The sequence below is a fragment of the Asparagus officinalis genome, chromosome 4 (genome assembly GCF_001876935.1).
Source record: "Asparagus officinalis chromosome 4, Aspof.V1, whole genome shotgun sequence".
In the NCBI taxonomy this organism is placed as follows: Eukaryota; Viridiplantae; Streptophyta; class Magnoliopsida; order Asparagales; family Asparagaceae; genus Asparagus; species Asparagus officinalis.
Genome location: NC_033797.1, coordinates 70,071,595 through 70,133,306, shown reverse-complemented (window position 1 = coordinate 70,133,306; position 61,712 = coordinate 70,071,595). Strand labels below are relative to the sequence as shown.

Genomic DNA, 61,712 nt, shown 5'->3' with positions numbered 1-61,712 from the left:
TGCTTAGAAAAAGAATGTTTACAACTCTCTCTATTCTCAATTACAATTGGATTTCCGTTTACAAAGAGAAGAGAATGATCTAGATTCTCTCTTTGTTTAATTCTGGTTCTTCTTGGTACGAGGAGATGCCTCCCTCGAATGCTTGCGTCGAGTTTGCTTCTGCGTTGACGATCCGAATATCTATCCTCACTGAAAACTGTCTTGTCTGGTTTGATAACTCTTGACGAGGTTTTTGTGATTCAGAACAAGTAACAAACTCTAATTACAGTTAGAGAGAATAAAATTCAAATACAGTTCTTTCCTTGTTTTCTTATTACAAATTTTCCAACAAACAGGTTTCTAACGTCGAACGTTGACTTTTTATCGTAACGCGTTGACTGGCGTTGACCTAGGGTTACGCGTTGACCGGCGTTGACCCTAGGGTTTTGAATCGCTCGGAGTATATATTTCGTCAAAGTATCCAATAACCGACGAAAATAGGTAAATTCGGACTCGAAAAGGGTTCGGGGGGGGGGGGCTCGAACTTGGGCTTTAGATACCCAAGGGTGTCCTGCAACTTGACCGAGCACCCCTCTTGGTGTCTCGGCCAAAACCGAGACACCTTAGGGTGTCTCGGTTCCAAGGCCGAGACTCCCCCCCCTTCTTTGCTTTTCTTTCCTTCTTTTGTTGTTTCCTCTTTTGTTTTCCCTTTTGAACTTTCCTTTTTGTTATTTCCTCTTTTGTTTTCCCCCTCTTTCCAAATTTTCAAAAGAGAATCCTTTCCTTTTTTAAACTCCTTCTTCCTCCTTCCCTCCATACACCATTGTTTCCCTCTAAGAAACCCATTAAAACTCCTCTCTTTAAACCCTCTTAAACTCAAGATAAATTCGGATTTTGGTGCCCTCCCCTTGGCCGAAATTCTTCTATCCTCAAAGCTAGGGTTTTTCTTCTTCATCTTCAAGCTTAAGAGAGACTTCTTGGCTTTGGATAAGTTTCCTCTCAAAACTTTCTTCCCCTTTTTTTTTTGATAAAGATCATAGCTTTTTGTTCTTATAGGTTGGGTTTTGTGGAAAGATAGAAATTTTTTGATGATGGGTTGTGTATGCATGAAGTATTTGGGGGTTTTATGCAAAACTTGCAATATGGCCGAATTTTGGGGGACTTTTATGCAAAAGTGGACTGAAATTTATAGGGGCCTTTATGCAAAATGGGATTGAATTTTTGAGGCTTGGATTTTAGACCCACTTGGCCACAACTTTGAGGGGTGCTTCATGCAAAAAGACCATAAATTATTGAGGGTTTAATGTGCAAATATGAGCCGAAATCTTTTTGGGGGCTTATTTGCAAAATTGGTCGGAGAATTGGGGTGGTGTTCATGTAGTAAAGGACTGAAATTAGGATTTGGATTATATGTCCGTTTGGTCAAAAATTTGAGGGGTGCTTCATGCAAGAGGACCAAAAGTTGTTGAGGGTTTTATGTGCAAACTCGGCTAAATTTTACAAAAAGGGTTTATTTGCAAAATTAACCAAAATTGCGGGGTATTGGGGGTGCTATATGATCAAATATGATGACCATGACCCAACTCGAGCGTGTCCTTGACCCGAATTTAGCCTTGAACACGAGGGGTATTTTGGGTATTTCACCAAAATTTACCGCAAAATGACAATCATTGCTTTGCATGCACGAAATTTGTAGGTTTAATTAGACTTCAACTATAAAATTCTATTTATTCATAGGACTTTAGTTCAAGTTCTTAATTTCCCTTTTAAATTTCGTGTATTCATATCTTGGATTGTACCTGACTTGCTGCTTTTCATTGCAGATTTTCGATGTCTCCACGTCGACCTCGGCCTCCTAGGAGTCGCTCCCGTTCGCAGCCTAGCGAGGAAGAAGTTCCTATAGCATCCTCCCCTCCAGCGGCATCCTTTTTTGGGGGTGAGAATCTTTATTTCTGTATCCCTGATTGATTCCTTCGCGGGTCATTAAGGAAGAACCGACACCCTCCTTCGCGAGGATTGAGGTTTCAGGACATTGGTGGTTCCGTACACCCTCGTTTGGCCCCTTCGCGGGTCATTCGGGAACGGCCGACACCCTCCTTCACGGGGGTTGAGGTTTCAGACTTGTTTTGCTTAGCTAATTCAAGTCTTCTGGTATATTGGGGCGATCTTGTGTCGTCTTACACCTTGTAGTTCGGTGTATGTTACCACGTTATCTACGTGATGATGCATACCGTTCTTCCAGTGTAGGACACTCAAAATTGTCTCTCCAATTACCCCATGAATGATCTTATCTCGCTTTTTTATGAGATGGATTTAATTCATGGATGATTTTCTGACTCTATCCTTGCTTTGTTGCAGTCGATTTCCCCACGGGCAGCCTCCCTCCTCATGCCACTACTGGTTGTAGGGGGGAGTCTTCTCTTCGGCTTCCATCAGGCAGGCTATTGGTCCACTCCCTCAGTTCGACAGAGATCGCTCCGACGAATCCTGTCGTTTGATACGGGATGGGGGGCGTCATTGCTTACGCCAGCTGATTACGGATGCTTCTTTTACTGCGGATTCTGTTTCTACTCAGGCTTTAAAGAAGCCCAGTTTTCTATTCGGAGATCATATTGAGGATCCTGCTAAGTTGATTCTTACCAAGGAGCATTGGCTGAATCTTCATGAAGGAGCTTTCCTGTATATTCCTTCCATTTCTCGTCAGTATTCTTTCACTTGTTTGGAGGGACAAGCCGTAGAGAGACAGATGTCCTGGCATCTTACCGATGATGTTGATCGAGTCCAGTGTGGATATACGTCCCAACATAAGACTCCTGGTTCTATCGGGTATCATTACATCCGCGGTCTTCGACCAGGGATTATGGGTCTTAATACCGCACCCCCAGGCGAGGTATCAGCAGCCGCTCCTACTGTGAAGAACCGTCTGGCTCATCTTGGGAGGATTTAGATGCTATGGTTGGGCTTTCTCACAACCCAAGGCATGGTGGACACGCATGACCAGTTACGTCTTGGGGCGCTGGGAGAAGGATTTGAAGAGCAGCGGATTGTACTCACCTATACGAGCCACCATGTATGGGCTCCCAGTCAGCTGTCGCCATTTCTTAGCATTGTTGGAGACATACATGCCTGACAGTAACACATTCCTGACCAGCGGCGGAGAGTTAGGGTTGGCCTTGCATGAGATGTATCAGGTTTTTGGCCTTCCGATGGGGGACTGTCCATACCAGAGTACTTTCCCTCGAACCAGCAATTGGAGTGGTTGAAGAAGGATACTCCCGATATGCACGATACTCTTTGGGATCTCACCTGCCACTATCATACTTCTCTGATCATGGTTTCTTCTCAGGCAAAGAGGAGAAGGCAGATCAGTCTGAAGCAGTTTGCTGTCTACTTGTTCCAGAACTTGGAGGGTGATTCCAGCGAGCTCATTTGTGAGTTAAATGTTCTGACACCTACCACCGTTAATGAGTTGATGGAGAAGGCTGAGGCTCGTTCTTACACCATTGCCAGTGCTGAGGGAGCTTTTCCTGCAGGAACCAAGTTTCGTTCGTTCCTTCGCCGTGCACAGAAGTCCATTGAGCCTCGGACTTTGCTAGCAGGCTATCTCGCCCTCTGGTTGAAGAAGTGCGTCGTTCCGTATCAGCAGTCAGACGCCTTACGATGTACAACGAGAGCTTCGAGTTCGTAAGAGCTGGGAGTTCTTTAAGTGTTTTCCTCGTTTTTCGGGCCTCTATGGTGATGTGCTGATGGATGAGGAGAAGCCCAGAACTAATCGGACTGCTCTCGACGTTGGTTGTTTCCGCTGGTTGGTGAACATCCGCGTTGGGTATCTCGTTTTTCGGGTGAAGAACCGTTGCCACATAGAGCCTTACCTCCCTAGCCGTTTTGCTCGTCAGTTTGGCTACGACCAACTATATGTTGGGAACCCGAGCCATGGTTTGAAGATTGAAGGAGGGCTTATTGACGGCGTTCGGGCATGGCTATGGACCATGGTGGGTTGTACTGGGGCCCAGTTTGCTCTTCCTTCGTCCAGACGCAAGCCGTTGATCACTTTCCTCAGCTGCAAGTGGTTTCTTTCTGCCAATGAGTCCATAGGTGTGAGGAGTCTTTCAGAGTTGCAGTCTGAGCACTTGGTTCAAGTCACTATGATGGCTGCTCGCAAGGCTGAGCTTGCTGAGAAACAGGGGAAGAAGCCTGCCAAACCTAAGAAGCCTGCCAAACCTTCCCTCTCGAGCAGAGACAGGATGGATGACGATGAAGAGCTCCTTCCTATTGATGATGAGGACGAGACCTCTGAGGAGGAGTATGTGGATATGGACACTGACGCAGAAGAACTTAATGCAGGTTTGTCATGCTCTTTGGCCTTCTTTCTCAATCTCAATTGTTCACTTATCCTGACTCTTATCACCCCAGGTAGGACAGTCGATGTGCAGGAGTCGCTCGCTTCTCATTATGCGAGATCCCGGCATAGTAGCGAGGCTCCTACACAGGTTGAGACGCGTGACAAGTCTATGCACGAACGACCCGTTGGTTCTATGAGGGCTGGTACTCCGAAAAAGAAGAAGACCGCTCATAAACCACACGTTAGTCGGTACCCCTACGGAGTGGGTTTGGGAGACATTGCCGATGGAGAGGAAGGTAATACTTTGTTGTCCTTATTGCTTTAAGATGATTTACCTTTTGGGATTTGTAACCAGGTTTTATGTTTCAGGATACTATGAAGACGGCGAACTTCCACCGGACCCTGTATTCCCTGGTTCTGATAATATGGATAGCTTCATGCAGCAAATGTGCGACGCCATTCGTAACGATTCCATGGATGTCGATACGAACCTTGATACTGAGCAGGTTAATAGCGTTGAGCCCGTCATTCCATGTTCAGGTACATTTAATTCCGATGATACCTTCCTCGAGTAGCATTTAGGAGAGTTAAGGAATTCAGGATTCATTATTTTTCGTACTTCGCTTTCTTTCAGATTACTTGAAGAATCCAAGCGTGGATATTAGAGAAAAGGAATCTTCTGTTCCTGCTGCAGGTACTTTCCCTATCTTCTTGTATATATATCCAACACTTAAATTATTCTGCAGATGTCGCATCAGAGAGGCTCGTTGAGGATGAGGCTTTTCATGATGTAGGTCTCGAGAAACAGGAGTATGTCTCTGCATCAAATTTCTCGGGACCCGATGTTGGATTATTGGTCGACATGCTGGCCGAACAGGCTACCAAAGGAACCGTGGGACCACCCTTTGAGGGTGATACATTCACAGGTATATGTCTGATTCTCTTCATTCTGCCTGGTCTTTTGTCTGACTAACAAAGGATTAATATTGCAGTACCGGTCATTGGGACTAACCCAATATCGATTCCCGGCATATCTAGCTTACCTCGGAGTAACAGACTTGCAGGTACGCATACGATCTAGGGACATCGTGCTCCTTTCTATTTGTCTGACTTTGACTAATAGATGGGTGTAATCATAGGACCAGCCACCAGGACTGATACTCTTATGACTGCTGGCATTCCCCGTGTACCTGAGGATGATGGACCTACAGGTATGTAGATGACCTTATCATCCCGACTCTCCTTATTTGTCTAAATTTTCATTTTGACTAATAAAGAAGTGTAACTATAGGACCAGCCGTTGTGCCTGATGCCACTACAGTTTCTGAGACTGATTTGCCTACAGGTGTTGATATACCCTCCATGACTACTCCTGCCGTTATCTCGGAGCCTGTCAGACCTCAATCCGAGGGGACCTCCACTGGCGTTGGTATGCTCGGAATTTGCCCTTAAGTTTTCTTATTATATTTGATGATCTCTTAGCTTTCCACACCGTTACTTGTAGGATCTCAATCATCTCTATATGAGCATGTTCGCGCCCTCTTGGCCGATACCGATCCAGACAGAGATATTTTCCGTACAGACCTTGGCTTTTTTACCGCCTTTTTTAACGGCATGATCGAGAAACTGCTTCATCAAGGATATTGTTTTGATCAGTTCAGGCGTTCCTTTTCTCGTCACATGATGATGTTTAGAGAAGAAGGATATCCGGAGTTGGCTGATTCCTTCATTGTCGATTTTACTGCTCTGGAGTCGGAGATCTGAGAGTTGAAGGAATTGAAGGCTAATGGAGCTTCTTTCTTCGTGTCCTCTCAGATGGAGCATAGGCTGGTACAGTGGCGCGACCTGAGATCTTCCGTCGACAATGAGCTTCAGTCACATGAGCATTCAGTTGCGCAACTGATGGCTACCGTGGCGAGGAAGGATACAAATAGAGCCGAGTTACTCCACTCTTTGGATTCCGGTCGCGAGGAAGTGGCTAGGTTGAAGGAGGCCTTGAGGCACGCCGATGAGTCCGTTACTATTATTGCAGAAGACCTGGCTGGAGTAGAGCATTCTCGTGGACAGGCCCTCGAGAAGCTAGGATCTACACAGGAGAGATTGATGAAGCTGAAGAATGAAGCCGTGAAGATCTTGAGCAGTTCTGAAGAATCCGTCCGAGCTGGCCTGCAGGCAGAACTTGAGCAGAGTTATATAGATAGGCTTTCTAGTTTAGAGTCTCATGTTCTTAGCCGTCAGCTGCCTTCGGGCTAACGAGCTTTTTATTGTATGCTTTGACTTGATCTATTAATAGAGACTCCGCATTTGATTCCTTCATGATATTTCTTCATTTATTTTAAACCCAGCGATGATAAGATTTACGGGATTTTTGGCAAACCCCCAGCCATCAACGGGTTTGATATGCCTTTACCGATTACCGTTTGAATCGGGCTAGCATGTGAATTATTAAAACCCGTCTCACATGTAACGTTGTGCTAAGAAAATCGCTTTTCCTAGACTTGATGCTATGATTTTGAATACATAGACTTAATCATTTCTTATAGGGAAAAGGTACCCTGCGCCGCGTATTAGACGACGACTTATCCCTTCTTAGGCTTCGGGATAAAATTCCCCAGGTTTAGACCCTGGTGTCTTTTTCAATCGGCGAAAGACGGCAATGTGTATTAGACCATGGACTTTGGGATTTGGCAAACCCCAGCCTTCAACGGGTTTGATGTGGCCTTTACCGATTACCGTTTGAGTCGGGCTAGCAAGCCGGATTGTCTAAATCCGTTCCGCATGTACGTTGTGCTGCAAGAGTGATTCTCTGAGACTTTGTGCTATGATGCCCGGCAACGCGTGTTAGGCGTTGACTCATCCCTACTTAGGATTCGGGATGAAAGTCCCCAGAATTATACTCTGGTGTCTTTTTCAATCGGTGAAAGACTAAACCGGCAACGCGTATTAGGCGTAGACTTATCTCTCTTTAGGAGTTGAGATAAAATTCCCCGTGCACAAAGTGCCCGGATTGGAAATTGAAAATTGTGTCCTTTATCAGAATAAAGACGGACTGGAAAGTGGAAGAGAAAGAATTTTATATTCTATCTCCCGGGACTGAAAAGGAAGAATTTTATATTCTATCTACAGTCGGAAAGGAAACTCGAGGTGGGATCTCCACCCCCAGACTCCGAAAAGATGAAACTAAGAGTGGGATCTCCACTCCGATAATCGGAAAAGTTCAAACGGCCCTAACTTTTATAGAATTGGTCATTTGAATCAAAAGAATCCCTCATTTATTGAGGAGAAAGCCCAATTTCGACCCTAACTTTTATAGGTTTGGTGGAAAAAGGAACAAAGGTGGATTTTCGTTTATCGAAAAGGAATGACTCGGTCTTAGTCCTAACTACTTGTAGGCTTGACTAAGTGAGATCGGGAACAATCCTAACTTTTATAGGTTTGACTGTTCGAATTGAAAGTGGACCTCTCGTTCATGGAAGGAATCGAGAGAGGAATCTGGCTTTGGCCCTAACTTTTATAGGTTTGACCAAGGAAGCAGTGAAAGTGGGAGGTTTGAGATGATCTTACCTTTTACAGGCTTGATCGTTCAATTTGAAATTTGAATGCTAGGCGATCATGACCTGACATGTTGAGTCTGAGAAATGCCAATGACTGGCAGATGGAAATGTTGGTGGATCCACCGTCAATTAGTTTGATCAGTAGATGGTTTGGTGAGGAAAGATTAACCTATCAGAGGATTGGATCTCATCTCACAAAAATAACTCATAAGAGTTAGAGAATTTTGATAATAAGAAGAAACGTTCCAACATTCTGAATTCGAGCAAGAATTTCTTATTCATCACTTCTACAATGATTGGGTTATCCCTAAGAATACTTCATATGATGTTCTTCTGGGAACTTTCCGATACATTGGTTATCCTGAAGATACTAATGATAGTATTTTTTCAGGAACTTGTCATTTATCGGCATCATAAGCCGGTCGCCGTCCTTGGTGACTAAGCGATATGCGCCACTCGAATAGACTGTCTCTATTACGAATGGTCCCTCCCATTTGGGTTCAAATTTGCCCTTCTTTTTGGAGTTAAGGATCATAGGCCGCCTCTCAGCTAGAACCAAATCCCCTTCTTTGAAGCTTCGTTGTCGAACCTTCTTGTCGAAAGCTCGAGAGATTCTGGCTTGGTAGAATTCGATATGTTGTTGAGCTTCTAAACGCTTCTCATCTAGCCTTTCAAGTTCTTCAAGGCGCTTCTGATGTTGCTCTTCGGTTCATCTGGGTTGAAAGAGCGATCCGAAGAGACGGGATTTGAATCTCCAATGGAAGAACAGCTTCACATCCGTATACCAGTGAATACGGGGTTGCTCCCGTCGGTGTGCGCACCGTGGTCCGATAGGCCCATAGAGCCGCGCCAAGCTTGTCATCCCAGTCTCGTTTATTAGTTTTCACGAGTTTTGACAAAATCTTTATGATAGTTTTATTGAAGGCTTCGGCCAATCCATTTGCCGTGGGATTGTAAGCTGTTGACGAGATGTCCTGAATTTTGAACTTTTCACAAAACCTGATGAAGGCGTTGCTGACGAATTGGGGACCGTTGTCATGTATGATTCGTCTCGGGACACCATGCCAGTAGATGATATGATGCTTGATGAATGCAATGACGTTGCTCGTTTTGACTTCTCTAAGAGGAACCGCTTCAGCCCACTTGGAGAAGTAGTCGGCAATCGCCAGGATCAACCGATCACCTTTGACTGACGGGGGATTTATAGGACCGACGATATCCATTCCCCAGGTCTCAAATGGCCATGACGTAACCGAAGGATGCAGATGCTCCGGAGGTTGGTGCATATAATTCGCATGTACTTGACATGCGTGACACTTTCGGGCGTATGTGATTGCATCACTCATCATGAAAGGCCAAAAATATCCCATTCTTCTGATGCGGTCATAAAGCTTGGGGCCAGGTTGGTGTGCGCCACACTCTCCTTCATGTGCCTCTCTAAGAACTTCTTCAGCTTCTTTAGTTGATAAGCACCGTGCTAGCAAGCCATCGTACCCCCTGTGGTATAGCGTTCGATTCTCCGTGTTATAGTAGAATCTTGGTGCTCTTCGTCGGATTGAATCTCTTTCCTTCACGTCTTCCGGTAGTATTCCGTGCAGGACGTAGTCGATGATGGGGAAACGCCAATCTCAGGGTTCAAACTCAACTTGAGTTGAATGTGCTTCCTTGCTATCTTCTTCTTCGCCATCTTCATTGTAGATCGGCACTAGGAGTTGGTGAGTCCTCACTGTAACAAACTGTTCTGTTTCAGGAGGTTGTGCCAGAGATACGGCCAATGCTGCTAACGCATCTGCGTAAGTGTTCTGTAACCGTGGAATATGTTCGATAAAGAATCCTTCAAATGATTCTGCTATCTCTACTGCCATCTTATGATATGGTATTAAATCCGGGCTTCGGACCTCGTACTCTCCCTGAACTTGTTTAACTATCAGTTGAGAATCACCGAAGGCTTCAAGATACTCAACTCCCAGTTCTTTAGCGAAACTGAGTCCTATGAGTAATGCATTATATTCGGCTACGTTATTTGAGCATGGTTCGGTCAACGAATAAGCTCGAGGCATAACGTATTTTCCTGAGGAAACTAAGACAACTCCAACTCCGGAAGAAATCTTAGGACTTTCAGGAGCACTCGCTACATTAGTTGCTCGTGAAGCGCCGTCGAAATACAAACGCCATATTTGCTGGTACGAAGTTGCGTTGACTTCATGGGTCTCATCAGGTAGGTCGTCATATATCTCGGCGGTATCCGTAGTTAGATTAGCTGCCAGGAGGTCACAGATGGCTTGTCCTTTTACCGACTTCTGTTGTTTAAAATGTAAGTCATATTGGGACAAGAGTAAGGCCCATTTTGCTAATCGCCAATTCATGAAAGCTGGTTGAGTCATGAACACCCGGACTGGATTAACTTTAGAGATAACATAAATGGTCTGTCCAACCAGGTAATGCCGGGCGAGGCACTCTCTCTCGATCATGGGATATCGAGATTCAGCGCCTACCATGGTTCGGCTTAAATAATATATTGCCTGCTCATGACCGTTTTCGTCATCTTGTGCAAGTAATGCACTTAATGAGTGGCTCATCGCCTTGACATAAATCAAGAACGGTTTGCCCGATTTCGGTGCGACGAGTACGGGAGATTTTGAGAGATATTCTTTAATACTCTCGAATGCCTTTTGACAAGCGTCATCCCATACAAAAGATACGCCCTTCTTTGTGAGCTTGGAAAATGGTTGACATTTTCCTGAGAGGTTCGAGATGAACCGACGGATATACGCTAACCACCCTTGCAATCCTCTGAGCTCCTTGAGGTTTCTCGGAGGCTGCAATTCATTAATTGCCTTTACCTTATCAGGGTCGATGTGAATATCTTTGGTAGTAACGACAAATCCCAAGAATTTACCACTGGACATTCCGAGGAAAGACTTGGTAGGATTCATTTTCAATTGGTGGGTACGCATCAGATCGAACATCGTCTTCAAGTCTTTGATGTGATCCTTCTTATCGCGACTTTTCACGACCAAATCATCCACATAACATTCGACAGTTTTCCGGAGATGCTCTTGAAAAATCTTTGACATGGCTCGCTGATATGTGGAACCTGCATTTTTTAAGCCGAAGGGCATGACCGTGTAGCAGAAAACACCAAGGGGTGTTCTAAACGCGGTATGCTTTTCATCATCTGGATGCATCTTTATTTGGTTATAACCAGAGAAACCATCCATGAAAGACATCCTCTCGAACCCGCACGTATTGTCGATGATGACATCCGTGATGGGAAGAGGGAAATCATCTTTTGGGCAGGCAGCGTTTCTTCTTGAGGATCGGGACAATATTGGCAAGCCCCTCTGGATGCTGCTCTTCCCTAACGAAGCCCGAGTCAATAAGCTTTTTAACTTCGGTCTCGATTGCTTCCATCATTTGCGGACGAAACCGTCTTTGTTGTTGTTTGACAGGTTTGACATCCGTCTTGATATCGAGACGATGCACTGCTACATTTGGATCGAGCCCTGGCATGTCTTCATAATTCCAGGCAAATACATTAATGTATTCCCTGATAAGAGAGATTAACTCTTCTTTCTCTTCCGGCGGGAGGCTGTCAATAATGAATATAGGCTTCGGATTATCTTCGCTACCCATATTCACTTGGAGTACCTGATCTTCGGTAGGAGGCTCCCTTTGCTCAAACCTGTCGCCGTACTGCATGTTTAGGTGATGAACCCAAGGGTCTTCCCAAGTCGGCATTTGATCATCTTCTTCTGTTGTCACAGGGTCAACCGTAGCCATATTCGACATTAGCTTTTTGAACATTTCACCAAGACTAGTGTCGGAAACCCAAGCCGAAGAGTCAGAAGAATATCCACTTCTAGCTTTGTTAGCGATTTGATCGATGATTTGCCAGCAACACTCATCGTCGGATGAGGAGACATAACCAAGACCTCTTTTGTGGCGATAATAGTCATCGGGTTTTCCTTTTGGTACATAGGTCATTCGAGGTGGAACTCGCGGACCTCGACCAAAGCAAAGACCCTCTCCGAGTGTGAAGTCATACCCATACTTCTCCATTAGATCGTGCGCTTTTGCGTTATATCTAAATAGATGAGGAGCAGGTTTATCTTCATCGTCTTCCTCTTCCAAGAAGTGGTCGGGTATCGGAGCTTCTCTTCCTTTTCCGTAGACGACTTCTTTTCCACCCCCTGTCCCCACGGGAATGACAAGTGTTGCTCCGCACGTATCCTGTACCTGCTTTTTTGTCAGACAAAATGATTGAAGCGGCATATACAAGTCAGGGTTATCATAAAGCTCTTTAGTGACATTATCAAGACACATCGAGTACTCTAAATCATTATTTATTGATAGTTCTTCGGCAAGTTGCCAATTACAACTACTTTCCGATGATTCATCATCGTCAAGATTGATTACAATGGGTACAATGTCATTAAGTACAAAACCACCATCATAATCAAACCCAGCTTCGGTATCAGCTTCATCTCCGCTGTCCGTTCCTTGGGCCGATGATTCAGTATCGGATTCGGCGCCGTATAGAAGGGAATCGGTGAAATAGTTCTCCAATCCCTTAAACGGTTGCTTATCCGCGACCACCGTCTTGACTTCATTATTTGTGTCCACATATTTGAGGCATTGATGAAGAGTTGACGGGACTATAAGATTGTCGTGGATCCAAGGTCGACCCAACAGTAAATTATAGGATGTTTCCGCATCAATCACGTAACAAGTGACTTCTGACTTTAAATCTCCGATCTGGCACTTTATCCGAATCTTTCCCAAGGGTCTGGACCCACTGGTGTTGAATCCGTAGATCGTAGTGCCCGTGGACGCTAGTTTACTTGCCGGTATTCCGAGATTATGCATCAATCGGAATGGCATGATACTCATAGCGGAACCCGGATCGACTTGGATCCGGTTGACAACGCTTGAACCAATGTGGCTGGTGAAATACAGAGGCCAATCATGCTTGGAATTTTTCGTCTGCATGTCTTCTTTGGTGAAAGAGATGCAAGGAAAACGGTGCGCCGCGAGATTACAATGTTGAACTGACGGCTCCGGTTCTTCAGAAGACGGCTTGATTCGAGTCAAGAAAGCTTCAGAGTCGCTCAATGCTTCCTGCAATGCTTTCCTTGTGTCCTTTGAAAGACGCAGTAATTCGTACAGGGTTATCCTGGCTGGTATATTAGCTAACTGCGCCATGATGTCAAAATGAGGCGGAGAGCTTGCACTTCCCGGTTTGTCTCTTCCAATCGGATGATTGAATCGAGACTGCCTCGGGTTCTGGGCTTCTTGGCGTAGAGGCTCCTTCCCCTTCTCCTTTTGCTGGACTTTCTCCACGGCTACAGGTGTTGGGGGAGTTGCGACAATCCCCAGTTCTGCTAACGTCTTGGAGGGAATGGTTTTGGAACAAGACTTACCTTTTCCTTTTGACCTTTTCTTGGAAGAGGTTCCAGACCATTGTTCATCTCCAATCAAATCTGGATGAACCCAAAGAATTTCACCATTCGGGGCTGTGTGCGGTACAAGTCCTTTCTGGTGCTGTTTGTGAGGATCATCGTTCACGGTCCTCACTGCTGCATTTATTACCGGCTCATGCCGAAACCAGTTTAAGGGAACAGAACCGAAACTAATCGATACTGCATTTGCACCCACCTTCTTCTCCTTAGGTTGCTTCATAGTAATGACCCCGACGTCGATCAGAGCTTGGATCTTATCTTTAAGGGCATAGCACGCCTTGGTAGGATGGTGCACTGCTCTGTGAAATGCGCAGTATTTTGGATCATTGACTCTCTTAGCATCTTCCTGATCCTGGACCGGAGGCAATTTGATCTTGTTATTCTCAATGAGGTACTTGAAGATACCGGGGACTTCATCCTCTTTGAACGAATAGACCTTTGGGAACTTCGGCTCCGAGGCTTTTGGCTTCTGGGGCTACTGTTCCCATCTTGATTGTTGAGGCGCCTTTTGTTGCTGTTGTTGCGGTTGTGCTTGCACCTCGAATGTTTGATTCGCGTCCACAGCATTCGCATGTGCTTTTCCCTTACCCTTAGGGACAAAGTTCTGTTGCGGAGCATTATTTGCTATTTGGCCCCTTTCCGCCTTCTTCCTTTTAAGGAATCGTTCGGCTCGTTCTCCTCGCACCTTCAGATCCTTTCAGGTCTTTGGCGGTGCCATTCCCATGCCTTCAAGGATGTCCAATGAAAGATTATTATGACAGGTCTCGAGGATGAAATCTTCGCTGACCGGATCCCTGCAATTCATTGCTTTATTTCGGAATCTTTTCACGAAGTTTTCGACTGTCTCACCATTCTTCTGCTTCTCATCAAATAGAGTGCTAATTGAGATCTCGGTGTCATCGTCGAAGAAGTTCATTAGAAACATATCCTCCATGTCGTCCCAACTGCTGATACTCCCCGGCTTGAGGAACATATCCTCCATGTCGTCCCAACTGCTGATACTCCCCGGCTTGAGGCGATGATACCAATCGAAGGCTACTCCGCGAAGAGTGCCCACGAATGACCACACCATTAAGGGTTCATTACCGAAGATTATTCCTAAGTGAGACTTAAAATATATCAAGTGTTGGGTAGGGGAACCCTTTCCATCAAACGGCGTAAAGTTGATTAAATTGAACTTTGCCGGATATGGAATTGATTCTCACTCCCTTGGGTATGGACATGGTATGCCGGACCTCTTCACTTCTTGAGCATTCATCAACGCGTTGATTTTGCTCTCCAAGTCCTTCATCTTCTTGTCTTCACTCGTACCTGTCTTCGAGTGGCTCCTTCGCATTATCATCCGAGGGACCGCCTCCGTTATTATTGTTGACAGGAGGGATAGTTATGTTGACATTATCCTCTTCCCGTTCATTCTTCTCTTGATTCGGATTATTGCGATGACTGGGTTCTCCTTGGTGAGTTGTCAGTGCCGCGATTTGCTGGTCATGCATCTCTCTCATCTGCTGCATGGCCATCTCCATCTCGAACTTGAAAGCTTCCTTCTGCTTAGTCAAGGCATCTTCAAGCATCTTGGTTACTTGTTCGGTACTAATCATAAGCGACTCATAGGGCTGTCCCGTACTAGATGCTGTGCCGTCGGATGCTATAGCCGAGCAGGAATCTGAACCATCATCTGACACCTCTTCTTCCAAAGGAAGTCCCTTTTGCATCCTGTGGTAATTCCTTCGCCTATTAGTCCCCGATCGCAATCGAGTCATACGCTGGGACATTTCGGCAAACTGATCTGGGCTAAAGCGTCGTGTCGATTTGCCTCTGCCGGTCATATTAATAGACACTTCTAGGAATTCGTCCTCTTGGCGAACGAACTTCTTCCCACGAAAATCAGTTTGATAACTGGAGCAACCCATAGAGTGTTGGCATGACTTCCCAGGTATAACACAATCATCATCAGACGAATGTGTTTCCCTCTGGGGATATGGCGCTTTATTAGCGTTTTCAAAAGTCGCTCGTTCAAGTCTACGCTTTTGCGAGCGTGAAAACTTAACGGGCTCTTGAACTTCGACACGTAATCCAATGCGGTCGGTAACATGGGCTTTCCCTTTGTTATCTTTCTTGGGGGGATTAGCACGACCCCCAGTCTGGTTTGTTGTTTGGGGACCTTTCAACGGTCCCAATCGCTCCTTGACAGGTGCCTTACCTCGATCTTCTGATAAAGGGCCGAGGCGACCTCTCAAAGGAACCCTGGATCTTGAAGAATCCACGTTCTTACCTGGCTCCGCCGAAGGTGTGGGAGCAGGGGAAACGGGATCTGGATTTGAAGAAGGCTGGACGCTACTTCCGTCCACTTTTGTCTTAGGCGCCGGCTTCGCCTTTGGCACCCACACCTGCTTGTGTTTTGACAGCTTCTTGACCGTCTCTTCTTTCTGCATCTCTTCCGCTTTCTGCAGAAGGACTCGGGCATGCGCAAGCAATGCGCGGCGTTTCTTGATTCGCTCTTCGAGGGTTGAGCGAGTCCTCTTGACACGAACCCATTCGTTCGTTTCTGTCTTGGAGGAGGAGTGGGTCGTTCGCCGTTGTTGCTCTTGGCGCTGTCTGGACTTGAGATCCTCATTGTAGCTGATCCCGTCCATCGATTCTACGGCCTTGGCCAGTTGTCGCGCAAGGCGCTGACACCGTCTCTGGCGCGCCCTCTTTGACAAGGTTGGAACACCTTCAGCAGTTGACTTCGCGGCGGAAGGGAGATCTGGATCTGTAGCTTCGACTACGTTAGACGCCATAGGAGCGTCGCGGGGAGTAGGTGCAATAACGGTGAGGGGATCTCGGATCTTCGATCCTGAGGGCCCGCGAGCACTCTTGGAAGATGAAATCTTCCTGCGCCTGTTTGGAGAGGCGGATCTGGAGGAGGAGGAAGAGAGGTACTCTTCAAACTTCTGTTGATCGAACTCGTATTCGATCTCTTCGTTCACCCGGATCTTGAAGGCCGGTTGCGTCCCGACGGCCTCGGCAACGGGGCCGTTGGCTCCCACTGTGGTTGCCAGTTTGTTTTCGTCAAAAGTTGCCTTCATCATTGATTTCATTAAACTTCAAACGTTACAAATGAAATTCAAACAACAAAATAATAAAGATTACAACTTTCTTGAAAATAAACACAAGATCTGTTCGTCGTCTCTTGCTTGCGTAGGTCTATAGCCTGTGACGGGGACGTCGATATCTGTGGACTACCTGGCAATCAGATCTGGTCCAGAGCTTCGTCGATCCGTGAGGAGATCTAGAAATTTGAAGCGCCTATCTCGATAAAAGCGAGATATTTGCTCTTCTTAGTATTACCACAACGGGATAAGACTAAGGATCGGGTACAGGTGATGTAGATCTGACGAAGAAACTCTCTTGCGTTGAAGTGCTCGATCACTCTTCACTCCGGCAGGGCTTCGCCAATTCTCCAAAATTCCAGATCTGAAAAAATAAGGGCTTGGGGCTTGTATTTATAGGCATCAGGGGTTGCGGAGCGGTTAAAACCACTTAAAGGGCCCAAATCCGCGCTGAGACACCCCCTAGGGTGTCTCCAACTTGTGCGGACACCCTGGGGTGTCTCCAACTTGTACGGACACCCTGGGGTGTCTCCAACTTGTGCGGACACCCTAGGGTGTCTCAAATTGGGCCGAGACACTCCGTTATGCCTATTTGTCCGCTTCCGCTGTAAATTCTTCGTCCAAACTCGGATTTGAGTGGTTCGAAGTGCGTTGAAAAGCCGACAAGGAGTTCTATCAGCTCCAATGGTTGGATTATCTGTAGAATGAATGAGACACGAAGGGCATTGTTCCCTTTGTAAACATTGCGGGGCTCCCGATTAGCCCGTACCTTCGTTATTCCGAAATTCTGTCAGCTCACGTAGTTCGTCGATTCACTTCAAGCGTTCACTGACGTCAATCGAACTCCTGTGAACCGGATAGTGACGTTCATCATCGTTCCTTAACACTGAGCTGTTTGTGAAGATCTATAGGCAATTTTTAATGCCTACAGGAGTCCTTTCTTGCATTGGTGCCAAGCTCATGGCAGTTGGAGACACTTCAAAGGAGAGGAAACAATGGGGCGACGTGATGGGATGGCAGATTTAGTGGGCCGTTCTTTTCTGGAGGAGGATCGGCGTTGGTTGTCGAGCAGTGGATCTGGTATTCGGGCTTCGACAGGTTTGGGTCATCTTATGAGGTTACCGACTACTGCGTGTAGAGTTGTTAGATCTAGTGGAGCTGCTTCAGATTTTGATCGGCGTCGGATATTTGGCTACCCAGCACTTGGTCACATCGTTGATGTGAGATTGGATCCGATTGCGCGTTTGAGGTTCGGAGGCTCAGTTGATTATCATTTGGGAGCTTCTGAGTTTGGTCTAAGCAGGTTTGTCACTTTGGACTCTCGGCAGGTGGAGAGTATTGATCAGGTCAGAGGGATATCGCAGCGGGTGGAGGTTGATGCTACTCCACATTGGGTGGGGATTTCCCCACGTACTTCAGGTCATTCTGCATTAGTTGGGATTCCAGCTGAGGTGGCACAGCGTGGGAGTCATTTATTTATGGGTGCAGGTGATGAGGTGGTTGATTTGGATGCAGCTGGTGGATATGTTTTGGATACGGCCATTGTTTCATCTCAGGTGGAGGTGTTGGACTGTTTTCAGTTTGGGGCCGTTGATGATGCTATCAGCCGCAGGTTGGATTGAGGGCCGTTGGAGGCCATTGGGTGAACTACGTGAAGGCTTGATTCCTTGGAGAGGATAAGTAGGCAGTCTTTATGATGCAGCCGATTTGGTGAGCGACATCGACATTTGGGGTGAGTGTTTGCACTCCCATTTGGGTCTCAGCAAGTGAGGCATTTGGTGTAGTCGGTGTAGGCTCAGTTGTTTGGTGAGTAGACACAGTTGGTTTGGGGTTGAGTGTTCGCACTCCTGTTTGGGTCTCGATGTGTTGTGGATGGAGTCTGTTGTCATGAGTCCGTTGCCATGGCGTACTGGATGCAACAGTTGAGGCATTGGTTTGTTCGGGTGTCTTGTCTCAGTTTTTGGAAGGAATCTTCGCCGAGGTGGAGGTATTTGAAGCGATGGAGCAGCAGGTTGCAGCTTTTCAGGCCAAACAGGGTGTGGGGTCGGACGGGTCCGATCGAACCGAATTCGTCGGCAACAGAGAGCTACTCGGGTTTGATCAGGGGGCGGTCGACCGCCGCGGTCGGCGCCGATTAACCGAACTCCTCTGAATTCTGGGATCACCGGCTGGAGTGGAGGGCGGTGTCGAGAGCCGAGCGCCGGTCGAGTCGCGCACGGTGGATTGCTGTCCGGACCCACACCGGTCGAGCCGCCGCTCCGCGATTTGAGTTGGGTCTGTTTCAGGACCGTTTCGTTTTGGATTGGTATAAATTACGCTTTTGGCTGTTTTTTAGGGTTAAGAGCAAGGACCGCACCCACTCTCTCGAGATCCGATTGAGAGGTTTTTCTGTTGGAGGTTTCTATCCTAGAGCAAGTTGGAGAGATTGGAGAGTTGATTATGTTGAGGGTTTAAGTGAGAGATTTGTGAAACGCCTAGTTTGTTCTCGTTGGTTTCTAATAGTGAAAACTCCCCCCTCCTTGCCCCGTGGACGTAGGCATCTCGCCGAACCACGTTAAACTGGTGTTGGATTGTTTTTGCTGTTGATTTTGGTTGGTTCTTTATCTTTCTCGGTGATTGTTTTGGTTTCTCGAGGCACAACATGCTATTTAATTGCAGGCATCTGGCATCCAACCAACATGTCAAGAAGAGTAAAACGAACATATATTGTTTTAAACATCCTCATATGAAAAACGAACATATATTGTTTTAAACATCCTCATATGACCATTAAAAATGAAATACTTAAAAAGTTGAATAGACGTACATTTCGACTCACTATATATCTATATATTTGCGCATATATAAGCCATTAGAAGACCACCTTGAGAACTGAATAGCTCGATTACTTTTTATCCACCCCTAGCATTATTATGTACTCCACGTTTAGTCTTAAGAGGCAGGTATCATCAGTATTCCCTTAAAGCTTAGAAGCAGAAATGCCTACAACACCAACCAGCAGGTTAATTAGCTAGTCCTAAAATGTAAGAGACATCATCCAATCCAAAGTTGTCAAATATATACCAAGTTGTTTTGCATTGACAATGCTTGGACAAGCAGCTGGTGGTGGAGAATTCTCATCCAAGAAAACATCAACCCGATTTAAATCAGTCCATATTGGGTATCCCTTGATTTTTCCCTGTATATAAGTGAATATATACAGAGTAAATATTTATTCGATTCTTAAAACAGATGAATTTCATGTAATTTTGATCTTTTTTAAAAGAAATTCTTGTGTACCAGAACATTTAGAGCAGCTAGAGTAGCCATTCCTTCACGCGTCCACTGCAACAATGGAGAAATATGCGATTGAAACTCGATAGAGATATCAATTGCTTTGTGTTAATACTGCTAATATTTTACAAACTGAGTTATCTATTCACCTTGGAAGCAGATGCAATGTGAGGAACGACGACAGCATTTTTCTGGTCAGCAAGTCCTGGTTTCATGTAAGGTTCATCCTGTGGAAAGGCCATTGCTCTTAAATTCAGATTAAACCTTCAGCCCAATTTCTTAGTCAAGGGAAAAAAAAGAAAAAGGGAAAAAAAAATTATACTAAGAACCAGAGGACTGATTACCTCAAACACATCAAGCCCAACTCGGAACATTGGATTCACTTTCAGATGCTCGACCAAGGCAACCTCATCAATGACTGGTCCTCGGCTTGCATTTACAAGGATGGCTTCCTGCAGGTAATCCATTTGGTTTGTTTAACACTTTTTTTTATTTTTTTACTATGAGTATGTAGTTTTACCCAAAACTGGGTAATTGCAGAGCAAAAACCATTACCTTCTTCATGATGGCCAGCCTCTCCTTGTTGATCAAATGGTATGTAGTTTTATCCAAAACTGGGTGAAGACTTATCTGAAAAATATTACAAAACTCTGTAATTTTACAATCTAATCTTAAGGTGAAACTTCTGTTAATATTCAATGTTATTTTGTGTAAATTCGTAGTAAGTAGTCATAATCATAAAATCATTAACCATAGAGTCTAACCACATCAGCTTCTCTGAGGACATCCTCCATGGTTGCAGCTCTCTTCCAAGTTACAGGTTGTTCTCCATTAGCTTTCAGAAACTGGCCGTATGCTGTAACAGATAAAAATAAAAATAAGTTAAATCTCAAGGTCAGCTAGAAGTATGAAATGTTACATAAACAAATGAATGCTCGGAAAAACGAGTGGAAGGGAGAATATGAGAACATGCCTGTAACAAACTTCTCTAGTCTAGTTGCCTGATAGAGATCATAGTATATGAGGTTCATCTTGAATCCCTCAATCTGTCAAAAAGAGAGATTGTACATTTTGCATTGGTTAGAAATTCAACTTGCGACGTGATACATAATTTTGATTCAAATTCACTAAGCGTAATTAATTCAAACGATATACTACTGTTAATTTTTACTGATACATACTATTTTCTTCATGTGCACTTCGTAGAAATGATTTACCATTTTATAACTAATTATTGCTCTTTGCGCTCCAGACTTAAGCTAATGGGATCTGATGATGTAGGTTTGATGTGAAACGCCATGGAAGGGTTTAGATGTAATTTTTTTTAATATTATGTAAACATGAAATCCGTTTCTCATTGCCCTCGCATATGGTATATTTTTGTTATTTTTTAACCTTGAGTACATTTTTTGCTTTTGAATTAAGACAATTCATTGGTTTCTTCCATCATTTTTTTTTTGGAAATCAAAATAAAGGGTAAACTTACCATCATCCGAGCATATGCAGATCCGATTCGCCCTGCTCCAATTACTCCTACTGTCTGTCCCTTGAGTAAGTTTCCGACAAACCTATCAAAATAATGAATGTCCTTAACTCATTTAACAATAAAAAATATTGGTCATCCACATAAACAAAAAACAAAACAAAACAAAACAAAACAAAACAAAAAGGTTTCTGAGATCACACAAATGAGGAAGCCATCCATCATATAACCCAGCTCTCATGAACTGATCTGCTTCAACTATTCGCCTAGATGCTGCCAGAGAAAGTGATGCAGCTAATTCTGCTGTTGTCTCTGTAAGAACTCCCTGATCAAAGAACGTACAAAATTATGAATACCTTCAAACATCTAGTATTCCAACTGCACAGGTATTTTTATTGAAAATATTGTATCGCAACTTACCGGGGTGTTTCCAACGCCTATTCCGTACTTCGTAGCAGCATTCACATCAACATTGTTATAACCAACTGCCATATTACTGAAGGCAGTACCTCCTGCTCTCCTAAGAGCAGAGAAGAGAACCTCCCCCCAGTCTTCTGTCAACTATTCATAGCCAAAAAAATAAGAACTTACAGTAAAAAGTAACAACCAAAATTGATCACAATTGACATTCTAAATCAAAACAGTAACAGGTTCAAATTACCTGACCAATTACTCCGTCACATTTATCACCGATGAGGGCAAGGATGTCGTCCACAGAAAGTATGGTTTTATTCTCAGTGCATATCTGTAGTACAATAGATTCAAGTTAATGGAGAAATACTACATGACATATACAGAAAAGAGAGAAGGAAAATTATTTGCCTCAACGCGACAATCCTGATCAGTCAAGAGTTTGATCCACCGGGTTCCAGGCATGGATTTGGTGCTGATGACTCTGTACTTGCCATTCGGGTTCCATACTTCAATTGATATGGGCTTGGCCATGGAGGGAGAACTTTCACTGAGACACTTGAATTTGCTAAGGGAAACAAGGATATGCAAATGTTTGGCTTGTCTATTTTATTGGCATTTTTTGAGGCAGTGTGTGTTTCGTCAGAGGATAAAGGGTGCTGCACCTGTCACTCATTTGGGCCTCTCGTTTGACAATGAGGAAAGAGGCAAAACAAGATAATGAATAAAAAAATTTCCAAAGTTTGAGAAGAAACTGAAACCACTAGCATCAAATGTGGTCTTCTTCCTGCCTCTATCCAACGGCCTTGTTTGGATACAGACCAGCCATTTTCTTAGTAACCGTATTCACAAAATTCCTTTTCTGCAGTAATTAAGTAATAGCGGAAAAATCATTAGCAAATTGATCAAAATCAGCCAACAACGTCACACTGTACACTTAATTCTTTCTGTTCCGCTTGGTGTTGTATATCCAATACCCACCAAGTCCAGATATGCCTTGAGATTAACTGTAAAATATGATCAAACTCATGAGTCCGAGCGCACCTTGTGCGCTTTGGACGTCATTGAGGACTTCAAAATTCCTGCCGTCATCAACCTCCCAAACACCATATAAATGTTCTTGGATAGTGATATATGCAAATACCTCCTGCGATGTTAACAGAACCGATATGGATGCATCCTGTAGTAAGTGGACAAGGTATAAGAAAGATTTACAGATGTCGCGCGCCTATGCGGAAGCCAGTGGCGGATCTACAACATTTTTTGTGGTGGTTCAAAATATACACTAAATTTTTTTCTCAAATAATAGCAGGTGGGGAAAAAAATGAAGGAAGGGTTATTAAAGAGAAAAACAATCATTTTTAAACAATGATTTGACTTATATATATAAGAAACAAAAATATTTATAGAAGGCCTTAAAGAGGTAGACAGAACAAAGGGATAAAATGAAAGGAAAAGAAGAAGAAGAAGAAGAAGAAGAAGAAGAATAGAGGGGAGGTAAAAGGAAAGAAGCCTAAAAGAAAAATTTTCGAAGGCTGGATGGTTTGAACTCCAGACCTCTTACAAAATGTTACCAACTGCAATACCACTAGGCTATAGAGAACTTTTGTATGAGGTGGTTCAAGTGAACCACTTTGAACAAGGGTGGATCCGCCACTGGCGGAAGCGTTGCACACACACACAACGAACTTGAGATCACGGAAGAAGAAAGCCACACACTTGCACAAACCAAGCCAATTACGAAAAATCAAACCAAACACAGAGATATACGTGGTTCGGCAATTGCCTACGTCCACGGGAAGAGGATGGGGAGATTTCACTATATGGAGGAGAAATATAATGGGTTACAACTCACAAAATCACTCAAATATAACCCTAACCAAAGCTCTCAACTCCCTCACAATATCTCCCTCTCAAAGTGCTCAAAACAATGATAATTCTCTCTTTTTTCTCTCCTTTTGAATCCCTAAAAAACGCGGTCCTATTTATAATAAAACACAATCCCAAACAAAGGAGGATTCCCAAACAAAGGAGGATTCTATAAACGAGTCTGCCACACCCTGCACCATGGGTGTGGCAGAGGGTGTGGTGCAGGACAGATTCTGCCACACCCTGCACCGTGGGTGTGGCAGAGGGTGTGGTGCAGGACAGATTCTACCACACTCATGGCAGACACCACACCAGGGTGCGGTGGAGTCTGTTTTGAGTTATTCTTCACGTTTTTCACAATTCCTTTGCCGTTTTCACAACAGAAATTACAGAGACCATCTTACAAAACGTTTTATTCCCACTTTACACCTGCAAAACTGTAAAACACCGATATGATTGCACAAATCAGATCTTCCTTTAAGCTAAGCCAAGAATGGTTGGTCTACTACAAATTAAATAGGGGTAAAACAGGTCGATACAAGGAGTTTCTAGAGAAAATAATAATGTACAGAAATATACATGGATTACAGAATGAGAAAATAAGTAGAAAATTAAAAGTGACAACTATTTATTTTCTCCCCTGAAAAAGGGAAGAAACTTACAGACGACAAGCAACAAACAAATCTAGAATATTAACCTCAATCAATTTTGGACTGGCATAACACGAATTAAAACTATGTATCTCCCTTTTAACTCCTCATGAAGGGAAAAGGGGACCTTGATTTAGCATTGGTACTCGTTAGCCGCCAGTCATTCACATTCTGTAGTCAATCTAAGAGACCATGAACTGAGAGGATGGCGGGCTTATTTTTGTTTCTTCCATTCCTGCAAGTAGATAATACGAGAAGAATAAATCAAATTAGTTTTATTTTTTGCAGGAGTCACAATTTAATATGTGCTTGGAGTATTGAGGTAATTTTAAGTTCAACATTATAACAACCCTCATATAGCTAATTTAAAGCTGAAGCTGAACATATTCAAGCGAAGAGTAACATCATACCATATGCCCCACGGATCTCTACTTCTCGCCATTCTTGAACCAGGGCACAACAACAACACATAAAATGGGAGAGAAAGTCATCACAGAGCCCTCCCTGCATCAGTCAGCAAGAGATGTTACTGTAATTAACAAGGTTATTACTGCTGTAGAAGAATTCTACTCGGCAAATTTGCTCATGGAACAAAAGCCCACTAATTCAACTATGATCAAGTATAAACTTTTATACATCAATATTCTATCACTCAATTGTTTGTGTAGCAGAAAAGGATTTGCAAGGCTTTGAAAAAAGGGAGATAAGATAAATGAAATAAGCAAAGGTTCAGAATGCGTTATAAAGCTCGAATAATCCAACTAGTTTCTTTAATATTCTTTTTCTAGCCAAAAAAGCTGCTTTAGGAAGACAACGAACAAAAGCAATGTACATGCTCATCAGCCAAATTCATGCATTAATATCGAACCTAAAATCAACAAAGAATTAAGAAAATTGTCCAGATATCAAAACGATAATAGAGAAGTAAAAAATTTGTTTGTTTGGTAAAATTCCATGCTGATGATAATGTTGCATTACAGTGCATGTCAGTGCTGAATAATTTAATGACCAGTATTGCACAAGGTAGGAGATTTACCCTACTCAGAAATATTTGACTTACCGAGTATAGTGATTTGCACCATGCTTAGGAATTAAATAATGGTAGGAACTACAAATGAATCTCCACTGGCTTTATAGAGTAATAATCTAGCAGTCTTGATGATCCCTCTAGTTACGACTACCTCAGTTAAAAATCTCCAGCTGGCTCAAATATGAATGACTATCATTTACAAATATCCAAGTAATGAGGTTTACCTCGTTGGGCTTTTTCTCCTTGCTCTTATACATTGTAAACTAAGTTACATGGGTACGTGTACAGGTACGGGTGCGGGTATGGGTACGGGACAAAACAATTTTGTAAAAGGTAAGGTATAGGGACATGACAACATATAAATGAATATACATAATAAGTTACATGAGACCAGCATTATTTTTTTCATTTCACATGCTAGGAAATAAAATTCCCACAAAATTTATATGTTTCTTTTATAATATAGATCAGAAAATTGCTTGTCTTTTAACTTGACATCTAAAAGACCCTTCATAATCTTAGAGCATGTTTGGTAACTTTGGATTATAATGTTTGGCTTATAATCTACAAATGCCTTATAGTCAAGTGGATTATAATCCAAAGTGTTTGGTAAATTTAGTGCATTATAATCCATTTTTAATGGTAGATTGTTTGGCAAATGAGTAACCTATAATCCATCCTTGTTGTCAAAATGACCAAAAAAGGATTGAAGATAGAGAAAGAGGGCGTTGATTTTTTTTTTTAAATGCCAAGGGGTAAAGTAGTCTTTTTTTGTTAAACTTTGTGGCTTATAAGCCACCAAAAGAATAAGGTGGGTTGCCCTAACTTATTTTTTTGTCTTATAAGTCAAGATAACTTGTTTGCCAAACATGTTTTATTGGCTTATAAGCCACAAAAGTGGCTTATATGCCATTTTGACCCGTTGCCAAACATGCTCTTAATTTTGAACTAGGTACGAACTGAATTCAATCCAACTTATGTCCAAAGTTTATCAAGAATTGCATGTAAAATGTGGAATATACGTCCAAGAAGTATATGCTAGGTACTTTAACTAAAAACATGTATTGTATAATTGAATACACATTTGAATAAGTGCATGCAAATATTTAAGAAGTGTCCACTAAAGTTTTGGAGTTGACTGCGGGTATGAGTATGACACTGATAGGACACACATATGGGTCTAAATATAAGTATCCATGCAACTAAGCTTGTGAATCAATCAATTGATGCCAAAAAAACAATAAAACCTCATATTTACTTGCGAGCTCTAAATAACACTATAAAATGAATTGTGATCTAATATGCTGGTGTCATTTTCATAACCATTAAAACGATAGAATTTGTGAAATAATGTATTAAAGGACTAGTCGAGATTAAATTAGTCTAAATTTGGAAATAACAGCCAGGTTATCTGCACTTTAGCTAGTTGGAAGAATGATAAAGGTGGTGGTAATGTGAAGGAGGCTATGCAATACCTTCCCTTTTTGTATATAATCACTTATTACAACTAGCTACTCAAATAAAAAAGTACATTGGATATGTTGAAAGAGTTGTTTATTCCTTGTTGTTGATTCCTACAATGGTTAGGGACAAACTCATTTATTTCTCTAAACACTATAAATAACATCTAATAGATAGCTAATGATCTCTCTAGGATTTTGACATTAACATGGCTTCAGATTCAGCCTCTCTCCTCTCTCTAATTTTCTAAACCCTAACCGCCACCCTCTCAAACCCTATCTGCCACCTTCTACCCTCCTAAACCCTAGCCGCCACCTTCAATCTCTCTCAAACCCTAGCCGCACCCACCAACATCAAACTCTATTCTAGTCGCGTCAATAAGAGGGTTAGTAATACGTTTGATTTAGTGCATTCAGACGTATAGGGGCCTTGTTCTATTCCATCTAAACTCGATTTTAATATTTTGTTAGTTTTTTGGATGATGTTTCTCTCATGACTTGGATATACTTGCTGAAAAACTGTTCTGAAGTGTTATTTATTTTTAGAGATTTCTATGCAAAGATTAAAAATCAATCTCATAATACAATTAAAACTTAAACTAATAACGCTAAGGAATATTTTGGTGGCTCCTTCACAAAATATTCGGAAGACAATCGAATTTTACATTAGTCATGTTGTACTTACACACCCTAACAAAATGGGGTGGCTGAACGGAACAGACACTTGTTAGAAATTACTAGGACCTTGTTATTCTATCATCAAGTTCCAAAATATTTTTAGGAGGACATCATTTAATGCCTGCTACCTAATCAATAGATTTCCCTCCTCTGTCTTACAGAACAAAACTCCAATCTCTCTTTTATATCCAGCTGAAAACGTTTTTCATTTACCTCTTAAGATCTTTGAGTCTCTATACTTTATTCACAATCATAGTCCTCAGTGGATGAAATTAGATACGAAATCTTTTAGAGGCATTTTTCTTGGATATTCTAGGACTCAAAAATAGTATAGATGTTATTGCCTCTCCTTAAATCGATATATTATTTCAGCAAATGTTATCTTCTTTGAGAACAAATCAGGACATGTTGCCTTTGATAAATGCTTAGACCCTCCCAATGATTATGACTACCTTATCATTCGGAAAACTACTATCAATGTTCCTTCCAAGACTACTACACAATCTTATCTACCATTCAAGTTTGCGAAATCAGTTTAGGTTTATACAAGATGTACTGCTCCGCAACTTGAACCATCATCTAAATCCACCCAAGAGCCTGATATACTAGCAAGTTAAAATGTGTCCGTACAACCAAGTGCTTAGCTTACTGATAATCTTTTCATTGCCCTCTAAAATGGTAAGAGATCTTGTCCTCAAAGTTCTCTGTATCGTCTTACACATTATGTCTTATTCTTTGTCTCTATCATATTATTATTTCATATCTTCTTTGGATTCTCACCCGGTCCCAAGACTATGTTAGAAGCTCTATCTAACCCATGTTGGACGGCGACATGCAATAAGAGATGATGACCTTAGGGTGAAATGAGACTTGAGATTTTGTTTCACTATCATTAGGGAAGAAAGCGGTTGGCTACAATGGGTTTATACTGTAGAAGTAAATCTAGATGGCTCTTTAGCCCGCCTCAAAGCTCGACTAGTTGCAAAGAAATATTCACAGATTCATAGTCTTGATAAATCGATACATTCTCTCCTGTAGCTAAGATAGCATATATCCGCATTCTTATCTCGCTTGTTGCTCACTACTACTGGCCACTACATCTGTAAGAATGCATTTTTAATGGCATTCTTGATGAGGAGGTTTATATGGAGCAACCAAAGTTTTGCTATTTAGGGGAAGTGTGGCAAAGTTTGCATGTTGAAAAATCCTTCTACGGCTTGAAGCAATCTTTGAGGGCTTGATTCGAACATTTTGCAGCAGTTGTCTAGACTTTTGGTCTTCATCGAGCTCAAAAAGACCACTCGATTTTATGTAGATTTCATGGTGGGAAGTAGATCCTTTTGGTTGTATATGTTGACAACATTGTCATCATCGATGACGCTGCACAAGGCAATAATAATTTGAATAAGTATCTACAATAACAATTTCAAAAAAGACCTTGGATCTTTAAGATATTTTCTGGGCATCGAGGTAGCTCGATCAAAGAAGGAAATTCTCTTATCTTAGAGAAAATATGTGCTTGATATATTGCTAAATATTAGGATGTCAGAATACAAGAGTATTGACTCGCTTATGGATGATAAGGTCAAGTTACTATCAGCTCAGGGGGAGTTACTAGAGGATACTAAAGAATATAGATGACTTGTAGCGAAATTAAACTACGTAATAGTTGCGAGACTAGATATTGTATTTTTTGTTAGTGTAGTTAGTCAATTTCTCTCAGCACCTAAGAAACCTCATATGAAAACAATGAAGAGGATTCTTAGGTATCTTAAAAAATTCTAAGAAATGGAGTACTCTATTCAGATAACAGTCACCCAAGAGTTGCAGGATTCTTAGATGTAGATTGGACAGGATCTCTTAAGAACAGATGGTCAACTACTGGATATTGTGTATTTCTTGAAGGAAATTGTATATCATGGAAGAGTAAGAAACAAAGTGTAGTCTCTCGATCTACAGTTGAGTCGGAGTACCAAGCCATGGCGAATTTGAGTTGCGAGCTGAGCTGGGTTAGAGATACATCAACACAGATTAGTTATCCTCCGGAGTGTCACATGAGCTTGTATGAAGATAACAAGGCTACCATTAACAAACCTGAGAACTCAGTGTTTCATGAGAGGACAAAACACACACAGATTGATTGCCACTTGATTTGTGAGAAGATGGAGGAGGAAATCATTAGAGCCAAGCACACACCATCAGAATATTAATTCGAGAGAAGATGGAGGAGGAAATCATTAGAGCCAAGCACACACCATCAGAACATCAACTTGCAGATATACTCACAAAAAAACTTGGGAGAACAAGAGTGAATTTTATTTGTAACAAGCTGGGCATGTACGATATGTATGCTCAGTTTGAGAGAAAGTGTTGAGAGAATTATTTATTCATTATTGTTTAATCTCACATTGGTTAGGGACAGACTCTTTTATTTCTCTAAATACTATAAATAACATCCAAAAATCCGTTGTTTCTCTAAACATTATAAATAACATCCAAAAGAGGGCTAATGATCTCTCTAGGGTTTTCACATTAACATGATAGTTGCATTACAACTTGAAGACATGATCACTGAAACAACTTCATAAGAGCTCTATTACAGTAGTACAAAGAAAAGTGACTATCCCTATTATCTATATGAACATTTTAATTATCAACAAGAGATATTGTAATTTACAAACAGTCCCTGTATGAGACAGAAAATTTCTCTAGACACAAAAGAGTTGTGGTCCTTTGCATTTATAGTTAAATCAGAAAGCAACAGTACATTGGTGAATCATAGCGGCAAGAGGAACTTGAAATCAGCATGGTTACCTTGATATCTAGCACGCTCCGAAGCTTCCTTCTGACACAGCAGGTGTAACAGCAGCAGGAGAATATTAGTGAATATGCAAACAGGTCATTACAAGCTTCTGATGAGGCTGAGCATTGAATATGAATTTAGTTAAAAATCGTAAAAATAAAATTGCGAAGCTTCTGAGTTGATATAAATATATGCAATTAATGTTTTATATACCCACTCGTAGTATAAGTTAAATAATAATGGGGTTGATGCTTCATAAGATAATTTGGCATTCCAGCTCAGTTTTGTCTTCAGGTCTCTATTCAACAAGCAAAGAAGTAATGCTTCGAACATCACTTTTGTTTTAGTATTTCCTCCATATCTCATTGTTAAAAGCAAGATAAGAACAAAACACTACAACTTAACGTGAACTACAATTTTTTATACTATCTGTTGATTCTTATTTTGTTGTTTATTGCTTCTGGCAGTTAATATATATTGATTATCTGCTTTAGTCACTTTGACCGATTCCTAAAAATACAACTGAGAAAACTACTGAGATAAATATATGCTGAAGAAACGCCAAAGCATCTAAAGAGGCATAAGCAAAGAAAAACTTAATAGCTAGTATAAAGTATAAACTTAGCTTGATTCAGCTCCAAGGTCTACAGAATGCATAATGTGTTTGAATTAAATTGAAGAAGCTTTATTGGAAGCAAAAGTCATTGAAAGCTTGAAACATGAAGCTCAGACTCTCCTTTTTATCTGAGTTAGCATGAAGATTTTAATTGTTAATGGTATTAACAGATATTATGTAGTTTAAGCTACTTGAAAATGTATATTCAGTTATTGAGCTAACTTAACTGCACCTTGTACCATCCTATTCCTAGGGCTTTCTACTGCTCCTTTAAAAATAAAGCTAAGCTAAAAAAGATACACAGAATGAAGGGGAAAAGAAACAAGCTAATAGAAAATAGTCAAACAACACTGAAGAATCAATTCCCATTTCACTTACATATCTGTTTGTTTTTGGCCACCGAAGCAATTTTTGAAAATGTTCCACATGGGTAGAAAAATGTCTTTATACCTGCAAGATATCGTTAATGATATCAGTAAAAGCACTTTAGCTTCTCACTGCGAGATAAGCATAATCGGTAAAGAGGCCTGGAATCCGATAGAAATGAAGGTTACACAAAGAAAGCTCTGATCTATAAACGATAAGTTAACACAGTTATATGCATTTAGATAGAATGGTGTTACACCATTACTTCTCCACTGCACCTATAATGAGTATTGAGTGCAAATAACCCAAGGACAGGAGGTTTTTATCAGGTCACTAGTCTGTACACAGTCTGACTTCGCCTACACCAAATTATGTAGTATGTAGATCTCATTTAGAATAAACTTATAATACTACTAAAAGAATTTACTCTGTTGGAGTCGGACAGGCGAAAATATTACTCGGGATGCATGACATCAAGTTTACTTGACACGACATATGACTATACTGCATAAATTTTCATTCATTAACATTTTTCACCCCAAGTCATACCATAAAATGCCTAAACATATTCTAATTGATTTCTGCAAATGAAATATGTGTGTTTGTGTGTGCAAGCACACCAGGCAATAGGTCTCTAATGATAAAGATAGTTTGAATGGATATGCTAACAAAACAACTAGAAGTAGCATAAGTACTAAAACCAAGAATATAATTGCAAATAGGAGCAACAGTGATAACTAAAGAACATGTATAATTGAATATCTCAGAGACTAAAAGATAGTCAAGTTTATAGATAAGATAAAGGAAGATTAACTTAGATCATACTATTGACTTACATAAACAAGGCTCGGAGCAGCAACCAAGTAAATCTGCATGCCAGTCCTCATATCTATGTGATCCTCTGATTGAAATCAACTCATGACCTGAAGAAACTGTAGAAACACTTCTGCATGGAGTTGATGAATGGGGTGAGAATTATCCTTTTTAATAATACAAAGGGGATATCAGATATGATATAAGTTTTCAGCAAAATAAGCAACCAAGAGATAGGAGCAGTCAGGTCTATCTGCTCCAATGTGACTAGCAAGATGGACCCCACCCGCACTCTATCTTTTGACAACCTTCTAGTGGACTGAGCTACCACCTCATTCACGTGTTTTCATATATGATATATATACACACACACATATACAGACATGGTAGTTAAAAAAGATGAAATTGTGATTGTAGGATAAGTACAACCAAATACTACAAGTGTTCTATACTGGACCCTGGTAAAACTGATATTATTTGATTACCGTAACACATATAAGAACACAGTGTCACAGACATTACTAATTAGATGAACAAAAATATATAAAGCAGGAAGAAATAGATTTTTGAGTGCATTGGTAAAAAAACAAAATGTAAGCGAATATATTCATAATAATAAATTAAACTAAACGCTGTTGAAATTCAGTAAATGGTATTGGATGCATTTAACTAACCTTGATACTGCATCATTATCACTTTTCTGCCCATGATAGCTTCCGTCATAGGAATAATTAGTTGAATCTGAATAATTTCTCTCAACTTGCTTGGAGTCCTTAGCTTCTATATTATCCTCTGTTATAGTATAAGCTAGTGCTTCTGTTACTCCAATCAGACGTTGAATCACTTCACATTGACCAACATCCATGTCACATTGTGACATTTGTAGTTCTAACTGAAGCTTCTCATTTTCTTTTTGAAGTGCTTCATTAAAGGGCAACTTAGGATATGAACAGGAAAGAGTCTTTTTCAGCACCTGCTTCTGAAAACTGCAAGGATCAGGATTCAGTATGACATCTTGTAGCTTCTTGTCCTCTTCATCAAGAGTGTATTCACATTCATCCCTTTCAATATACTCCAGTCTTTCCTAAGAAATAAAGGTGGAGAATAAGTATCACTAAGAGCAACATCCTTGCGCAAATACGCAAATATCTGGATGACGAAGATATAAAGCTTGGATATGCTGAATGACGATAGAATGAAAAATTAGATAAATGAATATATAGATAGATCCTTTCGAAATCTGACATTGAAGGGCTTAAAATAAAAAATATATATCAAATTTACCAGGTCGAATGGATATCCACTAATCCAGCATATTTGGCATGTGTATCATCTAATCATACAATTTCTAAGCATTCATATTTTTCAAACATTTAATGTTGATCCTAAGTCAAAAACATAAAACTCAATTAAAAAAGGATATCATGTCAAAGTTATGGAGCAACACTCTAAAGTAAATCACACTTCCATTATTAGGAAAATTAAATGTAGCGCACAAACACCTAATTTCTCACGAAAGATAAAAAAAAGCATAGTGAATCAATATACTGCACAAATTCCTTACCCTGACCCTCGCATTATCGACGAGCGTTATCAAAGGCACAAGCCTCAGATACCTATCAATCTCATTCTGGGCTTTTCGGAACTGGTACACAATGTTCCATCCCATAGCCAAAAGGTAAAGATAGCTTCGATCCTGGCAGCTATTAACAAGAACATAGGATCTCCTCAGTGCATCCTCAAGCTGCTCAAGAGGCTCTCTTGTCTCTGGATACCTCTTAAGCTCTGAAATCTTTAGCTGCTCCAATAAATTCCCTATAAGCTTCAAATGCTGAGCAAATTGCCTGCAGTTCTTCTTGTGCATTCTCGCCGTGGCCGCGGCTTTCACTATCATCCCGATGAGCCTCACGGCGTCGACGCCGGTGAACTGGGCTATATTTGCCATGTCTCCTAAAGCAGCCATGGGGTCAAGATTGGATCTTTCCCCTCTTTCTGGACTTCTCTTTGCTAAAATTGAAATGGGTCTTTTGAGGATTTCAAGAACCTTTTAGCTCGTTGCTTGCAAGCTTCTTGCTTTCTCTTTAGGGGCTAAAGGCGTTTGCTTCAGAGAGCGGAGAGGAAAGGAAAATGCGGAAGCAAGAGAGTTGAGTTTTGAGAGGGACAATCAGGATTTCGACAAGTTGAAGCTTGAATTCTATTGCAGTTTACAGAGTGGAGGAGGCTGGATTAAGCTTTTTTTGGGGCTTGGGAATATTCAGGGTTTTGCTTTGTTAGTTGCTAGCATTGTATTTTTTAGAGAATGTTTTGTTTGGATTCGAAGAGGACTGAAGACTCTATCAGTTGTTAACTTGAGCTTTCCTCTCTGTTCTGCTTTGGTCCCCACTAACAGAGACTCTGCCGCAGTGAAGTAATGCGAAGCTATTTGTCTTCTTGTCTTTTTTTTTTTTTACTGCTTAGTAGGGTAAAATCTCAATTGAGACATGTCTTAAAATGATAGTAATAGTAGTCTGGTGACGAAATTTCATGGATTAATTACATTTAGATACCCTAAACTACGGCGTGATTGCATCGGTAATCCTAGAATCTGCATATCTGTATGGGTAACCTAACACTGAGATTAGTTAGTGTAATTATACTAGTGATCTTGGAGTCTTTCTATTTTGTTTTTGTTCAAGATTTTAACATTGTTTGTATAGTTAAAATAAATAAATGATCTCAGAGCCACGACATTAGTACGCCTAGCGATTGAGTTGAATTGGTTCCAATCTAACTCGATCCGGCGCGTTTAGATTGGGACTTGGATCACATTTTTTTAGTCAAACTCGACCTAGATTTTTCAGTCGAATACTCAAATGGATTCAGTTTGAGGTTAAAATATGCTCGATCGAATGAATTATATTCTCATAAATATTTAACTCTTCACCTTTTGAAGTAATACAATTTTTCGGAGATAATAGGATGGGAAATAAATTCCCAGCCTTTGCTCATAAAGAAAAAAAAAAGTGGTTCTACATATTAGGTCATACTTCCAATTTTGAGGGGAATATATAATATCTTTTTCTAGGAGAGTAGTCACATATTTATAATTCTTTAACTTATTTTGACTCTCATCACAGGAAAAATCACAACCGTCCCCTTTAAACAATAGAGAAATATAGTCAAAGATGATCTCCTTGTTTCTTTTTGACGGTGAAGAGGAATCTAAACGGAAATGATTTTTGTCACGCGAGATGGGTGCGTGATCCCGTCTCGCGTGACAAATAGAAGGACTCGAATCTAAAATATAACGGACTGTCCTTTGTCGAAGGGTTGAACTCCTGTAGTTTCTTTATTGCAAACAGGCCCCCTTTTTTTTTACTCCTTTACTCTCATATAGGCTCAGTAATTTTACCCGCAGGCAATATTTAACAAAATTTTACCCAGAGTCTATCTGCTGCGATGAAGCTACTGGGGGACCGGCTTAGTAGGTTGAAATTAACAATAATACAGGGAGCTTAATTATGTGCAGCCTAACCCAAAATACATTTATTATCCTCTAAGCAATGGTTAGTGGACAAATCTAGTTAATGTTAACACATCGGTAACTAGAAACTCAACTTCCATGTGGGCCCCTTTTCTGCAACTAACGGCATTAGTTAAGACAACGACAAGCAGCCAGACTCCCTCTTTTTTACTGTGAGTTTGGTGCAGGTTTCACGCCGAAGGAAGAAGGTTGACCAGCGATCTTTAACACCCAAAACATTATAAAAATTGGTCACCTGGTTGAAGTCGTGGGCACTGGCTATTTGTGCTGCACGTGATTCCCATCAGCAATGCAATAATTAATAAGATGAAAAGGTTATGACCTTTTTCCAATATGGGGGCAGCTGTAGAAGGTAATATTAGTTATCCTTTAATACTAATATATAAACATATACAGCAACAATGAGTGTAAATGTTAAAAAAAAAAAGGGAAAATTGCTTGGGGGAACCAAATTAAATTGGCTCATTCATCCCCACCCTCAGTTCAAGAACCATAACCCAAAAATTCTTAAACCGAAAAAGTAGTGCAAGCAACCCCCAAGTACTGTGTAAACCCACTACCCAATAAATCCATTCCCAATTTACCCTTCCCCATTTAATACTCCCAGATCTCATTTCTCCTTGAGCTAACCCCATGACCTCCCTCTCCCCCAACACGGCAAGCCCTCATCCCCCGCCTCCGGCGAGGTCCACATCATCTGCGTAGACGGCCGCGACGACGACGACGTCATCCTCGCCGGCGCCACTCTCTGTCGCACACCGTCCGAGACATCTCCGGCGATCAAAAAGCCTGGATCGCCGACTTCTTCGACGTCGCCGCAGGATCCGGCGTCGGCGGAGTCCTTGACTCCATGTTGTTCACTGGAGGCCCCGACGGCCGCCCATTCTTCTCCGCCGCCGACGTCGGAGACCTCCTCTCCAAGAACCCTAGCTTCCTCTCAAGGCGGAGCGATTCTTCAACGCCAGCAGCCGCCCAACATTGAAACGTGTTCAGGGATCGCCCAACATTCTAAATTTAGTAATTTGAACAGAATGATTTTTTATGATTTGCAGTGTATTAGAATAATTTGGTCAACGGGTTATCAATTGATCTTTCTAAAAGTTAAATAGAAATAATTACTAGCCAGATTTTCTTGTTCTTGTTGGCATTGAATATTGGATTGGTACTTCTTGCCTCTGAGATTATTTGTATTCCTGCCTCTGTTTATCACTCGTCTGGATTTAATCTGTGTAAATCTATATTATAGTTTTTATTTTAGAAAAAATAATAATTTTGAATAATTAGTTTATAGCGCCAAGTTTGCCAACTATATATTAACCCCTTCTGCTCCTTGTAGGAGATGACCTTGGAAGAGTATGAGAAAATAAAGGAGGACGACGGGATCGCCTTTCGTCTTCTCGACGGCCGACGCGACGGAGGCGAACAACTACGATTTCGAGGTCGGCGACGTCTGTAGGGCTGCCACGCGTGCCGACTTCTTCAGTTTGTTAGTGATGTTTCTGCTTGAACTATGTATAAGATATGTAATATAGTTGTGAGAAAGGTTTTTTTTTAAATATAAGTAAGGTTCCTCTTTTTTATTGTGTTTGTTGATTGAACGAGCTCTCTTGAATATGTGATGTTTGAGAAAATGCCTATAAGATAGAGTGATGTGTTTTTTAGTTGGGCACAATTTTTATGAATGTAAGGTGTTTGAGAAAATGTGTACGATATGGAACACCAATATGCATGTAATAGAGGAATGGTATGCTGGCAATGGAAGTAGTTGCTAAATGTTAGTGGTTTCTGATGTGGTTTCTGAAGAATGGTTTTGTGTTTGTAACTTCATGATGTATTTTTTGTTTGATGGGTTGAAATCCTTTGTAAGGATGATTTTGATCCAATTAGAGTTCAATTTGGGAGTGTTGTTATGTTTCTTAGTTATTCAAGGTTAAATGGAAAAATGAGGGAACATATATGCATGCACAATTAACCGTAAATGTGACAAATAAGCATATCATGTGATATTTTAATGTTATATGTGGCAATTCAATCGTACATGTGACAGTTCTACCTTATATGTGATATTTAGATCTGATTTGTGATATTTGGGTGTTGTATGTGATATTTAGGTGTTGTATGTGATATTTGAGTGTTGCTTGTGACATTTGTGGTTTATACGTGATATTTGTGTGTTGTATGTGATATTTGAGTGTTGATTGTGACATTTGTTGTTTATACGTGATATTTGGGCGTTGTATGTGATATTTGAGTGTTGTATGTGATATTTGAGTGTTGCTTGTGACATTTGTGGTTTATACGTGACATTTGTGTGTTGTATGTGATATTTGAGTGTTGATTATGACATTTATTGTTTATACGTGATATTTGGGTGTTGTATGTGATATTTGTTGTGGTTATGTGATATTTGGGTGTTGTATATGATATTTGGGTGTTGTATGCAATATTTGAGTGTTGTTTGTGCATTTGTTGTTTATATGTGATATTTGGGTGTTGTATGTGATATTTGGGTGTTGCTTACATTAGAAAGACTGCAAATGAAAGTTACCACAAATGAAAGTTACTAAACAAGTTTTACATCTTGGTATTATAAATCAGAAAATTCTCATAAAAATTCACAGTCATGGATGAACCTTATGAGATGATCCTAATCGAGGAATCAGAGAGGATCCCAAACGACAATAGCAAGTGACTCGTCTCATGTGTGACATTTACTCATCTCATGTGGAATGACTATTAGATGTGACTTATATATTTTGTATGTGATATTTGGGTGTTGCTTGTAACATATGTTGTTTATACGTGACACATGACTGTAATTTATAATATTTGGCTGTCATTTATTGATAGTGAATGTGTCATGTATAAACAACAAATGTCACAACCAACACTCAAAAATTACATACAACACACAAATATCACGTATAAACCACAAATATCACAAGCAACACTCAAATATCACATACAACACCCAAATATCACGTATAAACAACAAATGTCACAATCAACATTCAAATATCACATACAACACACAAATGTCATGTATAATCCACAAATGTCACAAGCAACACTCAAATATCACATACAACACTCAAATATCACATACAACACCCAAATATCACGTATAAACAATAAATGTCATAATCAACACTCAAATATCACATACAACACACAAATGTCACGTATAAACCACAAATGTCACAAGCAACACTCAAATATCACATACAACACCCAAATATCACAAATCAGATCTAAATATCACATATAAGGTAGAACTGTCACATGTACGATTGAATTGCCACATATAACATTAAAACTCTAATTGGATCAAAATCATCCTTACAAAGGATTTTAACCCATCAAACAAAAATACATCAGGAAGTTACAAACACAAAACCATTCTTCAGAAACCACATCAGAAACCACTAACATTTAGCAACTACTTCCATTGCCAGCATATCATTCCTCTATTACATGCATATTGGTGTTCCATATCGTACACATTTTCTCAAACACCTTACATTCATAAAAATTGTGCCCAACTAAAAAACACATCACTCTATCTCATAGGCATTTTCTCAAACATCACATATTCAAGAGAGCTCATTCAATCAACAAAAACAACTAAAAAGAGGAACCTTACTTACATTTAAACAAAAAAAACCTTTCTCACAACTATATTACATATCTTATACATAGTTCAAGCAGAAACATCACTAACAAACTGAAGAAGTCGGCACGCGTGGCAGCCCTACAAACGTCGCCGACCTCGAAATCGTAGTTGTTCGCCTCCGTCGCATCGGCCGTCAAGAAGACGAAAGGCGATCCCGTCGTCCTCCTTTATTTTCTCATACTCTTCCAAGGTCATCTCCTACAAGGAGCAGAAGGGGTTAATATATAGTTGGCAACCTTGGCGCTATAAACTAGTTATTCAAAATTATTATTTTTTCTAAAATAAAAACTATAATATAGATTTACACAGATTAAATCCAGACGAGTGATAAACATAGGCAGGAATACAAATAATCTCAGAGGCAAGAAGTACCAATCCAATATTCAATGCCAACAAGAACAAGAAAATCTGGCTAGTAATTATTTCTATTTAACTTTTAGAAAGATCAATTGATAACCCGTTGACCAAATTATTCTAATACACTGCAAATCATAAAAAATCATTCTGTTCAAATTACTAAATTTAGAATGTTGGGCGATCCCTGAACAAAAATCATTCTGTTCAAATTACTAAATTTAGAATGTTGGGCGATCCCTGAACACGTTTCAATGTTGGGCGACTGCTGGCGTTGAAGAATCGCTCCGCCTTGAGAGGAAGCTAGGGTTCTTGGAGAGGAGGTCTCCGACGTCGGCGGCGGAGAAGAATGGGCGGCCGTCGGGGCCTCCAGTGAACAACATGGAGTCAAGGACTCCGCCGGCGCCGGATCCTGCGGCGACGTCAAAGAAGTCGGCGATCGAGGCTTTTTGATTGCCGGAGATGTCTCGGAGGGTGTGCGACAGAGAGTGGCGCCGGCGAGGATGACGTCGTCGTCGTCGTGGCCGTCTACGCAGATGATGTGGACCTCGCCGGAGGCGGAGGATGAGGGCTTGCCGTGTTGGGGGAGGGGGAGGTCTTGGGGTCAGCTCAAGGAGAAATGGGATCTGGGAGTATTAAATGGGGAAGGGTAAATTGGGAATGGATTTATTGGGTAGTGGGTTTACACAGTACTTGGGGGTTGCTTGCATTACTTTTTCGGTTTAAGAATTTTTGGGTTATGGTTCTTGAACTGAGGGTGGGGATGAATGAGTCAATTTAATTTGGTTCCCCAAAACAATTTTCCCAAAAAAAAATGATAATGATAATGAAAAAAACAAGGGGTGCAGCCTGCACGGCTGTAGCTATAGGGGGCCCAGACCCAGGTTTAAAGTATGCGGCACAATCTAATTTCATTTTCTTATACACGATTGAAACTGTAGCCTTCACTCATTATATTTACTTCTATTTTAAGTTTAGAAAAAGAAAGAGACAATTGTTGCGAGAACGTCTTTGAAACGATGCTTAATTAGTTACTAAAGACGACAAATCGAAGCGTCCGTTATGATTTCTTCAAACACTTTGGCCAAGTTCATCTGATAAAGAGAGGAGAGGAAGAAAAGAAAGAAAACAAGAGGTGAACTTATTTATAAACCATCGCACGTATAAAAAAGAAAAGGCAGATTAACTTTATTATACAAGAGGACAGCATTGGAGGTCACGGGTGGCTAATCATGCGTGCCAGCCTCCCTCGGTTTTGGCAGCTTGCGAGTAACCTACACGAGTCTAATATACTTGGTTAATGGGGACGTATGCATGTGATTAAGGCGTGGAAAAATTAAGAGCATCAAATGATCTGTATAGATAACCCTTCGTGCTTGTTAGAAAACTGGATGTAATTTCAAACAACCTGCTTAGTACCATTCATGTCACTTGGTAAGCATTCACATCACTGTCTGGTATGAAGGTGAGTTGTTTGAAAAAGAAAAGAAAAAACTAACAATAATCATTAATTAGTAGCTCCGTAAGTCTGAGTATGGGATGACCGTCTGAAATTTTATAAGAATTCGAAGCTTTTGCCATAGAGTTTTTTTTTTTGTACGTACCGGTCTTCTATGTTTCGGAACTCAGCCAATTGCAGTGTTTTCCCTGAACACCGAACGCGTGATTATGCATACAAAGGACCGATGCCGGTATGAACAAAGTCATGATGAGCTTATGGCGAGAGAGTGATGATGCTTTAAGCACAAGGATCGGACGTTCAAATTTGAACTACAATACCGATCAAGTTCTTTTCTAAAAAAGGTCCGTAGGCGTGTAATACAAATCATAAACAGCAGATGAAAAAGGTTTCAAATATCAATGGCCTGCAAATAAGACGCTGCTTTATGGAATTCAACCATCAGAATGAGGACCTGCATCAGATCCATCAAACCGTACCCCATGATGCTGTGTGAATATCAGTCAGTAAGCTGACCGCTGGGCTGCCTGATATGCACAGGGATACGTGATGTGCTCTATATAAAGTAAACCCTGTAATGTTTCTTCAAAGAGTTTGTAAAAAAAGAAAAATATGGAATGTCAATGAACAAGCGAAAACGCACAAAAATTACAGTAAAGGGTACAGGAACTGCAGCTGTAATCAAAAGCACTGAAATAATGGTTCATTGAGATAGACCCCCTGTAATATGCCCAGTTGTGGACGTCCCGCTGTAATTCTATTGTTGTAGATAGACCCGGAGTGATTTACCTGCAACAGCAAACCTCCTGATGAGGGTAAATGAGTCAAAAAAAAAATCTCTCAGTGGTTTACCTGCAACAGCAAAACTACTGGCGTCTACCCGCGATTGGGTGATAATACAAGCGGTCTGACCGCAGTTAACCCTTGGAATAACTTTGTATGTGTTCAAAAATTCAGTCCTTTTTTAGCACAATTATAGAGTTACAAAAATGAATTCGAGAAAAAAATCAGGAAAACAAATATGATTGGGAGCAAAGAGATCGCAACCCAACACTAACCTTCTGATAGACTTATATATCAAATGTAAGTTAACTTGTTTCCTCCAACATCAGTTGATTACATGAGCCAGCTTGAGCGGAACACCAATGCAGGAGAATGTTTCCTCCCGTCCGTTGCATAGAAAAGGCCCGGTTGCAAATTAAATCTCTTATCAAAATTAAAATTAAGAAACCCTTCCAACTGAAGCTGATTGAGATGACCTCCAATCTTTCCTCCCATTCTTAATCCCCATCCTAGTTCATCCTCTGGAATATCAGATAAAGAGGCACCCCACTGCAATAACTTGCTTGACTTCTGCAACTCAATCCAACCACTAAGATTGGTACTTTCATCTAATTGTGAGTCTAACATCAGCGCGATGGATCCTGATGAGATGCCATCTGCCTTTTTACTACGAGCAGAAGAAGATTCTTGCCCTTGTACCTCGGAGTTTTGCTGTTTCAAGTGGCCCGTTGGTATAGCAAGGGTACCAAACTTAAAAAGATAGGACAGTGGCTTATGCATTTGCATTAAACATGATAATGTGAACCTTGTTTCTTCAAATGGTTGGTAGCTAACTTGGCCAAAAGTGCTCAAGCTCCTACCAAAAGAAGCATCAGGTTGTGTTTGCATTCCAGAAACCAGCTCAGCTATAGAAGCTGCAATATTTGATCCGTGGACCTTGATCCCAGCACCACAATTGTAATGTTGATTGAATGAAGGGGGCAAAAATGAAGAGGCTTTACCCACGCGCCGACCCTGTGAAAAACTATAAATTGATAGCTTAGCCAAAATACGTGTTAATAGAATAATAGCACCCGCTTTAGTGTAAAACAAAATGAGCATTTGTAAAAGGCATTACCTGCTCAAAATTTGAAGCAGGTCCATATTCATTGCATTGAGCCCCCAAGGGAGACAAAGCCACAGACAGCCAGTGATTTAAATTTGCCAAATACATCAGCTTATCCAATGCTAGAGGACTTCGATAGATATTACCATGGTTGATCACACTGTTCGGACTAGCAGCAAACTCTGCTACCAGTAGATCTTTCTGTCTTACAGCTGTCTTAAAAATAAATCTCAAATCAACGCCTGTTCTTGTTCCTGCTGTATCCAAGGCATTATAAGCCAACTGATCATCATCCCACATAAACAGTAAAGCCCCAACCAAATCAATTATTCCCTCCATATGGGTGCTGGCCTCATGGAATGGGCCTCCTTTGCTAGTTTTATAGTAGGAAAGGATCCGTTCAGTTTTCTCCTGTCGCTCCCTCAGTTTCATCAGGTCAGAGAATGCTTCTCGCTGTAAACGCTTTAATATCTCAATCTGTGCAGGCAAAACTGAACCTCAAACACTGAAGTGGTAAGATAAAGAATGAACATTCAAAAGGTTAACCGTAGAAAGCTGAAAACAAAATGGAGCAGTGAGGTCATTTATACAGAATGAGTTCCCAGTATTGTACTTTCGAGTAAGCCTGTTGTCTGAAATACTTGGACAATTACTCGTTAACTATTGTTCTTAGATATGTTTCTTGTCTAAGAAAATCTCAATATAGATAGATAAAGCAAAAGAGTAGAAACTTGCATCAAACGCAAAAGCCAGAAGTAAAGAAAATAGAAGAAACACTATTTTCAGAATTATGATAAGCGCATCATGAACCAATACACAGCCTGCAAGGAATTAAAAAAGGAAAACAAATCCACTAAACAGTACATAGCAGTGTCCAGAAAATTATGTCAAGTACAATTTTATCATTTCCACCAAATTGTCAATAGTTATCTTAAAAGCATTGATCATAACATTTATCATTTTAAACCACCATGACCTGATCCAACAATAACAACTCAGATCATACAAGTATCTAATCATCCAGCATTGTTAATATCCTACTATTTAGTCGCAAAAACAGTATGGAGGGTATTCGACTTTTAATGACCATAAAATTTTTAGGGGAATGTGATCCTATTATCTTTTGTTTATTGTTTCAATATAAGTATCAATAGAAATATTTTCTTTAACCTTGCCCCTTCATCTAGAGTCCAGACTCTTTTCTAGTTTACAAGAATTTTCAATATAAGTATCTAATTTTTGGGCAATGTAAGTATCTAATTTTGGGGGTTGCTAAACTTAAAACTATATGATTAAAAAGGGGTTAATTAGCAACGTCCTGTCGATCTAGGGCAATTAACTCTTCCACGAACTTGACTATGAAATAATCACTCGCTTGAAGGGTAAAATGTTAGGTTGTAGATCATGAAGGTTTCAACTAGGAGTGCATACGATTCAGATACAGCTCTGATATGATACTTACTGTACCTATATTTGCTTGCCAATCACGGATACAGATATGGATACGCTCGGTAAGGGAAATTCATACCCATATCTACTAAAATCGGATATGGATACAAATATACATGCAGATATATAAGTAAATATACATGCAGACACAAAACAAATATGAGAAAACTAGATATTATTGAAAAGCATACAGTTCGTATGATACAAGAGACTTCGTTAATATGTTCTTTATATTTGAAAAAGCAAAGATTAGATCTCTTGGTCATCAAAATTAACCTCAGATTCATTAATCTAAAGATAAAATTTGTTACAATTGTATGGCTGACATATATTCAAATATTTCGATACGGACCCGAATATAGATTTTAGTAACAAAATCCGCATCTTAACGGCTATGGATAATTCCTTAGATACGAATATTTTTGTGCACCCCTAATTTCAACAATTCCTATTATGAAGACTTCTCATCCTTGACTGCAAATCTAATTGATAAAAAAAGACTTGCAATATGCCAATGGGGTTAAAAAAAGAAGATTGTGAAGTGTTTAGGGACTACATACTGTTGATAGATTAGGAATACATGGATGTAAAAAGAATCATAAATGTTAGAAATCTTTTGCTGACTGCTGCGGAAGGGGAAACTTTCCGGATTTGAATAACATAAGCAAGCATCCTCTATGAATATTCCACACTGATTGTAAGTTAAATGAATCATTTTTTTCTTCACTTACATCCTTTATGGACCACGTACTCTGAAAGTATAACAAGTATCACATTGTATTTTAACCATCTCAATCCGAATTTTTTTTTTCTTTTGTCAATGTGTATATAGGTGCCAGAAAGCAACAATGCTGGAGGATTTTTATTTCCCATAGATTGTAACACATTATTTGTTGTATCCAGCTTCTGCCTTAAACCTACTATCAGGAAATTGAATTGACCAGGTAAACTATACTAAACCCGCAAGAACTTACAGTGTTAGCAGTAAACCCCCAGTAACTTTCGAAATCACACTACATCATCAGTAACTTTTGCAGAAGACCCCTAGCAACTTTCAAAATCGCACTACACCCTCAGTAACTTTTGCAGAAAACCCCAATATCTTTTGGGTAAATCACACTAAACCCTCAATAACTTTCAAAATGCCTTTTTATGTTGTTTTTTGGTTCTAATTTATGGGGGTTATCTGCAAAATGTGGAAACTAATTGGGGATTTCCAGCAATTCCAAAAGGTTATTGGAAGTTTAATGCAAAACGCGGAAAGTGCCTCGGGGGTTTAGTGTAATTTACGCTGAATTGAGCATATGCACTGATGCATTCCTAATGTTAATTGTCTGATACAAAGTAGAGATCGATCAGTTCATTCCTAAAATTTGATATTCAAACCAGATTAAGTGAAGTTGCCGAGTGAATCTCTGGTTAACTGTCTCATGTAATTACAGTAATAAAAAAACAAATGGATCAAACTTTTCCTTGATCAACTTTTGACAAGATAAGAAAGCAGCAACTTAATTACTAACAATAAAATTGGGGAAAAGATACGATTTTGAAAGACAATAAGAGAGAGGAAAAGCTGAAGAATTAGCATTTACAGGGTCGTGGTCGGAGGAGATGGGGCACTTTGGGGTGCCGCCATTGACGAAGCGCTCGGCCGATTTCTTGGCGAAGCCCTTGATTTTGCCGATCGCTGAAGTTATGTGGTCCATGTCAAGGGATGAAGAATTAAAAGGACGATGAGTTGAAAACCCTAGGGATAGTTAGAATGGCTGCTACATGAAGCAGGCAAGCTTTGTGGATAAATTGGAGTTTTGGTTTTGGGGGTTTTATTATTTCAATTTTAGGGTTTTGGAGCAGAGGCGCGGGGTTATAAGGTCCGTTTGCTGTCCTCCTTTTTTTTCTTTTTTTTTTCTTTTCCCCCCTTTCTTGCTTCTGTTTTGTTTTGTTTTGTTTCCCCCTTTTACTGATCCCAAAAAATTTAGGAATTTGAAATAGGTAAGAAAAAGTTCTTATTTTGAAATAAGACAACATTTTATCGGTGACTATAACAAGATTTGGGAATAAACACCCAATAAATCCGGAGGGTTATATGAACACAAACCTCTCATCAAAATCGGAATAAACACCCAATAAATCCGGAGGGTTATATGAACACAAACCTCTCATCAAAATCAAAAACTAATAATCATGAAAAGGAGGGTTATATGAACACAAACCTCTCATCAAAATCAAAAACTAATAATCATGAAAACAAAAGAATTGATAAATTAAAAATTGTTTTCATATAAAAGATTTTAAAGCATAATTTTCAAAACCAAGAAAAAGAAAAAGAAAAATATTAAAAATTCTTGGTTTAAAATCAAGTTTGTTTTGGTACCCAAGTATTTTTGGTACCAAAAGATTTAGGAATATGACCCCTATCATTCAAGCTCAAAGCCCTTGAGTTATGAATCCTCTTAGGCATATGTGGTGCACTAACACGATCAAAACAATAATCGCTCAAATGACCCTTCTGATTGCAATTTGTGCAGTGAAAGAGATCCATTTATTTTTTTGGACCATTAGCTCGTGCACGGGAATCATTTGCAAATAAAGATTTTCTTTTAAAATTATTTTGCAAATGAGAAATATTCTTAAACAATGGTCTATTTGGAACATATTGCAATTTAGAAGCTTTTTGTATATCAAAACAAAATTTAGCAAGATGTCCAAACCTACCAAAAACATCACATTTAAAAGCATGTGGTCTACTAGAAGCATTTGGCAAACGAGATTTCTTTTTCAAATCAAAACAATATTCGGCCAAATGACCAAAACGACCACAATGATCACATCTATATACATGAGTATGCTTATGATGAACAATGGGTGCATGTGTGTGTACATGTGATGAAGAAGCTACATGAGATGCACAAGAAGCATTGGCATTATTATATTGGTGTGCATCATAGCAAAATTTAGCTAGATGGCCTTTACGGTCGCAAATAGAGCACTTATAAACTTTGCTATATATGTGTGCATGACGAGTGGATGATTTCTTAGACTTGGCACACATATCCATAAGCCTCTTATGATTATCAAAGCATATTTTCAAAGTTGAATCTAAAGATGAAATGCGATTATTCTATAAGTTCAAATCTTTATTTTTCATATATGCACTTTTAGAAGTAGAACATAAATAGTTATTTATAAAAGAAACAGTATCATTTTGTATGTTCTTTACTTCTAACATGACATTATCTTTTTCATGAGTTAACTTGGCAAAGTTTGAAAGCAAAAAATCATGATCCGATTTTAATTTTTTATTGTTTTCTTTAAGGATCATATTTTTATTAGAAATAATATCAAACTTAGAAGTTAAAGACTCATGATCGGATTTCAAATTTTCATGCTTGCTTTGTAAATTAATGAAATTATTTTGTAATTTCTTGTAGGCATGTAATAATTTATCACTAGCACAAGCAAGTTCATCACTATATAAATCATTATCGGGTTCGTACTCGCAAACCTTATTAGGGCTATCGCCTTGTGCTCGTGTGCATGAAGCTCCTTTAGAACTTGAAGCGGGATCCTCCAAAGCTTGTCGGATCACCTCCAAGTCTCCTTGATGCGCTTCTATGAATTTCCATAATGTATAAGCGCTATCAAAAGAATCAAGCTTGTTAGACATAAATGAATCAAATGCATTTAATAAAAATTCTAACATAAGCTTGTTCATAATAAACATCTTTTTATCATGTTTTCTCCACTTGGATTTCTCTAACGTGGGCACAATATAAGCACAATCAATTACTTCCCATAAATCGATATTTTTAGATTGAACAAATAATTTGAATCTAAAGCACCATTGAGCATAGGAGAAAATATTGAATTTAGGAGCAACACTAGAATCATAGCCTAAACAAGATGCATCATTCATATCCATAATTTGTAAAAATATACAAGCAAGATACAAATACAACTAAAATAAGATTAGCACAAAAAGATAACTTGGATCTTTAACTCAAGGTGGTTAGACCTTAAATCAAAGAGCACCAAGCTCTGATACCAATTGTTAGATCCTAGAAGGGGGGGTGATTAGGATCTTATGCTAATCTAATCCAATTTCAAGCTAATTAAAACTTATTAATAAGTTATCCTAGCAAGTATGAAATACAACATGATATGTGAGCTAGGATAAGTAATATGAATAATGAGATATATCCTACCAAAGAGATATACAATATGATATATATATAAGGATATGCAAACACAAGGGTAACATAAACAAATAAAATAGTGGATGAAATAAACAATGAGAGAAAGGCTATAAAGATGAACAAATATAAGTGCTAAGCCAAACTCAAACAAGCAATATGATCACGGAGTTCAGACCTTCCGTCCTACGTCTCTGCTCCCCACTCCTAGGGAGAAATTCACTATCACAATTGGGTTTTCTACGTTCACCCGAATAACGTTTACACCTCACACTCGGTTTTCTAGCTAACCGAAAACTTTACAATCAACACTCTTGCAATCACACTCTACACCCTCACAAGTGTTGGACCTAGCCGTGTCCCCCTCAAGTGCTCGGTTATAACCTCTCCCTAGGCTCGTCAACCAACGCCACTCCTCTTGAAACGATCCCCGACTCTCACCACACACTCCTCTCGGTGTACAAGTGTATTACAAAGTGATTCTCACGATTAGGTTCAAAGTAACTAGTGATTGTTCTCTAATATGAATGAGAGCACAATAAAAGCTCACACTCAAAGTTATAATTCTCACCAACCCAAAATATATTATGAATGCAAATACAATAAGCTCAAGTGGGTGTGTGTAACAATAAGATAAAATTAAATCTAAACTCAATATAAAACTAGCTTTAATAGAAATGATAATTAACAAATAATTAATAAATAAAAGCTAGAGTAGAGTTTAGAAAACTTCTCAATAGATGACAAGATAGAGAGACGAAGATTGAAGCCCAAACAAGAAGGTGATCTCCTCCACTTGTGAAAACTTCTTCATAAACCAAACAAACACTTTAGATAGAGCTGAGGAAAGAGTGGGTATTTATAGAAACCCCAAAGCCAAGAGAAAGCCAAGAAAAGACCAAAAAACCACTCAGGCAACGGTTCTGGAAACTAGCCATTAGAAAGCAATGATTTGTTCGGCGGTCGACCACGGTGATCGACCGGTAGCGCCGTTAGAGTCCAACGGTCACATCGGCGGTCGACCGTGATGGTCGACCGCAAAGAACAAAAAAGAAAAAGAACTGTTCTAGACAAGCGACGGTCGACCGCGGCGGTCGACCGCGAAAGTCTCTGAACTACGTACGGTCGACCGCCACGGTCGATCGGGAGCCAACAAAACAAATTCTGAGTTCAGAACTCATGGCGGTCGATCGTGGTGGTCGACCGCGAACTGATACTCAGGAAAACAGGTTTTGAAAGAGAAATGCTGATTTTAAAATACTGTTTAAAAATATCAAATAAATTCCAAAAAATGTAAAACTTTGGAGAATGATTGTAGACATGATAATAAATATGCTACAACGACTGGTTTCTAAAAAGGACTCCCCAAATGAAAAATATCATCATTTTACAAAATAGGCCAAAACATAAAAATGTAAACATATGAATTTTGACATTTAGGCTAAACCATGTTTTGAAACATTGGACAATAATTATGTAGACTTAATAAAATATGTATATGATTATTATTAAGTCCAAAAACTAAGAATACAATATTTTTACAAATACAATAGAAAATGAAACATATGAGTATGTATATGAAAATATATTTATTTCATATCTAAGTAGTTAAACCAAATCACAATAATAAATATGAAATGTGTAATTTCATATTTATAAACATAAAAACCAAAACTTGTGTTGTATATATATGACTACATATATATACAAGGAAACCAATAAAATGTGTGTGTATATAATATTGAGCTTAGAGTTTCTAACACACATAATATAAAACCTAAACTAGATTCCCAAGCCGATCTTGATCTTCAATAAGCTTGACTTGGTACACTATGCGGATGAAACTTGAACTTGATCTTTAACTTTGAATTGCAAGGGCTTCACTCCACAATTCTGCCAACCTCCATTGGATATGATCGTTGTGGCGCAATCCATCCAACCTCCAACACATTGTTTGCCTGGAATAAATACGAAAACACAAACACTAGACAAAAAAAATTAGAAGTAAATAGTTTGTTAAACATCATCAAAACAAGAATGCCAACATTTTCAAGTTTGAGGAGTTTCACCAAATTTTCGAAGTGTGAGAAAATTCTCTTTTTATTTTTTAGTTTTACATGTGAATGCATTTACAATGATTTTTATATGTGTTAGAGCATTTTCACGATTCCTTCGGGAGTTTTTACATAAAAATCATCTTAACGTTTGCCAAGATTATAACTTACTATTCTAGTTTTTTCTTTATCAAAACAATCTACATTTGCTAATATGTTCTCAATGTCACATTTTTTGATATTTTCTGTTTGAAAAAAAATCTAAAGTTTTTATTATACCCCACCTAATCTAACTCAACAGGGGTAAGGAGAGAAGAAGAAGAGGAAGGGGAGAAGAGAAGGAAGGTTGGCGACAACGGGGCTGATTGCGGGAGGGAGGAGGTCGGCGGCGAGAGTTGAGAGATAGGAGGAGGGGGAGGGAAGTGTGAATAGAGGAGGTGAGGAAGAAGGAGAGGGAGAAGAGGGGGATGTTAGTGTAAGTAGAGGAGAAGAGAAAAGGGGTTAAGATTTGGAGAAACTTTCAAAGTGGAGAAGATGAGTGAAGGAGGTGGAGGAGGATAGGGAGGAAAGTTAGTAGAAAGAAGAGAGGAGGTGGACAAGGAGGAGAGGTGAGAAGGAATGAGGGTTTGGAGAAACTCTAGAAGAGAAGAGATAATGGAGAAGGATGAGGAGGGGATAGAAGAGGGAAGGGAGGAGGTGAAGGACAGAGAAGGGGAGAGGGGAGACGAGGGAGGAGGTGGAAAAGGGGTGAAATGAGCATTTCATAAAAAAATTTAGTAGAATAGTAAAATAGGTGTGACATTGAGAATATGTTGGCAAAGATAGATGGTTTTGATTAAAAAACTAAGATAGTGAATTTGCAATTTATGTAAAATTTAAGGTAGTTTTCATGTAAAAACTATATTTTCAGTTGTAAGATCATTTTCCTTTTTACAAATATGAGAGCATTTTTTAGAATTCCAAAAACGTGACCGGCACACATTAAAAAGAAAATTGAATAAAAGTAGGAGTTTTTGCATATATATCTTTTTAATGTTTCATATTTGTAAATTTATTTCCAGAAATCTTAGTATTTATAAAATTACGCCCAAATCTCTTTCTACCCCTCTAACTTAATAATATTGGTTTCTGAATATGGAAGTCAAAATTTTCCAATTATTTACAATAAATTTGCAATATTTTCTGTTTAAAAACTAAAATCATCAAGAGAAAAAGGGTAGAAAAACTCAATATGAGAGGAGGGCAATTTTGCAAATACTAAGATTTTGAGGGTAATGTGCAAATATGAAATTTTTGAGGGGTATGTATATGCAAAAACCTCATAAATGTTCCAGTCATGCCAAAATATGAACTGACAAATAACCCCATTACATAAGATGAAATTGAACTTTTACCTGACCAATTGTATCTTTCTTAGAATCTTCAACAAATGTGACCCTTGGTTAGTGGAGTTAAAATATGTTATTTTTCCGTGTAAGACTACTTACAATGGAGGTGTTGAAAAAAAAATTCAACTGTTGAATTGGTTTAATGGAGTTGTTGAAGAGGGTGTTGAATTCCATTTGGATTAATTTGTGTTGAATTAATTCAACATGTTGAATAAGGAGTGGGAGAGGACCACACACAGGAGAGAGAGAGTTGATTGGACGCATGTCTTCATGCTATTGGGTGGTGGGATTTTTGAGAAAATAAGAATATGAAATAAAAATGGTGGGGTAGGGTGTTGAATTTTATTAAACAAAACCATTGTAGAGTGTAAAAGTTGAGTGGGTGTTGAATTATTAGGTGGAAGAGAGAGAAGATGATGTGGAGTGTTAAAAAGTAAAAAGTAGGGTGTTGAAAAACAAAACCATTGTTGATAGATGATGTGGAGTGTTAAAAAGTAAAAAGTAGGGTGTTGAAAAACAAAACCATTGTTGATAGTCTAAGACAATTACCTATCAAGGAAGAGAAAGAAAACCTATGATTATGGAATATGGAAGACATATCTGTAGTGAAGTCGTGAAGGCCATAGATTGGACTATTTGAGCCATCCTTCACGTATGTTGTTTTGGCTTCGAATATGAATCCAAACTCACCAACGCCTCTCACTATTTTACCCACCCCTCTCACTATCTCACCAATCTTCACTATTCCACCAACCCTCTCACTATTTCACAAACCCTTCTAAAGCTATAAATACCCGTGAAGATGAAAGTTAAATACATTCAGCACAGAGAAGAAAGAGAGAGAGAGTTGAAGAGAAAAAACAAGAGAGTTTTTGTTTGAGTGTTCTCTTCTTTGCGTGAGTTTGGGAAGATATTAGAGTGGTCTCCTTTTGTAATGTTCTCTTTTGTAATTAGCGAATTTCTCTCCTGTTCTCCCTCGTGGATGTAGGTCATACTAATCGAACCACGTTAAATACTTGTGTGTTGTTCTCTGTCTCTATTGTGATTACATAGTATTGTGTTATTATTCACTTTGTATAGACATCTTCTGTGTCTGTGTAGCCCTCTGCTGTAACAACGTATGTGTAGTGTTTCACTCTAATAAAGTCAAACGGACACTTCAGCTATTCTGATTCATTGTTTATGAAAGATGGAATTCATTGACCGGCCTTCTTCTAATCTCCTGGTAAGCTCCAAACACTAATGGGTTAATAACCCTTGAGGAGAGCATTTGTTTGGAATAAGATAACTTAAGAGTGATACTATGTTACACAATTTTGTGACTTACTAGCCGATCATGAAACCCATTACCCTTTTGCTCGCCTCAACATCAGTAGAGGAATTTGAAACTAGAATGGGCCTATAGAGGAATAGAAAAAGACCAAGCTATTATTCATCTAACCCTAACCTCTCTTAAATAGAGATTAGGAGGGTATTATAAAATAGGTATGAGATAAATTCATATGCAATCATATCTTCTAATATCTCAATAATATCTCATAAATATATTTCTTAGCACTCCCCCTCAAGCTAGAGTATATATGTCATACATGTCCAGCTTGTTGCAAGTAAAGTGCACGCACTCTAATCTGTGACGATGATTCAACAAACTCAAAGTAGTCTTGATATTCTTATCTTTCACTTGGATGTCTTCAAATTAGTTGATCCTTTCTAGGGCTCCACTGATCAAGTGATCTTTGAAGAATCCAACAACAAATAATCTTTTCTAGGACCCAATAATAAATGATCCTTCCTTGAATGATTCAACAACAAATGATCATTCTTTAAAGGATCCAATAACAAATGATCCTTTTTTAATGATCTGACAAACAAATAATCCTTCCTTGAAGGAACTAATAATAAATGATCCTTTTTAGAGATCTAACAAACAAATGATCCAAGAAGTAGAGTTGACTTTGGGCTCGAGCAAAGATTAATGAGGTCAATGAGGCACATGTCGATCAGGGCAAATGAGAGCAGAGTTGGCTCGGGTCGGAGTGGACAATAAATAGTAATCCATGGTTGAACAGTAATCCAATGATACGAACAACATCGGTGTATGGATGAACAGTAATTGATGCACAGCTAAATAGTAGCGGGTGAACAGTAGTGATGGACAGTAATTTGATATTGAGGCAATAAATTGCCTTCTTAAGTCTGCATACGGTATTCTCCCCCTAAGCAACATACCCTAAAGGTTGCTCGATATAAACATCCTCCTGTAGATCACCATATAAGAATGCATTCTTCACGTCAAGTTAGAACATGATCCACTCAAGATTAATAGCAATAGAGAATAATATCTTGATAGAATTCAGACGAGTAACTGGGAAGAATGTCTCAAAGTAGTTAACTCTATACATCTAAATGTAGCATTTAACAACCAATCGAGCTTTATATCTATCCACAGAGTCATCTATCTAATATTTTAAAGTATACACCCATCGATGACCAACAATATTTGCCCCCATCGGAGTAGGGACCAAATCCGAAGTTTTCCTAGAGACAAGTGCATTTGTCTCTTGCCTCCTTCCAAGCAGGAACTAACATTGCCTCTTCATAAGACCTGGGTATAGATTTAGTAGATAAAAACAAGAAATATGGCAAAAGGATGGGGTGAGACGATCATAAGAGATAAAATTGGAGATGAGATGGGCTGTAGTAGATAGTTTACATTTTCTAAGGGCAATGAGGATATCAAGATAAGAGGGAGTAGATGATTATTGATGGGTAGGACCTACATCTGTAGACTATAGTTCGGCCGAGTATAAGGGATGGACAATATGTATAGAAAGTGAGGCCTGTCTAACCATTTTGCATAGCCTGCATAGAAAGTTCAACACTATTAGAATATTTGTATGTATCAAAACAACATCAACAACAATAACCAAACTTAACACTGAAAAAGTTATTTTTCCTGCATTATTAATGATTGGAGATTTGAAAACAAAAAAGAAAGAGATGTTAGAAACTCACTTGGTATTTGTTTCCTATAGATTGGCAACTATAGCATGTGCTAACAGCATATTGTGGTCTTCGATGTAAGGTTCTACTGAAGGATTCATTACTAAACAATTAAAAGACCAAAAAGAAGAACATCACTGTGGTGGAATCATTTCAAAGTCATAACACAACTAGGCTATTATATCGGGTTCATTAATTGTCATCCGGTGAGAAACTCTGTCAATGAATTCTCTAAAACAGACATCCGCATATTCTTTCATATCATCTCTGCATCACTTCCTACAAAACGAGAGAACCTTCCAGTGTACTAAATATTTTAAAAATGCAAGACATTAAAATCTTATGAAATTGCATAATCTTGGGACTCAGCCATCCTCTGTCTTCATCTTCAAGACTCTAAGCAATATCGTTATGATGAAGTGTTATATGAGGTTGAATTCCTATCCACCCTTCCCACCCCACCCCCCCAACCCCAAAAAAAACCACAAATTAGAAATTTTTACAACAACTAGAGAGTAGAGGCTACGTAAAATCCAATTTGGCATCCATTTTACAACCATGTAATACATTTTACAGATTTTTTGTGATAGAGTAATATCAAGTGTTTCATGCTTTTTCAAAGATCTACTTTACATAAAACGTTTGTGTTTTTAGTAATTCTTATGTTGTCATGTCTTAATAGCATAAGTTTTTAATCTTTTTTTGTCAGTCATAGATTGATAAGGATACACCCAAAAAAGTGGTGAAAGTACCCTAGAGGGGGGGGGGGGGGGGGTGGGGGGGGGGGGGGAGGGGTTGAATAGGGTAAAGTTAATCTAATCCAATTTTGATGACAAATTAAAACTTATAAATCAATATCCTAGCAATATGATATACGAAGAGATACGAAATGATAAACAACGAGACAATAGGAGATATAAACACAAGCACAAGATGTAGAGAATAATAGTGCACAAAAAACAATCGCAAACACAAGATATGATCACGGAGTTCGGTCAACCCTCAACCTACGTCTCCGCTCCTCACCTTGAGGAGATCTCCACTACCACTTAAGAACTACACAAAACAGTTTTCAAAGTTCACCGATAACTTTTATAATGCACACGATGTCAATCACACAAACCATACTTCTCTAAGTGTTGGACTACCCATATCGACTACCTCAAGTGTTTGAAATTACAACATCTCCCTAAGATTTACAACCAAACCACTCCTCTTGGAATTAACCCCGGTCCTTCCCAACCACTCCTCTAACTATCCTTGTATATTACAACGTGTTAAAATAATAAGTGTGAATAAATGATTTTGTTCTCTAAACAGATGAGAATGAAATATAAGTCTCTCTCAATGAAACACTTTCACAACCCGATTTTACTTGATATGAAATACTAAAGCTCAAGTGGGTGTGTGTGTAAACAATGAGTAAAAAGAAATCAAACACAAATAAATCTAGTATATATATGAGAATCACAATATGAATTAGATGAAGAGAGAGAGTTTATAAAACTTCTCCAAAGCAAGGAGAGATAGAGAATTGAAGATGAACGTCTCAAAAACAAAATCAAGATCCTCCTCTTTGTGAAACTCTTTTTCACATAAACAAACACACTTGATCTTTCTCAAAACTATAAAACAAACTTGGTAAAACTTTCTTATATTTTAAATAAGTATTGAGGACTGTATATAGCCTCTCAAACATATCAAATAAAAAACTAGCCGTTACAGTCAACAACATGATCAGTTGACTGATAGGTCTATCAATGGATTGAGCAATTAGATCATTGGCTAATTCTGGGAAGAATAAAACATGATCGGTTGATTAACTAAAGAACAACCGGTCGTCTGTATTACCATTAGGTCGACTGATTTAAATAGTTGGTCGACTGACCAGAGAGAATTTTAGGAAAACAAAACAACTTGAGCGGTCGACTGATAGACTTGTTTGGTCGACCGCCCAGAGATTATATATCTCACATAACAGATACTTAAAATACTAAAAAGTTGATTTTCTAAATTTATTTTAAAATAGTAAAACAACTCCAAAAAATAGTAAAACTTGGGAAAATGTTTATACATATAAAATGAACATTTTAGAAGAGGAATTTCTAAAATAGCACTTCCCATTTGTGAAAACTTAATATTTTGCAAAACATACAAAATCATTAAATATGATTTCATAGATTAACAGAATCGTCAAAAATACGAAATCGTTGAATACTTGATTCTGGTGAAATCATTTCAACCAGGTTTTGAGATACTTTTAAATAGATCAATAGACTTTAGAATAGACATAAAATAGTACCGTTAAGTCTATAATCTAAAACCATGTTATCTTCCCAAATAGATGTATGAAAATCCTTTAACAAGGAAAAAAGATAATGAAAAGCGATAAATCGAAATAATGTGTATGTGTATGGTTTGAGCTTTAAGTATAAATACATAAAGTAAAATACCTAAATTACAAACACTATACCAAGCTAAGAATCATCATAAAGCTTGATCTTGGTGGTAGGGATGAAGCGCGATATTGAGTCTTTGACTTGAATAGCAAATGCTTCATTCCAATTTCCGCCAACCCCAAATAGGATGTCATCGTTAAAGTACAATTCCATCCATCGTCAAACAAGATGCTTGTCTAGGATACCTAGCGAGCAAACACAAATACTAGAATACAATGTTAGGAATTATTTGTAATCATCAAAACCAGATTAGACAATAGGCTCATAAAAATGAGACCTAACAATCTCTCCCTTTTTGATGGTGACAAACAATCTACATAATGAGTATAGAAAAATGCATGAAAATACAATTTTGAATGTACAATTATAAAATTCCTTGGTTTCATGCATGATACTAATAGTAAGTGATACCAATAGCAAGGAAAAACGAGATACTCATACAGAATACACTTTTTCTCCCCCTTTGACAACATCAAAATGGGGGCAAAAATAAGAAAAAGAGAGTGAAAGCTCCTCCTACTTGTAAACATGGTGAGTATAAACAGATAGAAAAAGCTTCCCTATAAAAAAAACTCAGAGCATATATTAAAAAATAATAAGATAAGTACATGTGAGCAAACATACACAGATATATACAAATATACTAATCACAACTTATTGATCTTCTTGTTTTGATGATGATTTACAAACAATTTACTTCTAATATTGTTTGTCTAGTATTTGTATTTATTTATTTAATGTAGACAAACAATATGTTGGAGGATGGATGGATTGCGCTATAACGATCATATCAAATGGAGGTTGGCGGAATAGTGGTTGAAGCCTTGCTATTCAAGTTGAAGATCCAAGTTCAAGCTTCATCCGCAATGTGTACCAAGTCAAGCTTATTGAAGATCAAGATCAAGTTTGGGTAACATTAGTTTATGTTTATATTATGTGTGTTGGTACTTTAAGCTTAATCATATATACACACACATTATATTGGTTTTCCTATATATATAGTTATATATATATACAACACAAGTTTTGTTTTTCATATATATATATATATATATATATACACAATTTAGTTTTGGTATATATAGGTATATGTATACATACATGTTTTTGTTTCCAAGTTTATATAAATATGAAATTACATCTTTCATATTTATTGTTTTGGTTTTTCAAGTTTAAATATGAAAAATTTGAATATAATTAGAAAATACATTTTTGTTTCATGTTTTTATGCTTACATATGATTTCATCAATATCAATTTTATTTAGTTCAATGAAATCATGTTTGTTGTTTTGAAAGTTTGCAAAACAAGTATTTTTGTGAAAATATTGTTTTCTTGGTATATGGACTTAACAATAATGATATACATCTTCTATTAAGTCTATATATTCATTTTGTAATGTTTCAAAACATGATTAAGCTAAAATGTCAAAACTCATGTGTTTACATTTTCATGTTTTGGACTATTTTGTAAAATGATGATATTTTACATTTGGGATGTCCTTTTAGAAAACCAGTTTTTGTAGCATGTGTATTATCATGCCTACAATCATTTTCCAAAGTTTTATATTTTTCTAAATTTATTCTAAATTTATTTGATATTTTTAAACCCAGTTTAAAGTTGAGTTTTTCTGTGCACTTCAGGTCTGTGCATATTCAGTCGACCCATTAGTCGACTCATGAGTCGACTCATAAATCGACTCACGAAGTGCAGCGCAGTTGTGATTTTTCTTCTGCTGAGTCAACTCATATAAGGCAACTCATTAGTCGACTCATAAGTCGACTCATGAGTCGACTCATAAGTCAACTTATCAGAGAGCCATTGCACAGTAATAGCTAGCTTTCTGTTTTGTTTGTTTTTGGGTTTTTGGTCTTTTTGCTTGGGTTTTTGCTGAAGTTTTGAGTGGGTATAAATACCCCATTACCTTCAGCTCTTCTTTTATCCAAGAGAATGTTTTAACAAAGTTTTAACAAGCGTTTAAGTTTTGTTTAGTGTTTGTTTAAAAAGCTTTTAAGCGTGTAAGAGTTTTGTTTGTGAAGAAAATTTCACAAGAGAAAGTGGAGATCATCCTTGGTGTTTGAGCATTCACTCTTCTCCCTCTCTCTTGTTATCTATAGAGAAGTTTTTCTAAACTCAATCTAGCTTTACATTTACATTGTTTATTGATTATCATATTTATAAGCTAGATTTTCATAATTGAGTTTAGTTTGATTTTGTTTATTAAATCTCCTTGTTACACACACCCACTTGAGCTTTTAGTATTTGCATTCATAATATATTTGGGGTTGTGAGAGATAGTAACATTAAGTTGAGCCTAATTGAGTTCTCACCTTGTTTAGAGAACAATCATTTGTTGTGAGCCTTAATTGTATAGATCACTTTGTAATACACTTGTACACCGAGAGGAGTGTGTGGTGAGGACGTAGTCGATACTGAGAGGAGTGGCGTCGGTGGCCTAGTGAGAGGTGATAATTCCGAGCACTTGAGGGAAACGATACGTGAGGACCAACACTTGAGGTTGTAGCTTGTGTATGTACTTTGTGAGGATTTGTAAGAGTTATCGGTTGACTTGATAACCGAGTGTGTAGAGTTTTCGGTTAGCTAGAAAACCGAGTGTGTAGAGAAGTTCTGGCTTTCAAACCGAGTTGTGTAGTAGATTCTCCCCGGGAGTGGGGAGCGGAGACGTAGGACGGAAGGTTCGAACTCCGTGATAATTTCCTTGTGTTTGAGTTTGGAATTGGCGCTTTTATTCTTGCATATTGTTATATCGCCTTTGTTACATGTTAGTTTGTTTACCCTTGAGTGTTCTGTATATCCTTGCATATATCTCATAATATATCTTATTGCTAGGATATAGCCCTTTGTTCATATTGCATATTCTTGCTCATAATTAGTTGTATATCTATCTTGCAAGAATATATTTGTTAATAAGTTTTAATTGGCATAAAATCGGATTAGATTAGCATAAACCCTATTCATCCCCCCTAGGGTTCTTTCATAGCGACTAAGGGTGTAAACACAGATCACACTCAAATGATCAAGAGAAAACACACACACACACAACACACACACACACACACACACATACAACACACATATAGTATATATATATATATATATATAATATATATATATATATATATATATATATATATATATATATAATATATATATATATATATATAGAGAGAGAGAGAGAGAGAGAGAGAGAGAGAGAGAGAGAAAGAGAGAGAGAGAGAGAAAACTGTAGAAGCACTGCCCATCGCACGCTTCGTGTGCCTGCTTGGGTTTTTCTGTAAAAATTTAGTTCTAGCGCACGATTCTCAATAAAAGAGCTACCCTCTCTCTCTCCCAAACAAAACATGAACTCAGATCCCCAATTAGCTCTCTCCCTCTTCCTCCCTCCTCGATCTCTCTACGACGAGCTCCGTAGCCCCCAATCCTCCTCGTTCAATCTCTACGACGAGATCAAGCGTTGCCTAGCACCCGCCATGAGGTCTAGTCCCCAATCTCTCTTACGAGCTCCAGTCCCCGCCATCCGCCACGACCTCCTTCCCCACGAGCTACAGTGCGCCGCCACCCGCCACGACCTCCTCCTCCACGAGATCCAGTCCTCTGCCACGAGCTCCAGTCCCCCAATTCATAGAATCTTTTACGAGCTCCTCCTCCTCGAGATCCACTCCCCCGCCACCCGCACGACCTCCTCCTCACCAAACTACAGTGCGCCGCCACCCGCCGACGAATCCCTCCTCCACGAGATCCAAACCCCGCCATGAGCTCCAGACCCCCGCCACCTGCCACAACCTCCTCCTCCACAAGATTCAGTCCCCCACTTACAAGGTGGCCGAGAACTGTGACCGCTTACAAGGTATTCCATCATTCTTCATCATCTTTGGTTGGATTCATTAGCAAAGAGTGTTAATTTCATAACATATATTCATTTATGTGTTGTGATTACTTTGAGTAGTTCATATACATTATCAGGACTCACTAAGTGAATAAAGCTGTCAAACAATTTAAGCAAAGCTCTTGTTTAATTTAAACTGAAGTATTTATTTGATAATTGCTTGTCTAACTATCAACGTTAAGTTTGTAATCAATTAAATAAAAGCTCACTAAGATCCTTCCCAGCAAATAGAAAACCTCACTGATCAGCTAGCAAGGTAGAAACACTCAAGGAAAGCTTTGTTGCAAGAATTCTAATGGAGTGAATGGTTACTCAAAATTTTGTATGTTATGCCATATTGGCAGGGTTTTTTCCCCTCCCTTAAAGGTCAACCATCAATTGAGGATTACGACCAATTATCTGAATATTTCTTACTCGAGTCAAGGTGAGGAAGAAGCTATCTATTTCACAAGATTTCATAAACAGTCGAACCTATATCATCT

At 39.3% G+C, this 61,712-nt stretch overlaps 3 protein-coding genes across 5 annotated transcripts; all 3 read right to left on the bottom strand.

Moving 5' to 3' along the window:
• LOC109837681 (glycerate dehydrogenase) lies at positions 19,122-22,301 on the bottom strand. The gene is made up of 13 exons (XM_020406012.1): positions 22,008-22,301; positions 21,847-21,930; positions 21,606-21,746; positions 21,389-21,510; positions 21,189-21,270; positions 20,676-20,748; positions 20,467-20,558; positions 20,258-20,332; positions 20,047-20,154; positions 19,852-19,929; positions 19,709-19,753; positions 19,493-19,607; positions 19,122-19,411 (listed from the first exon to the last, which is right to left on the bottom strand). Exons 1-13 carry the CDS (start codon positions 22,128-22,130, stop codon positions 19,389-19,391), a joined length of 1,161 nt encoding a protein of 386 aa, XP_020261601.1. The 5' UTR covers positions 22,131-22,301; the 3' UTR covers positions 19,122-19,388.
• LOC109837680 (cell number regulator 13-like) lies at positions 23,996-34,191 on the bottom strand. The gene is made up of 7 exons (XM_020406011.1): positions 33,446-34,191; positions 32,556-32,965; positions 31,905-32,014; positions 31,081-31,152; positions 30,098-30,204; positions 24,526-24,619; positions 23,996-24,350 (listed from the first exon to the last, which is right to left on the bottom strand). The coding sequence occupies exons 1-7, from the start codon at positions 33,842-33,844 to the stop codon at positions 24,298-24,300; spliced, it is 1,245 nt and encodes a 414-aa protein (XP_020261600.1). The 5' UTR covers positions 33,845-34,191; the 3' UTR covers positions 23,996-24,297.
• On the bottom strand, positions 41,030-46,118 carry LOC109837679. 3 transcript variants are annotated; one of them, XR_002246392.1, is made up of 4 exons: positions 45,820-46,118; positions 42,791-43,255; positions 41,949-42,687; positions 41,030-41,696 (listed from the first exon to the last, which is right to left on the bottom strand). XR_002246392.1 is itself a non-coding variant. In XM_020406010.1 (3 exons), exons 1-3 carry the CDS (start codon positions 45,931-45,933, stop codon positions 42,007-42,009), a joined length of 1,260 nt encoding a protein of 419 aa, XP_020261599.1. In that variant the 5' UTR covers positions 45,934-46,118; the 3' UTR covers positions 41,901-42,006. The 3 variants fall into 3 exon arrangements, 1 of the variants encoding a protein (XP_020261599.1); XR_002246391.1 differs by having other exon boundaries at positions 41,031-41,679; positions 45,820-46,117; XM_020406010.1 differs by lacking the exon at positions 41,030-41,696 and having other exon boundaries at positions 41,901-42,687.

Bases quoted from the DNA above. Each gene is read 5' to 3' on its own strand.
- LOC109837681 (XM_020406012.1), bottom strand. From the start codon at position 22,130: ATGGCCAAGCCCATATCAATTGAAGTATGGAACCCGAATGGCAAGTAC. The intron at 21,931-22,007 runs GCAAATAATTTT...ATTGTACTACAG, and splicing joins ATCAGGATTGTCGCGTTGAG to ATATGCACTGAGAATAAAAC. The intron at 20,155-20,257 runs GTAATGGTTTTT...GATTACCTGCAG, and splicing joins GGCTGGCCATCATGAAGAAG to GAAGCCATCCTTGTAAATGC.
- LOC109837680 (XM_020406011.1), bottom strand. From the start codon at position 33,844: ATGGCTGCTTTAGGAGACATGGCAAATATAGCCCAGTTCACCGGCGTC. The intron at 32,015-32,555 runs GTTAGTTAAATG...AACTCCATGCAG, and splicing joins GATAATGATGCAGTATCAAG to AAGTGTTTCTACAGTTTCTT. The intron at 31,153-31,904 runs GTAAGTCAATAG...GATATCTTGCAG, and splicing joins CTGCTCCGAGCCTTGTTTAT to GTATAAAGACATTTTTCTAC.
- LOC109837679 (XM_020406010.1), bottom strand. From the start codon at position 45,933: ATGGACCACATAACTTCAGCGATCGGCAAAATCAAGGGCTTCGCCAAG. The intron at 43,256-45,819 runs GTAAATGCTAAT...TTGCCTGCACAG, and splicing joins TCTCCTCCGACCACGACCCT to ATTGAGATATTAAAGCGTTT. The intron at 42,688-42,790 runs GTAATGCCTTTT...AGTTTTTCACAG, and splicing joins CTGCTTCAAATTTTGAGCAG to GGTCGGCGCGTGGGTAAAGC.